The sequence below is a fragment of the Alnus glutinosa genome, chromosome 3 (genome assembly GCF_958979055.1).
Source record: "Alnus glutinosa chromosome 3, dhAlnGlut1.1, whole genome shotgun sequence".
Taxonomy (NCBI): Eukaryota; Viridiplantae; Streptophyta; class Magnoliopsida; order Fagales; family Betulaceae; genus Alnus; species Alnus glutinosa.
The window spans coordinates 2,596,823-2,657,770 of NC_084888.1; the positions used below are offsets into that span (position 1 = coordinate 2,596,823).

Sequence of the window (60,948 nt, forward strand, 5' to 3'; positions counted from 1 at the left end):
GAAATTACAACTTGTAACCGATTCTCTCTCTCTCTGTTCCTCTTTTCTTATATGCCAAGTCAGTACAAAATGACCCAAGAAGGACCATAGTAGATGCTATAACATTTCTCTTTAAATTACTATTTGATCAAAATCTAATAGTGATTAATCCCAAATTCAATTGTAATTTTAAAAGCTACATAATATTTGGAGGGATAAAAGTCCTACGTATATGAGTAATTCTAAATATTCAATTCGCATCCCACTACTATTTTACTAGACTGACGTATCAAATTTTTGTTATGAATAATGCTACTCTACACACTCATTTATCACATTCAATAACATAACATAACCATTTTTATAATGTTAAAAGTCTCTCTTATCTTCTTCCAAGAATGATGTGACTTTTAAAATTATTGTTAAGCTTATGATTAATCACTATTAAATTTTAAATGATAATTTAAAAAGCCGCATTATTTTTTAAAAAAAAAAACATAAGAAAAACTTCTACAATTCCTCGTTGTAAAAGGGATTTAGGCAACTAGAGGAGGACGTCTACTTAGTTCATTGCCACGTAGACAAGATGGTGAAAAGTTGTTTATTTAGGTGGTAGAGACTCATATCTCTTAAACAAAAGGATAGTATTGTTTATATAATTGGTTTACCCATGTTTTATCTTGATTTAAAATCAATCTTATGAATGAGAGATTTACCTAAAAAGTACACAAAAAATATTTTCCTAAAATGAATTAATAATCAATTGCTTATTGACAAAATTTTATTTTATTTTTTTTTATTTTTTTAAGTAAGTTTTGAATGTCAGACTTGTTATCATTTCTGGCTTTTATCACCAGAGTTTGGTAGAATGGCACCATCTTTATGATTATTATTTATAGACCATTTTTGTAAAAAGGATGCAAACTATTTAATGCTATTATTAAGTCACTTTAATTGGAAATACCACTAACACTGCCAATTTATTTTTAGGAAAATACTGGAAAATGAGAAGATTCATTTAATCAAGATCTTGTTTTATTGCATCTAATAATGAATATAAACGTTATTTAAGTATTGTAATATGTCATCTAAATTTCAAATAATGTAGCAACATATATATTATTAAATCTATAAAATATAATATTAACCGTAAAATGTTAAACCATTCTCTTTATCACTTTTTTTAATTTTAATTTTTTTAAAATAAAAACATTAACAAACAACCTAAAACATAAAATAATTAAAACTATTTTCACTTTTATGTTACATCATAACATTTTTTAAAACAAAAATCACTCTCACCATGTGGAGTACATAAACGGGGTTGGATTAGTGAAAGAGATTTGTTCAACAATAATCGTAATCATCTTAAATGCGACGAGGGACGTTAATTCTCTCAATTTAAAGTGGAATAGCTTCATTCTATTTTATAATTGAGATTTTATTGATCCTATTCAGAGACATATCTCTTCGGTACATCTCTCATGCATGTAAGTCTTACAAATTAAATATTATGCTTAGTTTATTTGGCGTAAAATATTTTTTGGAAAACCTTTTTAATGTTTTTTGGTGTTTTGTGCAACCGAAAAATGATGATCAATGAAAACCATTTTCAGTTTGACTATAAAAACTTCTTTAATTTTTGAAAAATGATTTATAATTTTAAAAAAACCGTAAATCGTTTTCTAGATTTAAATTCTTTATTCTTGCAGGCACGTTTGTGGGAATTCGCCACCGTCAGGCATTGAAGTTTGTTGATAGCCCGAATCTACTACCAAAGATCCTCAAATTTTGATATCCGATTGTCGGATTCCGGCAAAACAAGTCAACCCTCAAATGATTAGAAAAACACTCAGTTATATTCACTTGTATATATATATATATCTTTATACAAGATATTATAAATTTTATAAATTCAATAATAAATTTTGTTTCGCAGAGAATAATGTGTTAACCTATCTCGAAATGACTACTGATTTTCAGTGTGAGGAGATTTCATGAAATTATCTTGATTATTGGCTTATGAAGAATATTATAGCTCTTTTTAATGTTCTTTTGAGATTCTTCTATGCTGATATAATACCCTATTTTTAATAAAAAAAAATTACAACTTGATTTATCTCTCATATTTTTATTAAGAAATACAAAATATCATGTCAATATAAAAAAATCTCAAAAAAAAAAATACTATATGGTGCTCTGGTATTTTCAGGTCGGCTTATTCTTGATTCTACGAAATTATATTGGAAATATATATATAAATTCTACTGAAACTGACCGTTCCTCAGTTACTCTAGTTAGAATAGGGGGGAAAAGAATGATAGGACAATATCACCATATTTGTGTGAATTGACTAGAGTTTGGCGTATGTGTATAAAAGACAAATGGTACCTTTCATGAAGAGCTTTTAGATTTATAAATTTATTGATATTGCACCTCTTTTTATACCCTTTTGCCAATTATATTATATGCTTCCTTAATCTCGAAATAAATCTGCTGATTTAAAAGGATATGATTATTCATAATATATATGATAAAAGAAAAATATATATATATAGTGATTTTGTCAATGTATTAGAGGTGATCATTTTTAAATAAAAAAATTTGTTTTTTCTTTGCTTTTTGAAGAAGATAATGTAATAAAGAAAATTTAACTTTAAAGATTAGATATATTATGGGAGAAAATAAACATTTACACTGAGACAGAAAATATATATATATATATATATATATATATATATATATATATATATATATATATATATGAAAATTGACCATGGCAAACACGTTTTGAATTTTGAAAGTGTATATAGGACAAATCCAACCACCAACATCATATTGCATTGAGCCATATCCTTATAATTGAACTTATTGAAAAAGATATGTATTTTTATGTGTCGTTCTACTAAGACAGTTGTCGTTAAAGTCAGGAATTAGTCATATACTTTATAAATGATTCTTACATTCTCATTTTTATAAGTTATCCGAATTTCGGTAGAATTTGAGCACCCCCAATAAATTATATATAAACTAATTGGAGTTAAACGGGGAGAGTTTAATATACCTAGTTTTTAAACATTTTAATATATACCCAATTTTTCATTGTGCAAACAACATTTTTGTCCCCAAAATAGGCCAAAAGCTTTTTTTTTTTTTTTTGTTTAATATTTTTAAATATTTCAGTACCTGGTCCGAATAACCGGGTACCAACCATAATAGCCAGTTAACCGGCTACCCGGTTCCAGAGTCGGTTGGTAATTTGTAATAATCCACTATCTTGGAGCCGGTTACCGGTTTTAACCAATAACTAGGCACCAGCTCCGCGTTTTCACCTTTAGATTGCATGACTAAATTATGTCGGTGTTTTTCTATATGATAATAATTCAAATTGGGTTGTTTCGCTTACATTAGCCTACTTAATTTTAGACATAACTTACATTACACAAATATTATAAATAAACCAACAGTCTCTTTGTCGCTTTGTATATTACTAGAAATGGAGATGATATATTTCCTAATTCAATTGGATTTCACATATTTTATAGTATATATATTGTCTTGTCATTTAAAATTTTAAATGTCGTAATACCATATACAACGCTAGAATGCAGTATTTTTTTTTAATGTAAAATAATTAATTTTCATTTCACTTGAAAATGGAAAGGATCATATTAAACTAAGTTTTAGGTTAAGTAAAGTTTTAAATTTAAATTTACTGAAATTTTTAGTAAAAGGATTTTATGGATAGCAATTTGTCTTCATAGTTTAAGTTAAGAGTAATCCTACACAATACACTCTCATTCCATTTAGGCGATGCGACGGTGTCCATCTACCTTTGAACTAACCATTGTAAAAAAAAAAAAAAAAAAAAAAAAAAAGAAAAAAAAAAGAAAAAAAAGAAAAAAAGAGGATCGATGACACTGTCACATTAGCCGAGTAGAATGACGATGGAATAAAGTTATAATATATAATATTTCTCTTAAAGTAATGAATATTGGAAAAGAAATGAGAAAAATTACCATGAACTATGTTATGGTGATGAAAAAATAGTGTATACTGATTACACCGACCCAGATATTGGAAGGATGATGAATACAATATTAACATATAATATCATGTGAAAAAAAATAAAAAAATAAAAATCAACATGTAAAACAAGAATTTTTCATATCACATACAATAATAATAATAAAAAAAAGCATAAATGGGTATTTACAGAAAATAAAAACACTATTTTTAAGAAATGTGATATGTCTCTAAAAACACAAAATAATTTTACATTTAAATCACGTCAAAACACTTTTTCGAAACTAAAATAAAAAAATTTCCTCAAAATACATTAAACAAACATATCCCTCTCATTGTTGAAATTAAAAGTGGAGGATTTCATAGCGAGAGTAATACTACTCTTTATATTTATTTTATATTGATTAATTAGATATATTTTAAATAATAATTTTATATTAACCATTTAAAAAAACAAAAATAAAATTGCTTAAAACACGTTTTATTCACGAATAAAAAAGGAAAGTGATAGGTTGTACAAAAGAAACCATACACACAAATACACAATCCACATTGGATTATAGCCCGGCAACTTCCCAATGATTCTAATAACCTTTTCCTAATTCCTAGAAAACGTACAAATTTTGATAATCTCTCTCTCTCTCTCTCTCTCTCTCTCTCTCTCTTTCTCTCTCTCTACACTACAAAGCAAGCCGGAGTTGAGCGGAGAATGCAACTCTGTCTCTTCTCTCTCTCTCTCTCTGAAAAAAATAAATGTCTTCATCTAAATCTTCTTTATAACACATGGTTTATGCATGGTTAGTGTAATCAAACGGAAACCATTTTCCATTTACTCAGTCTCTCTCTGTGTGAGGGTCAACATGCAAATGCACCGAAAGCCAAGTTGGTATTTTTACATTCTTTAATCAAACTTAATAGCCAAGGCTTTCATTGATTCGGCCGCTTTGATCGATACCCATATCGAATAGGAGGAAAGAGTCTGTGAATCTGTGAGTGTGCTGAAAAAGAAAGGAAAGCAATGAAGAGCGACGAGCAAGCGCGGTCTTTGTTTGGGATTTCGCTCTCAGGCAGACCCAAATGGCATCAATTCTTCATTTGCTCTGGTGGGTTCTTCTTTGGCTATCTTGTCAATGGTATCTGCGAGGTACTCTCTCTCTCTCTCTCTCGTTCTCTGTATTGGCGTTCTGTTTGGTTGCTCAGAGAAGGAAGAAAATGAGTTTTAGAACTGTTTGGTAAATGAGGAAACTAAGAGGAGTCTTACAGTTTTCTGTTTTATTTTTAATTTTGTTGCATTGAATTTTGTTTGATTGCTGAGAAAACTCTGAAACGGAAAATATATGCTTTCTTATAATTTTCGTTTTTTTCACTCTGTTTCTTCAGAGAGCAAGCGAAGGCTGCATCTTTAGTTTGCGAGAAACATTTTCTTTAATGGCGGAATTGTGAAGTTTTTGTTTCAGCACCCTTGTTTGGTTTCCCACAAAACTGAGCAAAAGAAAATAATAGGAAAATTTGACCTTCTTTTTGGTTATGGAAAAACAAACGAGAGAATGGTATTTCTTAGATTGACTTTTAATGTGCTAAAAATTATTCTTATTTACTTCAATCCTAGATTTTCTACAACTGTAATTTTTGGAATGAATTAATTTGGATAGAAAATCTCAAGAGCTCGTTTTACAGATATATATATTTTCTGAGTGGCTCTTAATTTTTTTTTCCTAATTTTCAGGAGTATGTGTACAACAGGCTCCAATTCAGGTAAGTTTAATTAGTTGGTTCTGTTTTGTTTGGTATGTATGATTTTGAGCTCTAATTAAGGATTTGTTGTTCATGATGGATTTCCATGAAGTATTTTATTTGTTGTTCCAGCTATGGTTGGTATTTCACATTTATTCAAGGATTCGTCTACCTGTTTCTGCTTTATGTCCAAGGCTTCACCCCCAAGCAAATGGTGAACCCATGGAAGACATATGTGAAGCTCTCTGCTGTCCTTATGGGTTCCCATGGACTTACCAAAGGATCTCTGGCTTTCCTAAACTACCCTGCACAGCTTATGTTCAAATCCACAAAGGTAACTAGCAAATTAATTCCATGTCCATTTTTTGTAGCTAAAGATCAGGTTTCTTTTTCCTTCAAGAGCAACCAAATTTTAGCTGGACCAAGGCTTCTTACTTTTGTAATAATGGAAATTAAGTAAATGTAATTAATAACTTGAAGATTTGTCCTTAAAAGCTAGCTGGTGAAGTTTTTGAGTTCATTGTTTTGGAATTTGGATACTAAGCTGTCCCATAATTATAAGATGGATCAGAAATCTGTCTCTTTGAATTTTCATAGAGAGTTACCTCTTTGAGTCATTTGAGCCAAAACTCATTAGCAACAACCTATTTGAGATTTAATTTTTATGATCCTGGTAACTTTCAGGTTCTGCCGGTGATGATAATGGGCGCATTCATACCGGGTCTGCGGCGGAAATACCCGCCTCACGAATATCTGTCTGCGGTACTCTTGGTTGTGGGTTTGATCCTCTTCACCTTAGCAGATGCAAAAACTTCCCCCAACTTCAGTGTAATTGGTGTTGTAATGGTATCTGGTGCTCTAGTCATGGACTCCTTTTTGGGTAATTTTCAAGAAGCAATCTTTACCATAAACCCCGAAACCACGCAGGTGAATTTCATGTCATAGTGATATCTCTCTCTGTGAAGAGAAAGGCATTCATGGAAAACCTGTGATCTTCACATTTAATTTTTGAGCTTCTTTTTATCTTTATGCGCAGACAGAGATGCTGTTTTGCTCAACCGTGGTGGGCTTGCCTTTCTTGATTCCACCCATGCTTGTAACGGGAGAATTATTCAAAGCATGGAGCTCATGTTCACAGGTAACGTTTGAAAATATGCTTCTTTTTTAATTCCCCATAACAGCATGGTTTTTGCATGTTCTAAAAGATCTCGTTGCTTTTCATGCAGCATCCATACGTTTATGGCGTGCTAGTGTTTGAAGCCATGGCCACGTTTATTGGCCAAGTTTCTGTCCTCTCCCTCATTGCCCTCTTTGGTGCAGCCACCACCGCCATGGTACATTGTTATCACAAGCTTTTTAAATTCCTCGCTCTCCCATGTCAATTCATACAAATATATATATATATATATATATATATATATATATATATATACTTTCAATAAATTTCATTTCCTTTGCTGTGTTAAGTAATTAAGAGTCAATTTAAATTTGTGGTTTCAAAATGTGCGATTTAGAATATAGTGCATATAAAATGATTTAAAAACATGTACAGTTATGCAGAATTGCAGTTTATTTTTAAAATCGAGAAAAAAAGCAAATTTTTCTACGTTTTCAAATTTCAAATTTTTAGAAATATCCTCCCAAACACACTTTCTGTGATTTACTAACTCTCTTAGGTGGTGCCGTTTTAACATTCTTTAGCGATTGACTTTTTTCAAGAACCCTCATTTCAAGGTACAAATATTTAGTGTAGTGTCCTTAGTCCAAAATAAAATAAAATAAAATCAGGCACAATATGTAGGACACATGGAATAATTAAAAAAGAAAAAAGAAGAAGACAATTTTAATATTATATTTGGTCTCTGAAAATAGGCCTAATTTCAACTTTTGCACATGAATAAGTCTTAATTTTAGGAACTATACTCGAAATTAATGTATTTCAACTTTTGTTTTTTTTTATATAATATATAATTATTTTTTTGGTGTTAATTTTCATTCACAGGTGACAACAGCAAGGAAGGCGGTGACATTATTACTTTCATACTTGATATTTACAAAGCCATTGACAGAGCAACATGGGACTGGGCTTCTGCTGATAGCCATGGGAATCACACTGAAGCTCTTGCCTGATAATAAACCCAGCAAGAGGGCCTCCACCTCCTCTGCCAGTGCCAACATTGCCAAGCCAGCAGCCAGCCGTGAAGAGAGAACTCTGCTAGAAAATATAGCAAAAGATGAAGAAAAGAGGCCACTGGTCTGAAATTATCACTCTATAGAACTACAATTTATTCTTTATATGCCCCCCCCCCCCCCCCCCCCCCCATTTAATCTAATTTTCTGGGATGCAGAAATTATATATGCTTATCTTTATATTCCTTTGACTTCCATCTGTTTGTGGGGTCAAGTATAGTGGTCCCAGTTCCACCTTTCTATATTTTCCCCTAAAATCTGAGTGATATAAAAATTGAATAATTCTTCTGTCTGCTTCGTTGGCTGTTCCCTATTAATGGTTCCCCAATCCCCACAGTTTTCGTATGTTTCTATTGATGATTTGGCTCCTCTCAATGAATCCCATCCGGATGTGCTTCATTGATATGACTGATAAAAGTTTTGAGAAATTTTGTTAAATTCATACTCTACTAAAACTAGTTTATTAAACTCACATTTGTTCTTTTATATATATTTTTTAATAGGGTTAACAGAATATGTAACATCTGTTTTATTTGTTTTAAAGACATGCTAATTTAATATTTGTTTTAGAGAAAAATTGAAGGTGTATATATATATATATTTTAAACTTTACTTAGTTGGGTAGAACTAAGACTTTAGATATGGGACGAAACTAAAAAAATAAAATATTAAAGGGGTAAAAATTTGATTTTAAAAATTATTAAAGCATTTTTAAAAATTTTTAGGGAACATTTTGGGGCTTGGGGGATTGAAGCCTGCCAAGCCCCTTGCTAGTTCCACCATGCACTTACCCCCTCTAACTGTCATGACTTTTGCAGTATTGTTTTTAAAGTTTAAAAATTTGTAATGTAAGTATCTTATTTATTATTCTCTTTCAATATTTCCCTAAGTTAGAATTTTGTGTTTGATCTTAGAGAAATAAGCAAAAATGATCAAAATACTCTCGTTTATTAGAGAGTATTAAAAAAATTAGAATAATAAAAAGTGAAAAAAAATTCATATTCTTTTTAGTAATTTTTGTTATTATTTTGTATTTTTTTTAATTAAGGATATATTTGTATTGTTTTTGAATGAGTGTCTTTCAGTCTATCAAAATTCTTGGTATTAATTTAAAAGAAAAAAAAAACATAATTCGAAAAATAAAAGTTGAGGGAGGCGACAAACGATAAGGCTAAGGCTTTGGCTCAAACAAACAACTATAGAGAGTGATATCATTTAAAAAAAGAAAAAAGAAAAAAAAGAGTGATAGCTCGGTGCTACGTGCCGGCTCAGTCCCATGCATGGTGACAACTAGACCCGCTCTCTTTTTTCATTCTCTTTAATTTAACCCCTTTGTTCATCAACGTCTTTATCAAACTGATTTTGGATTAAAAAAAACAGTAAAATTGGAGCTCAGAATTTTGAAAATTAAAGAAAATTATAAAGCTATTATAAGAGAAAAGGAATGGCTGAGATTGAGACTGAGAGTACTGGGGGCGGCGCCACCACCAGCCTGCTAAGGGCAGAGAGAGATAGAGAGAGACCAAGAGAGCCATGGAAGGGAGAGTTTGTGAAGAGCATTGTGTATGCCAGTCTTGATGCCATCGTCACTTGCTTCTCTCTCATTTCATCCATCTCCGCTACCAGTCGCTCCTCAGGTATATGTTTTTTTTTTTTTTTTTTAATTATTATTATTATTATTATTATTATTATTATTATTATTATTATAACCAAAAGTGTGATATATAGCATTTCTCATTTTTCATATAAATATAAAGATTTCAATCTTCAATAAACTCATTTAAAAGATTATTACGAAACAGTAGAACTGCAATCAAACTCATATCCTAGAGTTGAGTCACGACTGTTGGTTGTAGGGGATGTGTTGGTGCTGGGATTTGCAAATCTGGTTGCTGATGGGATATCGATGGGGTTTGGGGATTATGTATCGAGCAGCACCGAGAAAGATGTGGGTGTCAAAGAAAGGGCGGTGACTGAGTGGGATATCACCCACCATAGCCGTATTGAGCAGCAGGACTTGCTGAGGCAATATCAAGCACTTGGGATGGACATCAACGATGCCACCATGGTATGCCTTCTTCTCCATTCTCTGCCTGCAAAATGCTTCCAACATTTTTTTACGAATTCCTACGCAACGTGAAAGGTTGGTTGGTGCAAGGTTGTGAACATATTTGCAAAATACAAGGACATCATGGTGGGCGAGAAGATGGTGGCTCAGAAAGGAATGCGACAGCTGGACGAAGCAGACAAGCCATGGAAGCATGGCCTGGTCACCTTTGTGGCCTTCCTTGTGTTTGGGAGTGCCCCTCTCCTCTCATTCATCGTCCTTATTCCATTTACGCACAGTGACACTGTCAAGTTTGTTGGTGCATGCGTCCTTTCTGCGCTGGCGCTTGCGCTGTTGGGGATAGCCAAGGCCAAGATTGCAGGCCAGAACTATGCATTCTCGGCAGTAATGACTCTATTCAATGGGGCTATAGCTGCAGCTGCCGCATACACTCTGGGGTCAGTACTTACCAATGTGGCCGGCCTAGATGACTGAGTCAACTCGCGAATGAAAAGTAGTGGGTGGAGCCCATTTTCGTATGAATCCCAAGATAGCCTAACAATGGTGTGTAACTTCATACACACATGGGTTGGAAGAACCTCAACAATGGTGTTCGAGCCGATGGTTTGTCAAAGACTAGTGTTTAATGCAACATCTGTATGGTGGACTTTTATGAGGTTCTTGATTTGTTGTTATCTATGACAAAGTAGATTAAAAGCATTGGGCTCTCGGTGATGACACCTGACATTTGGTAAAAGAATTTTGTTTACGAGGGAGTGTAGTTTATGTGGTGATAAATTCGAAATTGTTGAGTATACACGAATGAGTAGAAAAAAGAATTAACATCCCCCCAAAGATGTTTAGTCTCTACAACAATCTCATACCTGGAAATAGCCTGTGAAAATTTCTGCATTCTCAGAAATATGATAAACTAGTGTTCAGAAAACATAGCCAACCACGATCAGTTCCCTTCACTCAGTGCTAGTTGCAAGGCGTGCTCTGCTTCCTTCAGAAATAAACGGGTCAGTTGCTTTTGCCCCCATCGATATTGGATACTAGAGCGCCCGTTTCTACTCAACTTCTGTTTGGTTAGGCCATCTGTCTCTTTGCTGCAGGGCACGCAAAAGAAAAGGGACATCAAAGATTCATTTTATAGTTCTCCAGACGATGTTTTCAGTTGAAAGCAAGATGAAGATGGAGAAGCAACAGTTCAATAGTATGGGCAAAAAAAAAAAAAAAGTACACAATTTTTTTCTTTTAAGTAATTTAATCTCATTGAAAAGCGTTGAGGGACAAACTCTAATGCACAAGAAGTAAACAAGAAAATTTCCTATTCACTAGAAAAAAGCAAACTATTATGAGCTGCTATCCATGTATAAAGGGAGTTACACAAGAAAAAAGCACTAGTGCACAAGATAAGACTCAGGTTAGTACCATAAGAACACCACCACCAACAACAACAACAAAAGATCAAAAGATGAAGGCGAATTCATGCATTGCTAATTGGATATTCAGCAAATACATTACACACCGAATTTTAAACATTCCTTCCTCAGAGGACAGGAAACATAATTATTATTATTTTTTGATGAATTGGAAACATTAAATTATTAGACACTATTAGCATTGGAAGTCATTGTTTGTAGCATTTTCTGCTTTAGTATATCAAAGTATCAGAAACCAGGGGTTTTGCTGCACATGCATAATACTTTGAACTGGTATTCAAAGACCATAGGCAAGTGCAGCTTAAGTATTGCAAGAAGATTATAGACCAGCAAAGGTTACATTAAACTGGATCAAGGATTTGACTAAGAAGGCATCCATCAAGACAAAAATATGCTACCTCAAATTTTTCTTGTACCTTATTTGCTGCTCCTGGCTTTCAGCAGTGCTAACTTCTTTAAGCAGTTCAATGTCACAGTCCTCTGTTCCAGAGTTCTCTTCAAGATCCATCATCCTTGCATGCACAGAGATCACAGTCTTAGGAAAGTTGTGAATTCTTTTCTTTTTAAACGGATGGAAGTGATATTATATAGCCGAGTATCAGCAATCAATATTCAATGAGAGATTCCAGTGGTTACTTTGTCTGGAGAAGATCAACAAGCAATTGCAAAGCTCCAGAATCGCCACAAGCCTCCCATACTGCTGCATGGACTTCTGTATCAGATGGTTGCCTCTCCCCTCCATACCCAACAAGCTTTAGTAAAAGAAATAAATTCAATCAGGGGTTGAAAACAAGAAGAAAAAGAATTTGAACCATAGGTGGGTTCTTTTCTTTGGGATCCAAAGAGCAAATCTCTATCAATAAGTAAAAATATCACCAAAGTATAAAGAAATCTAGCACGCTGATGTGCAAATCATCTTTCCATTAAGTAGTTAGAGCAGTTTCCTTATATTTACGACTGGATGCTCCTCAAATAATAGTTTATGCTATATAAACAATTCATAAAGATCACCAAAAGCCTGCCCACGACAATGTTTTCTTTAATGTGCAACATCAAAATCTTAACAGCCTTGCCTTCATCTCACCCCATAAATACATCAATATATGTTTTCATTTTCTGCTTTATCTTTTAAAGGCAGTCGGACAATCAATTTATAACATCATATATCATTAAAAAAAATAATAAAAATAAAAATCAATGATGCTTCTAGAACAAATCTCTATTAAGACATAAGACAGTAAAGCACAACTTCTAACTTGGGGGAAAAATGAAAATTGACAATAATTAAAAACAGATGCTTCATTTATTAATTATGGAGTTTAAGTGATACTCTGATATTATGTCCAAAGTATAGTGCATGTTTTAACTGAACTAAGTTCTAATTTATAACTCAATAGCCTCATTAGGATCTAATAAGATTTGATACTTTCGTTTTGACGTAAAACTTTTTTTGTCTGAAAATATTTTCAGCCTAACACAATTTTTATTTTTATTTTTGATAAGCAGAGAAATTTTATAAAAAGCGTAAAGGCGCTCCTAAGCATACATTTTTTTTGATAAGTAAGTAGAAAATTTTATTAGAAAAAACGCAAAGCGCAATCAGGTATACAGGGGGTATACAGGAGAGGCAATTAGGAAGAAGAAGAAGAAAGCAATACAAGGAAATTGCTATAACTAATCTCTAAAGGTGCTAAATACGCAGCCGTCCAGGAGTACAAAGAATGAAGAAAAAAGGAAATGAGCTCCTCTATGGTTCTTTCTTTGTCCTCAAACTGTCTATCGTTGCGTTCCGTCCACAAGCACCACATAAGACAACAAGGAGCCATCTTCCACACGACCGCACTACTGGACCGTCCCCCCGACCACCAGCAAGAAAATAAGTCTATCACCCGAGAAGGCATCACCCAATACAGACCGAAACGGCTAAGGATGACGTACCACAGAGCACGTGCAACCTCGCAATGAAGGAGAAGATGATCCACAGTCTCCCCGGTCATTTTACACATACAGCATCTATCAATCACAATGACACGCTTCTTTCTGAGGTTGTCCAAGGTGAGGATTTTCCCTAACGCTGCCGTCCAAGCGAAGAAGGCCACTTTCAATGGGGCTTTGGTCCGCCAAATACTTTTCCAAGGGAAAAAAGAAGTTTCTTTGCATGCAAGAGCCTTATAGAATGATCTGACATCAAAAGACCCTTTGCGAGAGAGGGTCCACCAAAGCCGGTCCCCCCCAACTTGAGCCACCTTAGATGAATACAATAAGAAGAAAAAGGAAGCCATAACGTCCACCTCCCAATCGTGAACATCACGGAAAAATCTGACATCCCACTGATAGGAACCACTTACCACTACCAAATGGTCTTCTACCAAAGAATCCTTGGCACAAGCTATATCATATAGAACTGGATAGGCTTCCTTGAGGGCCATCTCTCCACACCATACATCATCCCAAAAACGAATCCTCGACCCATTGCCCAAGATAAGTCTGGTAGATCTACAGAACATGCTCCACCCCTTCCTAATGTTTTTCCAAATCCCCACACCGTGAGACCCAAGGGGATCTAAAGAACACCAACCAGCCCTAGTAGAGCCATACTTCGCATCCACCACGGATTTCCACAGAGCTTCTCTCTCAAAAGCATAACGCCATAACCACTTCCCTAATAGCGCCTTATTGAACGTTCTCAAATTTCGAATGCCCAATCCACCTTCAGAAATAGGAAGACAAACCTTGGACCAACTAACCAAGTGGTATTTGAATTCTTCGCCTATGCCACCCCACAAAAAATCACGATGCAGCTTCTCAATGCGACTAGCAACACTGGAAGGAATAGAGAATATAGAGAGATAATAAGTAGGAAGGTTGGAAAGAGTACTCTTTATGAGGGTAACCCTACCCCCCTTCGACAAATACAACCGCTTCCAGCTAGCCAACCGTCTCTCAATCTTCCCTACAACTTCATCCCAGCAAGACTTAGCCTTAAAAGGAGCTCCTAACGGAAGACCAAGATACTTTATAGGAAGAGAGGACACTCCACATCCCAATATGTTAGCCAGACCGTCCATATTATCCACCTCACCCACAGGAACCAAAACAGATTTGGCCAGATTAATCTTCAATCCTGACACAGCTTCAAAAGTAATAAGAAGCATATGAAGATAATGAAGTTGTTCAGAATTAGCCCCGCAAAAGACTAAAGTATCGTCTGCGAACAAAAGGTGAGAAATGTTAAAAGCTTCACTGTTGCCAGAACCCACAGAAAACCCTGAAAGGTAACCCTTTTGAACATTAGCGAAGAAAAACTTGCTAAGAGCTTCCATCACTATGACGAACAAAAGTGGTGACAAAGGATCACCCTGTCTAAGGCCACGAGAGCTACTGAAAAAACCGGTTGGGGAGCCATTCACCAGCACAGAGAACCGTACCGTAGATATACATTGCGCTATCCAGGAACACCATCTCTCCCCAAAGCCACATCTTCTCAACATATACAATAAGAAATCCCAGTTAACGTGGTCGTAGGCCTTCTCAACATCCAACTTACAAAGTAGCCCTGGTTCGCCGGATTTGATTCTACTATCCAAGCACTCATTGGCAATAAGAACTGAGCATACATGAAGTATACAAAAAGGACACCAAAACAGAAAAAGAAAGAAAGAAAGAAAGAAACAGAACCCGCAAAACCCAAAAACAAGAGGAAACCTAAGCACCCTAATAGGAACCAGCCCACAAAACCCTGAGAACAAAACATCATAGCAAGGGCTCCCTTGCCTTTCCCTAGCTAGAACCAAAACCTCTAACATCATAATTAATCGAGCACTCTAAGTTTTTCACATCTCTACTCCCTTTAAACTTAGGAGTGGACCCTGAAAACTCTTGAAGCTCTTCATCAATTTTAGACATCAAGTTCCAAAAATCCTTCACATTTCCTTCGTGGGAGACCTCCAGTGTTTGAAAACAGAAATCACCGATCCCTTCTAAATCACCGATCCCTCGAAGGTTCACCGACCTCTGAGGAAGACGACAACAGAGGAGGGCACCCAAACACTGGAGAGACCACAAGCCTCGACGGGGCACCAACGCCCAACATCTTCTCACCCACAGACTTGGGCGACGGGAGAGAAGACCCACCCACTTCAGTCAAAGGAATGACCTCACCGCTCGGGAGAAGGAAGACTCGCCGAAGAAGAGGCTTACAGACCTCGTCACGCAAAGGCGCAGACGCCAAAGAAGAGCGAGGACCCAGAGATGGAGGGACGTTGATCGCTGCCACAGCCTAACACAATTTTTAGGAAAATTATTTATTACATTGTTGGGTTGAAACACAAAAAATGATCCAAACACAACCTCAAACACCTTATCTGCAGTATACCAAACCCATATTCACCCAAACCAGTCACCACTTCAAGCACCACATCCCATTAATCACCTCAATTGCCACCACCACGAGCACACCCAACCTCAAACACCTTACTGCAGTACACCAAACCCACATTTACCCAAACCAGCCACCAACTCAAGCGCCAAATTCCATACATCATCTGGACTGTTGCACCACGACAATCACGCCAAACCTTGGACACCTTATCTGCAATGCACAAAACCTGTGTTGACCCAATTTAGCCACCACTTCAAGCACCAAATCCCATTCATCAATTCAACACCTCACCAGGGAAAAGCAAGGATCATCTAATCCTAATACAACTGAAGTATAGAAGACAATTTTCAGAACCTTTCACCATACCGGCAAGCAACCCAAAGTGACCGAAACAAGGCTTACACACCTTCAACTCTAGACGTGTTCATTGCATTCATTTAATATTGAAGATACTTGACAAGGTGGGTTACAGGGAAGCTATATATATCCTCAGGTCAGAAGTTATAAAAAGGCAAGGTATCCATGGTAAGGAAAGATGATGCTAGAGAAACTGCACCTCTTCCAGCATTGATTGAACCTGAAAAAGCTCATCCTCCTGCAAGGCTATGGTCCTCAAGGCAGTTAAAAACTTCTCAGGAAAAACCAGCTTGTTTAAGTAAGAGGGCGTCTTGCGCTGACCACTCCAACTATAGTTGCAAACTCGACCCTCGCACTTATCATTCCCTTTGCTTTTTGCTGTGCATTCTGAAAAGAATCCATGATCCAGCAAACTTCTTGGTAAAAGACACCTCAGTTCAGCCTTCTGTGAGCACAAACTAGATTTGTTGATAAAGCAAATTTTATTTTGGAGGAAAAGTAAAGCAGTATGGAAGCGAATTGTGCATGGATGATCATGCACTAAAAAATTGACGAGAGTACAAATGATATATTAACATGAAACCACATACCACAAAATTAAAAACAGATGATACTTGACCTGTGCTTCAAGAAGCTGGGCCTTTGAGTCAGAAAAGGGCACATTCTGGATCGCCTCCATGGGATAATGGACCTGTGTAGTCACAAAACAACCAATGATCCATGTACCAGGTCTTGGTAGCTCACTGTAATTCGTTAATTTAGGATTAACAAATGGTCATCCTCAAGTTGAGTTTGAAAGGACGTCACCATCATAAATTGAAATAAATTAATTAACAGGAGCTACATATGTCACATAGATGGCATTACCATGAGATAGTCATCTGGATTGTTATCAATGACAAAACCATACAAATAAAGTAGTTCCTGCATCAAATGCAAGGTAATGGATTTGTGTTAACAAGTTGATGAAGCTCTACAGTCACTCAAAATTATACAAGGTCCATTGATTGGAGCTTGTGCATATAAATATAATCAAAAGACTTAGATAATTGTCAAGCCAAAACACATGAATATTGAATAGTAAGATGGTTGAAAAAAAGAAAATGAATAAGACATTTTGCATCTTACAGAGAAGTGAGCATGACATGTGTATGGCATAGTACAACCATTATGAATATGGATCCGAGTAGAGGAAAAAATAGAAGGACATCACTCTATTAATTTATAAAACATGATATATGAGTATATGACCACAAATAGAATGGCATAGCAAAGTACCTCATTTCCTTTGTTACCATAGCTAATGGAAATCTCTCTCTCGATTTCAAAGGGACTTTGTTCAGCTGTCCAATTGGGAAAAAAGAACATCATGACTAGTCAGCTATACCGGCCACTGAAAATAAAAGCAGAAGGGAAACAAACTGATGCAAGACAAACAATAATCACAGAAATAAACTCTGAAATTAGGCAAAGAGAAGAGAAAGAAGCTAAAAGATGAGAGAGAAAGATGAGAAAGAAGAAGCTAGAAAGAGAGAATCGAAGGAAAGAGAGGAGAGAAGCTAGGGGAGAAAGGGAGAGGGGGGGGGGGGGAGAGAGAGAGAGAGAGAAAAAGATATAAGAATCAATTCTTCAATTTTTTGTATGCCATCAAGTCTGACTCCATTGGAGTGAAAATCACACTTAGATAGACTTCGGACTAATCCCTAACCCTAATCTAGGGCAAAGCCTATTATTGAATTACCAAAAATACTCTAGGGCAACACTCATTTATTGAATTACCAAAAACAACGCCATTAACTCTTAAAAAAAAAATAAAACATAAATTAAATACTAATAACCCAATTAACTAATAAAATTTAAATAAAACAACAGGACCCAATTAACTCTTGCCTCATCCCACATCATTCTCCCCTGGTTAGACAAAACTCGACCTCTCAAGTCCATGGTGCTGGCATGGGCCTGAACATGGGCTTGTTGGAATTGTTATTGGCACAAGTCTAGGCGCAGGAAGTCATAATTGTAAGGCCCAAGATTTCAATTAAAATTGCTTAACAGAACACAAATGGCTTCTGCAGGCACTGAAGAGTCGAGCGCAAGACATGATGGTTTCTTTCTTTCTTTGGGCTGAGATACAATGGCTTCAAATCACTGCTTTGAGCACTTCTAGTGAAAACCCATAAACTAAAATGGTCGAGTGGCAACTCGGAGCTAATGGTGCCACAGCGGCATGGGTTGGCAAAATGGAATGGGACAGCGGCAGCAAAGGGTGAGATGGTGGTGGCGCTAGGTGAACTATGCCGGCGGCTTGGTGCAGGTGTGCCTTGCAGAGCTGTCTGCAGTAGATGACAGAGGATGTGCAGTCATGCAACGAGGTCGGTGGCACTGGCAAGATGGACCATGACAATGCACCAGTGATTGACGTGAAAGGACTATCCACCTGTCTCTCTCTCTCGTGCGTCGTGGGTCATTGATTGAAGTGGGTGGGCATCTGCTTTGCACCGAGTGGGTGGCTGAAGCCGTGGTAAAGAATTTGTCCATATCAGTGGCAACAACACAGTAGTGGATTTGGATGATGGGTAGCGGCGATGGGTGGGTTGCAAACTATCTGTGGTGGATCGTGGAATTGTAATTGGGTTGGTTCTGACGAGCGGATGCTGTGGGGATGGAGTTTAAGCACTCTTTTTTTTCTTGGATTGGGTGGTGGATTGGATTGTGTGGTGGTTATGGGTTGGGCGTATGGATGATGGGGGGTAGTGCTTTAGGCCGTGCAAAGGACTCTGTCATCGCTTTGGGTTGTGGAGTGGTAATGGCACGATAGCATGGGGTGTGGGGAATTTTTTTTTTTTAACGATGGCAATCTTGGGCACCTAGAAGTTGGAGGGTGTTACGGTTTGATTTGGCCTGCAGTGGAGAGGCTTGGGATGGCAGACAACGACTGTGTTGGGATGGTGGTGGTCATCACATTGGCTCAATTGGGGTAGCACGGTCGTGGATGCATGATTGTTGTGGGAAATAATCGAATTAGGCTCTAATACCAATTTGATGTAGAACAATTAATAATCACAAAAATACACTCTGAAATTTGGGCCAAGAGATGAGAAAGAAGCTAAAGAAGAGAGAGAAGAGAGAAGAAGGCAGGGGAGAGAAAGAGAGAAGGAAAGAGTAGAATCAATTCTTCATTTTTTTTTTATTCCATCAAGTTTGCCCTCATTGGAGTACAAAAGACGCTTAAATAGACTAACGACTAGATCCTAGGGCAACGCACATTTATTGACTTACCTAACATAATTTAGGGCAACACCCATTTATTGAATTGCCTAAAATAATCTAGGGCAATCACTTGGTTATTGAATTACCAAAAACAACACCATTGACTCTTAAAAATTAAATATTAATAACTCAAGCAACTAATCCAATTAACTTCTTGTCTCACATCACAAACAATTAAGATATTCATTAGCAGCTGCTGCTAGCTGCATGAAACTCACGTTAAAGGTCAATAGTTGAACCTAACACCCATGTAAATGACAAAACCTACTACAAAATCAGGAAGAGGATACTACCAGAAAGAAGGTACATAGAGCAAGGAACTCCAGTTATTGTTCCTGTTCCATCAACTTCCCATGTTGCTGCTGCCTTCAAATCTGAAAGGTCAAGTTCTCAGCCAGTAAGGTACAGGAACATACAAAACTTTTGCAACGCAAATCCAATTTATAATTGTAAAATGAGCATTTGTAATATCAATTGTCCAAAAGTTACCTATCCAACCATTTTTGTACAGATAAAAAATTGGTTGGATAAGTGAACATTTTTTATTTTTGTTTGGAAACTCAACTGGCCAAAAGTTTACAATCTTCGGAAGTATTATGTCTTATATGAACACCCAAGAAGCAATTTCTAACATCCACTTTAGTGCCAAGGTTCACTTTGGATCCACTTTAATGAAAGAAGGAATAAAAGCAGTGAGGTAGAAATTATAAATAGATAAAGCACATACTTTTTTTTTATGAATAATCCAAAGGAAATAGATAAAGCACATACTAGGACAAGGGTTATAGGAAATTAAAAAATTTATATATAAAAATAAAAAATAAGTCAACAATATTGGTAAAACACCACTACCAAAAGAAAGGGATTGACAAGATCCAATGGTAAATTATAGAATTTCAGAATTGTGAATGAATGCCATACTATGATTGCAAAAGTCAATGCCAGGGATAAGACCCTCCACCCAAATAGTCTCCCCTTGAATTGATGTGGAAGTCACTCCATTGACTTGCCTATCAACATCCTGAACCCTACATCCTGATATGAGAATGCCATGATATTAGTCCAATAGCAACATCTTACGTTCAAGAAAGACCACATCTGGCACCAAGCTAGTTGTTTACTTTACAATAAACAAATCAGAAGAAAGGATTATTTCATGTGACAGGAAGAGTTAACCTTACCTTTTTCATCCCTTCCACTGACCAACTCTCCACTGGAAATGTGATTAGTGGAATTCTCAGAATCTTTGCTAACTGAAAAGTTACTGTCCTCTACTTGCGTTTGTGGAAATACATAAGAATGTGGAAGAGGAATGTTCAAAGCACGAGACCAAAATACAGAATTTGCCCTAGTGCCATGATAATTGTGCAACATAAGTCAACAAAAGTTTAAAACATTGATAGAAGGCATAAATTTAGGAGAGGATTCACTAGATGACAAAATATCATAAAAACTGTTTAATAAAAAGACACCTACCAAAGGAAATCTTCAAAGCACACCTCACTGGAAAAAGAAGCAATTTGTATACGTTAGTATTTAACAATAGCAATGAAGTTTTAAATATATGAGTAAATGATGACGAACAGTTCATCATTCTGAGACTCATGAAACATGTAATTTTAGATAGCTCATTAATCATAGGTAACAACCAATAAAGAAAAGGCTAGTGAATGCCTGAGTAACCAAGTGAGTCCAACCATAAATTATCATTAGGTGAAAGAGGGTGTTTTACAAACCAACAGACAACCTACATTTCTAAAGTTTGCAGGCTTTGCAGACCATCATGCTTGCATTTGGGCAACTGTCAAATATATTAAGCAAACTCAACTCAGACATACCCATATAAAGCCATTATCTTTATCAACCACATTATAGATTGATTATAGGCAGAACCACAATGATAGATCATCATTTACAGTAATATTCAAAAGGAGAAATACCATCTAAACGCATTTCCTAAATTCTCTCCAAGTTCCTCAGCATGAAACAGCAGCAAGATTTTTTTAAAAATAAATAAATAAAATAAAATAAAATTCTTTAATTCTTTTTCTGGTTGCACAGCAGCAAGGTTGAATTGCGATGTAACAATCATATTTTGGGTGGCAATCAATGGTGCCATTTGTTTGACATAAATACAATTTAATTATTCTGAGAGGCTCAAGCTTTCTTTGGTGGCCTCCAATGTGACAAAGAATGGATGTATCCACCGTCCAATACCATAAACACTTTATTCAATGGACATCAATATGCATATGAGCCAATATTCAAATGCGCAATGAAGACAAAACTAGTAAGGCTTGCCAACTGGACCTGTGATTCCTAATTAGGGCATCTCCAATGTCTATACCGTAGTACATCACATAGTTTGTTGATTTTATCTAGTCATTTGCCCTATTTATCTACATCCTATTTAAACAAATATAATATTAAAGCTGGGCATAGCAAGCTCAAAATAAAATATTTCCAAAGTCCTGTTGTCTAGGTATAGTAAATTTTTTAAGGACAAAATATCCAAAGGTTCAATAGTCTGAAAGATGACAGGATAAATCACGCGTGAGTCCTCAAATAGTAAAATCTTCCAGCAGCCTGATCAAGAATGAATGATTAGTTGTTCAAAAAACAATAATTCATGACATGGGTTATATTAATGAAAGATGAATTAAAGGATAAGACATGAGTAAGTTGGCATGATTGTGATAAACTAATAACGCTCTAAGGACTGCACAAAACCTATTAAAATATTTCTGATACTATAAAGGACCACACACCTTTCTGAATCCCCATCAAGAGTTAAAAGTTTCTTCACAAATCCCTTCGCTTTATTTTCATATAAAGACTGCAACCTTTTCTTCTGCAGTTAAACATGTCTTTGGTCACATATGCTGTACAGGGAAGTTTAGAAAGCCTACTTCTACAATATGTATATATGTATGTATTTATAAATGCTAAAGGTAACACTAGAAAAGATATGAAGCCCGGGAAAAAAAAAAAAAACAGAAAGGATCTTTCAGCTTACATTGAAAGTAGAATGAGACAAAAGAGAAGCCAATCAGATCCCAATTTAATTGCGAAAATCAATACCATAATACTATACTTACTTTTATACGAGTTGCTTATACAAGAGCCAGCATCAGTTTACAAATTATACAAATCAAATTATTGAAGTCAACTGAATGCAGACACACTAGCCATAACATCAAGAAGACATTCCAGAATAACATGAAAGAGAAATGTACCGCTATATTTTAGACACAAGTGTCTGTACAAAGCCAAATAGACCATAAAGGTTAGTCTATCATAGAAAACAGTCAAGATTTATTCATAGTGTAAATTGTAAGAAAATAAAGACACCCATTTTCTCACAGTACCTTCTAGATTAATGGCATTCTGCTAATTGTCACCCACCAAAAAAAAAAAATTGATATAGCCATTTGGTACCTATAGGACGTGTAGATGTGCCCAAAAATTGTTTCACCTGCAATTCAGTGGCCTGATACAACGTTGTTCCCTTCAGCTCCAAAAGCTCATCATCAGTAAACCAAAGTGGATTTCCAAAAGTGGTTGGCAGCATATCAAGGTACCTGATAAAATCAACCACCCTGAATGATTCCAATCACTACTTAAAAAAAGTTAATCATCAATTGAGACTTCAAAAAGAAATGCATTTGTGCATACGGCTTCCATGAAGAATTGTTACGGAGGCGCTCCAGAGTTAGGAACAGAATCATCAAGAACCTGTCATCTACTTCTCCTTCTTCAAACATTGCTCTACATTCTGGTCCAAGAAGAGGATCTTGCAACACTCTCATAGGAGTTATTGCTAAATCTAGTGGAACAACCAATAGAACACCTGAAATTTTTTTCTCAAATGAATTAAAGGAAAAAGTTTTCCCCTCGATTTATAATGCTTTACTTTCCTCAGCTAGCAAAGAGAACAGAGAGCTAATTAAACAGACTACTAGCAGTACATAAATATTATATGCAAATATGAAGTGATTGGAAGTTATGAATTACCATCAGAAGCTTCATTAGTAGAGAAAATACCAAACCCTTTGTTGGATCCACAGTACTTGATCTTGCAACCCCGTAGTTCAGCTCTGTTCACCTGAATTCAAGTCCCAAGTTATTAGAAGAAAAAAAAAAATTTAAAAAACCTCAAACTAAACTCGTATCCCAAAATGTTGTTTGACTTATTGGAAACAAAACCGTGAAAAGGGGAAATGGAAACCTGCAACCACTGGAGGAACCGTTCGAGCTTCGCTTCTTCTTCTGGGCTCGACATTGCTGTGCGAGTCTCTGCGATTGATTGCTTTAGACGAGAGACAGAGAGTTTGTTGAGCTTGACCGTTTACAGCGTTGGGTCCCTATATCGGAACCAGGGTTTAAAGCTCCGCGAAATGGTAGTAGACGGCGTCGTCGAATCTCACAAAAAAAAAATTTGTTCAACGCATGAGTGCGAACTGCGAACAGATCTATTGGGAGTAATAAATCATGCGTCACTTTTGTGTTATTTAAAAAAAAAATATATATATATATAATTTTAAAATTACTATTTAACTTGTGATCGATAGCGATTGAATTTTAATAAAATGATAATTTTAAAGACCATCTCATTTTTAGAAGAACATAAAATATGCACCTCGATTTGGTGCACGTGTCTCAAATTTATTATTAGTTCGAATGTTTTTGTAAAATGTAGAACTAGTTTTTTATTTTCTCTTTGTAACCTGAATAGTAGTATAAAATGTTTCAATTAAAAAACTTTTTACATGATTTTCTTGTGGTTTAGACAAATTGATATTAAAGAAAATTGGACTAAGGTTGAGTTGATATTTATTTTAGGATTGATTTAGAACTGGAATGAAACGGCTTTGCGGTTTAAAGAGGGTCTATAGTATTTATTTTTGGATCAAATTCCAATTGAAAATTTACAAAAGGAGAAAACAAAAAGATATCTCATCATTGTGCAGTCCAACATTTGAACCAATATATTTCTAACAGGTTTTAGGGCAGGGCTGAAATATGATAGACCCTCTTGTAAAAACTTCCCTTTTTTTTTTTTTTTTTTTTTTGAAAATTTGATACTTTGATTATATGATAGAATGAAAAGTAATGCTATTTTCCCACTCATTTATCGATCTCATTTCACAACAGCTGACGTGACGTATTTAAAAGTAACACGCCATATCAGCAAATATAAAATGTGTGTTATGAGTAGCATTACTCAAAGGCTATTCACTCGCACAATGAATCCAGAGGATTGTCACCAACAAGATGGCTCCTGATATTCTTCAAAGAACATAACATTAGCTTCTTGAAAACAAAATAACAACATCAAGGCTGTTAGCCTGTTACATATAGTCTCCAAATGAAAATTTTGCTACATTTCTTGTATATAAGACTCAGGACGATCGAGTTCAGAAACAGCACACATCCTATTATAACTTAATAGTATATTTAAATACAATCTCCTTGGAATTAAAGAGAAACAATGAAGGAAAAACTTCCCAATTATGAATTGTCATCTATGTGTCAAAGGAATTTCAGTTTCCCCTTGGACACAGAATCCTTTGCATGCTCTAATCGACACAATGCTTTTTGAGCCCCAGACAAACCGGAACATGACCCGGTAGCCCCTAAAGTGACAGCAAAGTAAAGATAGATTGTGCATAGGAAACCCAGGAGAACTAGAGCTGTTAAAAGGAACCGGTGCCTTTGGAGGAGTGTTGACCAGCTTAATGAATCATCCCGTGAGAATTGCTTCCTGAATGATGGTGACCTACGATGAGGAGAAGCTAGAATGCTGTCGAGAACCATGGCTTATACACTACCTCCTCAGCCAACCTGAAAGTTGTGTTCAAGATGACAGATAAAAAGGCAACGTTAACAATTTAGAAGTAAAAGATGAAAGGGTTTATTTCTCGCTTTTTGAGAATTATTTATAATTGAAAGGGTGTAAATACATACATACATGAACATATGTAATGATAATAGAACTGTTCAAGATTGCACAATGCGACTGACTGTAATAACAGTCACTATAAGCAGAAGCATCAAACTTTTTTATGACAAGAAACAAGCCAACAAGCAATTTTTTTAAAAAAATGCAACATGCTAATACACTGTACTGTTACCATGAGATCAACAATGAAAAAGGGTGATCACTAGTTTAAAATAGAAAATGAAAGGGTTAATATCAGCATCAATGATGTATGAAAAGGCTTTGAAGTGATTGTTAATTGCCAAGTAACAAATGATGCTCAGACAGGGAGAAAGAAAAAATTCTAGGAGGCATTGGTAGGGTCATTATAAAGACATTGTTGTATGCAGCAGAAATGGAACTGTTGGAGAAACATCAGTGTAGTGGGTATTGAAGGCTAAAAGAGAAATGTAATACAAGTATCATTGTAGCAGTATAAATAGGACACTTAGCAAAACATCAGCAAAGCAGTTAATTAATAACTACTAACTTAAATTTACAAAACTCTCAAAATCAAGGCCACACAAGTGGCCACACCCACCTAAGTGTGAACTAGATCAGGGCTTAAGTATCTAAGCTACATGTAATTTTTTCAGCACATCACTAAGTGCCTATAATTTTTTAGCAGCAAGAATGAAAAATAAAATCAATCATTTCAACTAGGCCACTGCATATGGAAAGATTTTTTTATATATATAAATAATCGAAATACCATTAAAAGCAGAAGGCGCACTTCATATGGAAAGATAAAAGTCATACACCATATGGAAGCATTATTTTCACATACATCTAAATGGGACCAAAAAAATAAAGATAATGCATAACAGAGAGAAATATTGAGTATGGATCTTGAGTAAAGTGCAAGCATTAAAAAGACCACCATAAGATTTCAGACATTACAGCTAATATCAAAGGAGTCTTCATTACTTATCTTCTTTTGTTATTTACTTATAAAAAAAAAAATTATCTTCTTTTGTTATTTGTAAAAATGCCCTAGAAGCAATGTTTCAAATGTTCCAGCCTTTAGATGCACAATAAACTAACTCAGCATCATTCTGTGAGACTGTCACAAACAAATGAAGGTCAGTGAAATTGTATCTTATTCAAATACCCAGTAAAGTTGGAAAAAAAAGATATCCAGGGTTATTATCAATGATCCAGTACAACTTGGGCACTAGCGGCCCAAAACATCAACCAGAAAACAATAGGATTCCTGAGGGTAGAAACAGTTTTTTTTTTTTTTGGGTGGGGGAGAGTGAGAGAGGCAAACATAGACCAGAACACAAGCAAAGCTATGCCAATTCCGTTAGACAGTGCACCCTGATGCTAAGCATCATCTTCATTCACAATAAAGTGCTCATATAGAGTTCAACAGTCACTCCAGGAACACACAAGTTGTCTTTCATTAACATGCAACTTTCACTGGGATGGAGAAATGTTTCTTCAACTGAATAAGCAGGAAAATGCTAAAAATAATTGCACAAGATCTAAGAGATTAGAGTTGCCAAACATAAGTTCTTAATTTGAAGAACTATAATTAAAAAATGTTTAATCTGTATTATTATGAATAAATTTAACTTTTTAAATATGCATTCAAGAAATAATTGCACGCAGCCCAACAGAAACACAGTCTAACTTCTCTGCCTAGTTCAAACATACCTTGGACGTTAACCATGAAACTATTCCTTAGTAGTAAAAGGCCAACTTTCCAGATCAACGCCAAACAGAGTGAAGATTACATCCCTTGATCTATAATGTGGCATACAGTGAAAAACCCCAACAAGCACTTTTACTCAACTCAACTAAAGAAAAGAGTCGTAAAAGTAATTTAAAAGGATATGAGCAATGTGGGATTTCTCAGGACTTGCTTGGAACATATCAATGTGTTCTAATTCAACATACTTTTTATAACAATAAATTGGTCCTTTAAATATAATACATGGTCATTTACCAGCTATATATTGCCAATTAGTGAGAGAATAGAAAACCACGTAACCTAGATTTAAAGCAAGAGTGCTACAACATAATTACCTAGTGACACTCTAAGGTGGTTAATAAATCCAAATTAATCAACCACTTACAATAAATTTGATATTAAGTTCGAACCTTCATTAAATATCCCACAGAACTAAGCCATTGAGAAATCAACAACAGATAGCATGACCTTTCATCTCTATATGGATAGCTTACCCCCTTGTCTATAGCAAGTTTACCATTCATAAGTTTATCACTATTTCATCATCTTCTAGTACATAACATGATGGATTGTATGTTACCTTCCCAAATTCTGTACCAACTAAAGCCAGCACACATTTGCATTCTCTAGATGTCAGGTAAGAAGATCATAGCATCCTCTATGACTATTTGTACACATTTTGGGTGAGGAAAAAAATAAAAGCTAGAAACTTGAAAAGAAGCCAGTGATACCAGGGATTCATTTTAAGCCTGATGGTGATGTAATGGGCAATTCCATCAAAGAATAATCCATTTCCAATGAGAAAAGGTTACGTCTAATAAATCCTCCATGCATCAGTATCATCCTATTCAGATAGGATGAAATATACACGCTTAACTTTGCACAACGATTAAAACTGCAAATTGTGCAATCCATGACATTCATTCATCAATATTGATTCCGAAACATAAGCCAATCAAGCATAATTTGAGGGACCTTAAATGTACGTAAATCATCTTATTCCCTTGCTTTAATTTTAAGCGAAAATATCACCATCAATTATCTTTTCGCATTTATTTTTATTTATTAGTTTACATCTGATTCACAAGTATTATTAAAAAGCAAAGCAAGAACATTGACCTTGTACCTAAGAAGTTTCCCAAATCCGGATTCTAGATCTGTCTCCTCGCCCAAATCACAATCCTAAAGGTATGCCTAAACTCACGTGAAAATACATCAGACCCATATTAACACACCCACAATAAGGCATCTTATCCCACACTCGCGCACACTCACACGCCAAAGCCTGTCATTTTCCATATCAAAAGCATAAATTAAAAACCCACCTCCAACATTCAACAACAATCAGAACCCAGTATCAAAAACCAAGAATTATCCTCAAAACATGAATACAAATGCACATATATCAACCCAGCAGCTCAGATCTGAAACCCAAAAAAGAAAAAGAAATTAATATAGAAAAAGAAAGAGCGAGCGAGCGAGAGAGAGAGAGAGAGAGAGAGAGAGACCTACTCTTGAGGAAAAATGGAAGATGAGATCGTTCCTGAGCTGACGCTTTTTGTTTGCTTTACGCTACAGCTTCTCTCTTCTTTCTTCTTTCTTCTTTCTTCTTTCTTCTTTCTTTATTTGTTTTTGGGGTTCTTCTGGGTTGGCTCTACTGCGTGATCTCCTTATGTCTCGGCTTGAATATGCCGGGGCGAACCATCCACGCAGTTACTACAAATAGCGTATTTGATAGAGAGAGGGATATGTGCTGTGGATTCGCGTGTGATCCGTGGGAGACTCGTATAATATTAATATGCTTTGATAGGTTGGCGTTTGGGGGCTTCTAGGGGCGCACTACCCAATCTAATTGGGTGCACTTCACGTACATACTATTTTCTTTTTTTCTTTTTCACTTAATTTTATTTAAAAATTTAATAAACACCCTTGAAGGCTCAAACTATTTCAAAGCTTGGAATGGTCGACTGATTGTTGACTTGTTTCTCCATCCAACAAAGATGGATTTTTATTATTATTATTATTGTTTTTTTTTTTTTTTTTAATTTGATGTTCATGCTAGGACAAACAGTTTAAATGTTTTTAATTTGATTTTTTTTATATAAAAGTGATGATTTTTTTTTATATAAAAGTGAAAAAGTGAGGGTGGGGTGGGGGGTTTGCCAAACATGCTCATGCTAGGAGAGACTTTCACACAGAGTTTCCTAGTTGCAATAGGGTAGTTTGAAGTTTCATTGCACAATTCTTCTTATAATTAATTTTTTAGGTTATCCTTCAAATTGTAATGTTCTTCAAATTTTCAAAAGTTACAATTGGCCCTTTAAATTATTAGCTTCCTTTACTTAGCCTTCTGTGGTTAGGGTTTTCTATTAACTTTGATGGCAAACGCATGGCATAACATAAAATGTCAATTATACTAGTAATGTAATGGGATGGATCATCTTTGAAGATCATCTGAAACTCAAGTGTGTTGTCAAGAAGCTTGATCAAACATCGTGCAAATAAGTCATGGAATGAAAAACAAATAAAAATTAGCAGAAAGGCTTGGATGGACCTCATATGAAGTAATTCAATATTTCAAATAGAAATGGAAAGTCGATTGGACGATATTCGAATGCATCTATATATATATATTAAGGTAAGGTCTTTGGGGTTGATAAAAGGGCAACAAATTAGATCTTAGTTTGATTACATGTCCAACCAATAGTTGTAAACGCGATTAAATTGGTGGATAATAAATTTAAAGAAAGTTCAATTTTTACTAATTTATTTTTAGTAGCCTCATCAAATTTTATTAGCTAAAATAGTTAAAATAATTTTTCTATATTTTAGCAATGAACTATCACTATTTCATTAAAATAAATATTTTTATTATTTTTCTATAATCTTTTTTTTTTTTTGAATGTTTATCTTTTCGTAATTGTTATATTTTTATTATTATTATTTTTTCCAATGGTTATATGTATGAATAAGAAAATATGCTCTCATATTATAATTTTAAAACATTTATGTTTTGGATGAAAAAAGGGAAAAACGAAAAATGTGTGGGAGAGAAACGAACAAAAATAAATAAAAAAGAGAAAAAAATAAATTTAATAATATTTTAATCATTTGATGAATAAACGATACTCGCTAATCACTATTATTGGTGAGCATTGTTTACTCACAAAAAAAATTTGGTTATAGTAATAAGATGGTTGGAGTGTTTTTTTTTTTTTTTTAATATTTTTACCAAATTATCTCACTAAAATAATTAAAAAATCATTTTAGTCAGACCACTAGAAATGCTATGTCTAAGTAACCTACCCGTGTTTTTTCCTTTTTCTTTCTTAACTTGTAAGTTCCCATTTAAATTACACGTATTTTCTAATATTTGTTTGGGTAGCGATAGAAAAATAACAATCACTCACACTGGGTGGGATCTACCACCATATGAGCTCACCCTGTGTGAGTAATGGTTGTGTAGGAATTGTATAATTGTTATTTTTTTTATCATCTTCCTATTTGTTTTGTTCTCTTATTCTTGTAGTTCAACAACAACTAGAAACAGAAAAGGGTTTTGGCTAAGGAAAATGATTTTGCACACTTTTACACAACTTAAGATACGTTGGTGAGACTTATGCATGGTAGGACTCACGTGCATGGATTCACTAATGTATCTTGAGTTGTATAAGAATTGTACATTTAGGTTGTGCAACAGTTGTACATTTAGATTGTGCAACAAACACATCGATGAAATTCACGTACGTAAGTCTTACCAATATGACTAGGGTTGTGTAAGACCTTCCTCATCGAGTTCTTTAATTTAAAATTTTCACTAAATATTAGAAAAAATCCTCCATTTTCATCTTGCATCAAGCTCTTTAAAATTTTTGTATTTAAAATTTCTGCAAAACAGTTCTCGTCATAAAAGTCTCTAAATTTGATGCCCCTTTTCCTTTTGCCATTCAAGTTTCTCTTCTCCCGCTTCTTCAGTTCTTCGCTTTCCTCCTCCGCTTCTCACTCTCTTTATTTCTTTTTCTTTTTCTCTCACGCTCTAATGGTCATTAGTCTTGCACTTCCGTTGGTTGAACAATCTCTCACTCTGTCTAGTGGGTTCGTCGGGCACGGCCGGAGGCGCAAGCAAATCTACAGAAGGAGCCCCCATAGCTTGCGATCACCGAGTTCCTTGCCTTAAACAATCGATCAAGGGGCTTACCTTTCTCAAAGCAAATGGCATCCTAATATCAGCGGGTATTACTGCCTTAGCCCTGTCCGCACATCTGCATTTGTTTTGTTTGCTTCTTTTTTTTTCCCCAGATTTTTCAATTTGTTGTGAAATGTTCGGTGCTTTTGATGCCAGCTACATGTAATTTGTCTTTGATCATTGTGATTTGGGTTTTGTTTGGTTGGTAGGAAAATAGGGAAAGGTGAAAAATAAAATTCCGGGAAATTTATGCGGTCACTATAAGTTCACGATACTGTTTCGTGTGTGCGCGTTTTTCTGCAAGTCCTCTGTTTTCTGCATACTTGAACTTTTGCTGCGTTATGGATCTAGGGTTTTATGTGCGCCTCTGTGTGTGATGAGAATCGGTTTTGAGCTGGGTTAACTAATTATGGGCTTTGTGTTTGATGTTGGTAATATTGTCAAATTGCTGGATAATTATTCGTTTGTCCCCCAATTTTTCGTGATTTGGGTTTTTTTTCGCCGGTTGAATATAATTGACACGTTCTTAGCTAAGTTTCAGCTGCAAATTTGTGTATAATCTGCAATACTCAATTCATTTGTTGGGGAATCTTATCTCTCAACTCTCAAGGCCTTTTTTTTTTTTTTCTTTTTAATTGAAAAAAATATTGACGGTTGCTTGAGTTGTTAGATTTGTTTGTGAATACTTTTTTCCTGGATAAAGTTTATTTTACTCATTTGGAGCAACTTTTCATGGTAGTTAAAGTTGTTAAAGTGGTTGCCTCAAAATCAATAAAAAATAATATCTGTTTAAAATAGAGAAATAATTAGAGAGTTTGATGTATGAAGTTTTCTAAAAGTGATAGATAAAATCAAAAAAGTAGATTCTTGAGCTAAAATTTAGAGAAAATTTAGAAAGCTCACTAGGGATACTCAAGAGTTGGGCATTTGGGCTGTGCAACAAACACATCCCTTTGGCTAAAATAACAGAGAAGGAAAAACGGCACTGTCTCTCTGGTTGTCCTCTGCGTTCAATACTAGGTAACCCTAACCCTAAAACCTAACCCTTGCAATATTGATAGGAATTACTATTTTACTTTTTCTACTAAAGTTTTACAGCTTCACTGCAATGTGATTTGTCGATTCTGAAATTTTGCTTTCTGGTTTATTTCAGTGGGCAGTTAATTTGGTGTATGATGGCTGCTTTCGAAGGAAGCAAACGGTCTCAAGCTTCAACAGCTCTACCTCCACGCAAAATCAATGTCAAGAAATTCACAGAGTCTCGAGGTCCCGAGCTTGAGGCTCTTCACTCAATAGTTGCGGATCGGTTGAGCAATAATTTCAGGTCTCGGAGGAACAAGAGACGGAGAACCACTGCATTCGACAATCAGGTTGCGAGGAAGAGCTGCAGGAAGAAGCGGAAGTTAGGAGGAGAAGTTGATAAGGGCAATGCTTTGGACAAAGATAAGGAGAAGAAGGTTCCTCGGCGTGTTCGTCGCAGAGTTGAGCTTCAAATGAATCCGGAAAATGGTTTTGTTGCTTCTGGAGATGGGACTAAGAGACTGAGAATGCATGTTTGGCATGCAAAGCGGTTCACAATGATGAAGCTCTGGGGCGTTTACCTTCCTATGGGTTTGCAGGGCAGGTAATGTATTATTATTGTTGTTTGTCTTCCTCAAAATGTATGACTTAAAAGAGATATTTCAAAGTCCACGAATCTTGTTTTGAAATCATATAGGATTTTTATGTGTTCTTGATCTTTTTTGCCCCTACTAGATAAGTGGCTTCTCTTGTTTACTTCTCTGTACATGGGGTCTTACACTTTTATTGATATCTTGAAGCTCGAATTGGAAAGTGGAACTGATAGTACAAAAATGTGTGTGTGTGTTTTAGATTCTATGGTTTTCTTTTATTTATAATGGGAAATATATGTGGCTAACTTATGAGTAAAGATTTTAATTTTTTATGCAGAGGAAGGGGTTCTAGGGCGCTCTTGAAGTGGTTTAAACACGGGGTGCTCATACATGATGCAAGCTATCATGTTGCTGTCCAATTGGAGGGTCCGGAGGTAGGCGTTCCCTCTTCTTTGTTACAAGATTTTCTATTCTACGATTTTTTCCCCTTTCTGTTCACATTGTTTGATAATAAAGGCCTCTTAGGACTGAGGAAGCAATGCCTTTAATTGTCTGTCATAATAGCCACTTCAATCTCCATGAGCCCAACAAAAACTATGGTGTAATGTCTCTCATCTGTTTTGAGATTCATAATCTAATCTCATGTTGTATGCTTCCAGGATTCGTTAATTTCAGTTCTAAAGATGGTAATGGTGCCTTCCCCTTCGGCTCTTTCTGAAGATATTTCTCACTCTGTTATTTCTGGTGTCATATATGGAAGTGCTATGGTAGGTTATCTCATTAAGCCTTCTGTTATGGACAACGATTATTATTTAAGGTTGGGTATATGAACTCCTTGTTCTTTGCAGCTTCATCATGTTGGAGCACCTGTTTCTCAGTCAATTGCTCCTGTGACCTATATGTGGCGACCCATTCTTAATAGAGATAGTGATGCTATGGATCATGATGGTGATGGATGTAACAAGCCAGAAAGTATTGAGTGTTATTCTTCCTTTCGCCAGATATGGGTGTGGATACATGTTTCTGCTTTAAGTGAAGGATTTGATTCACTAAAATTTGCTTGCCAAAAGGAGGTAGGAATTCTAAATTTGGTTCTCATAAGAGCATCATATGTTGCAATACTTTTTTAGAAGCCCAACCTATTGAAGCTTATTGGCTTAAAACTCCCAGCCTCCAATGAGGCGTCACTTGGGAAGTCCTCTATATTCCTCCAAGCTCATAGCTAATGGTAAAACATCGTTTATAATGTATGCCATTATATCTTTAGATAACAATTTAAGAAATTCTCGTCGATGTTGTATTTTTATCTGTTTTTGTGCTGAATATATGTCATATGATGCTCAAATAAGATTACACATCCTTGTCCAATGCGACACTTATTGTTTATAATTCTTCCAGCAATAGAATTTCCGTTTATCTAGACTCATAAATGGTAAAGTAGAGAACCAGCTAGTGTTTAGGTCACATGCTCCTGTAATGTTGATGTTATATTTGTTTCATGTCTTCTATCTTCAGATGGATGAGAGGGGATGTCTGGTCAATTGTTTTTCGCGTGAAGGTCAACTTGCAAAACTCGAAGTATTGGGATCAAAGGCATTCCAACATCTTCAGAAGATATTACATCCTGTTACTTGGTAAGTTATTCAAAGGTAGAAATAGTTAGTATTAAGTTAAGAAGTTCAGGATGGTTCTAATGGTGCTAACTGGCTGTACAGTTCTTCAGAGAATTCTTGGCCAATGAAGATACATTCAGCTGCAGTGTCCGACAATGACCCTCAATTTAAGAGGTCTGCTGTTCTTGAAAATGGAGAGGGTTTTGGTACTCATGCAATTTTGTCTCTTAGAGTCAAGGATCCTCGCATAATGCCTGAGACAGGGATTGCAGATGTTCCGGAATCACTTTCTACTGGTATGCTCAGTGTACCAGAAGCTGAAATTAAAGAGCATGCTGCATTACCAGGAATATCAGACAACAAGGAGTTGCTCTTATCAATTTGGTCAAAACCTGAAGGAAAGAGCACTATTTATTATGACAATGAGTTATGGAATAATGGCAGTGGAGTAAGTCCCCCTGTGGAAGAGAGTGTGTTGTGCATGGAAAAACATCACCTGCATATGGATAACTTTTGTCTTGACGATCCAAATTCAGGAGTGCTGAACACTTCAACCAAGGTGCAGTGCTCAAGATCTTGCCCTATTCTGCTTTTAAAAAATAATAACCAAAAGGGCTCACTTATAGGGTAACTCCTTTCTTCCTGGTAAAATTTTCAATTTGGTGTTACTAGAATAAAATTGTGTTACATAATCTTGTGCTTGGTTTGTGATTTTACATTTAACATGTGTTACTGCTCATGTTCACTTACTGTCAGTATTTGTTGATGTTTTTAGGCGCTAGTGTGACAGTAGTGTTATTTGACAAATATGGAATAAGTGTCACTTTGCATCAATAGGGTAAAATTAGCAGTTCTTTATGAAAATTCTGTTTTAATAAACAACCTGGTTCATCTGTGCTTAAAATGTAGAAAAAAACCTATATGAAATGTAACTCAAATTTTAGATCCCAAATCTATGTGATTAGCCCTTTCAACATTTTGACTTCTGTGATTCTTTCCATTTAATATTTCATTAATGTTCAAAATGAAGATATGCATCTTGATTTTCTTGAATGTTTATTGCAAAATTTGAATTTGAAGTGGTCTGTGAGATAAGTGATAAATCTGTTATACATTTTTCTGGAGGGAGCAAATTGTGATTCCCATTTTTTAAAGCCGCCTTAAGCTGCTCCTCAGTGGATTAAACCAAGTTTATTTTCTTGTTGTTTGCATCATTTGTGCAAAGCTAACATGATTGGGAAATATTGATTTTGTCAAGCATGAAATATCTAACTGCCAAATTTTTTTTCCTGATATTTAGTATCTCATTGGTGTTTGTTTTCTTTTATTTCAGATGGTCCATTGTACTTCCCTTAAGTTGGGTCAGGGCCTTTTGGGCTCCTCTTGTCTCCAAGGGAGCTCATGCAATAGGTTTGAGAGAGAAGCATTGGGTTGCGTGTGAAGTAAGTATTTTTGCACCTTACAACTATAGCTTTTAGTACTAGGTTATCAAGCATTTATAGTAATCTTCTCTCTCTTGTAGATGGGGTTGCCATTTTTCCCTTCGGATTTTCCTGATTGCAATGCATACACAAACTTTATGGCAACTGAAGCTGATGCCTTTAATAAAAAAGCAGAACGTTGTCCTCCTGATGTAAGACCTTGGAGAGTTCCCATTCCACCCCCATGGGACACTGTCCGGCTTGCTTTTAACGAAGGACCTGCTAGAGTTGGAAATGGGGAAATTCACAGTGAGGAAGATATGGTTGATAGGAATTTTTTGTCCAACTCTGATTCAGGAAATTGTAGTAAATCATCGTTTGTTTATCATGGTAATCAATTTGATGGACTGGTAGCAAGGACATACTCCGTGCTGACTGATTTCATGAGAGGAATCCAATGTGATCGTTTGCTTCTATTTCCTCAACTACCAGACAGGAAGACAAGTATTTTTAAGTTTATGAAGGATGAAAGCATGTTTGGCCTCTGCCTAAATGGTATTGCCCAGTTTAGTTATGATGGTAAATTATGTTATCTTCGAATTCTTCTCCATGCTTATAAGGAAGGCGTTTTCGAAGAGGGAGCTGTTGTGTGTGTACCTCAACTTAGTGATTTATCACTGATGATTACAAGGTAGTTAATTCTTGAAACTTCTCTATCTTAGGTTAATGACTTTTTCCCTTCACTTACCAAAAATAAAGAAACAAATATGGAACTTCTTATTTGCGAAAATCATAGATGAATCTTTGCAAGAGTTATCAAATAAATTCCATGTGACTATGTACATTGAGGGCTTGAATTTGATGAAATGTGCATACTTGGATCATTATAAAGCGATATTTGACGAGAAAAGTTGTAAGATATGTTGGGTTAACCCTTTGTTCCATCAGAATGCATGCAAGCTTGGTTTATATGATTTGTTAATGACAAGTTTTCTTTGCTTAGAATATGTAGAATTTACATTTTATTTTGCCGAGTATGTTTCCTATCCCCCCCAATTAGTATCTTGAAAGTATTGTTACTGTCGTTATAATTGCAGGTCAGGAAATGACGAGGAAAGACTTCAAATGCCTCAATCTGCTGTAAGATCATACTTCAAGGAGCAATCTTCTGCTAGGTGGGAACTCCACATACCAGAAGATGCTGTTGCAAGGGAATCTCATCGGTGGCCGATCGGCTTTGTCACAACGGGATTTGTTCGAGGGAGGTTGGTATACACGTCCTTCGCTACCTAACAACTGCGTACTTCTATTTGCCTTCCATTGTATTATTTCTTCTTTTGATTTTGGTCATAAATATCAATATTGGGTCGGATTTGTGTGCAGCAAGAAGCCAATAGCAGAGGCTTTATGTGAGGCAGTCTTGCTCGCTCGTCTTAGAGAGGAGCAGTGGAAGAATATGCCCAGAAAGCGAAGAAAGGAGATCTATGTGCTGGTTAGGAATCTAAGATCTTCATCCTATAGGCTTGCTCTTGCGACCATCGTCCTGGAACAAGAGGAAGATGTGGAATTTATGTGAGCTGCTGGAAACTCATGGTTTTTGTAAATGTCATGTAGAATGAGATCTGTAATTTTTTATTTTTGCTTTATTTATATCTTTGCAGGTAAATACCTGCACTTCTTTTCTCACTGAGTTGAATCGAATTTGGTGAAAAAGAATTACCCTTGAGCAAGAAGAAAATTTTGATTTAGGGCTCGTTTGGTTTACTGAATAGACCCAAGGAATGAAATGACTATTCCATAAGAATAGTCATTCTTATATTTGGTATGGGTCTATTCCTTGGAATACCTATTCCCATTGGAATACCCATTCTCTTACGAAGAGGAATACCTATTCCTCTAAAAAATGGGAGGAATAGCTATTCCCACATTAGATTTTTCAAAAAAACACAATTATTTTTTATTCTCTTTTGACACTCTTCGTTAAGACAGGTAGCCATTTAACCCACAAAATGAATAATTGTATATATACAATAAACTATTACTTTAAACACTTCAAGCTAATTCTTGCTTTAATCCCATCAACACGATAGCATCAATAAAAAGCATACATCATGAGGCTCATTCCTTGATCGAACTAGCAAGCTCATCCAATCATCCATAATCACTATTATACTACAATTACACTTAGAAAATGCTTAGGATACTACCTATTACTATATTATTATTTTTTTGGTTATAGACACGCATAGCGTAGCATTCTTAGTAAATTCATTAAAAATAGTTTTTGAACTATTTTAGTGAACCAAATTACTAAAAATCATTCTCAATAGACTTAGCGCAAAATGATGAGTTTCGTTTGGTGATTAAAAAGTACTCACAAAAAAAAAAAAATTATCTCACACTTTTTTATTTCTTTTTCACACGCAAAGCAAAACTTTATTTTTGTCAGAGTCCTGGGATCAACAAAAGGCCAATCAAACTTCCTTTTTTCACAACTAGCATTAGATGAGAACTGGGATCAATACAAAGCCAAAAATGTGACTGTGAGGATTAGATAAAAATTAAAAAAAATAGAAAGATTCATACACTCCTTTCTCACAATAGTCCCGCAATAAGTTGAAGTAGCGAGTAATATTTTATTATTTTTTTTATTTTTTTTTTATTATTATTTTTGTAAAAAAATATTAAAATATTACCAGCCACGTCAACTTGTTGTAGATTTGTTGTGAGAAATGAGTGTAGGGATCATTTCTCCTTAAAAATATGGTTGATAGGATAAAATAAATATTACAAAAATATGATAGTTAAGAAAATACAAATTTTTACAAATATGACGGTTAGAATAAATACACATTCAAAAATTTAAATGTTAGAGAAAAAATCAATTTTTAAATAAAATAATAACAACAAATAATTAAAATAAAAGATGTGATTTTTAACTATGTCTGGCTAGTAAAATCTGGCGAGTTTAATAAGAATACGATGCATCAATTTAAGAGGGAGAGCATCTTATTCCGCCGGTCCATACTGTGACTCAAGACAAAGTCAATCTCTATTTCTACGCAAATATACGAGTCCCAACTGAAAAGCAATTCCCTATTCTTCTTCGTAATATCTTCATCTTTCTCTCCTTCTCTCTCTCTCTCTCTCTCTGAGGTACAGAGCTTCATCTTTTACTGAATTTTGTTGTTGTTTTTTTTTTTTTCCTTCAATTTGCTCCCTTTTGGCTGTCGAGAAAACGAAAAGGAAAGAACAGAAGAAAATTTCCTTTATTTTCTCGGCAACCAAACTAGAGGATAAGGGATCATGGTCATCTTCCCTAGCATGTGGATTGTAGGGGATGATTAGATTTTGTGATCAAATCGTGATTCATTAAAATTTCTATTCGATTTGACCAAATCAAAGTTATGAAGAATCGTTGATTGATAATTTTAGGGTTTTAATTAGATTAAGTAGCATCGGAAGTGCTTGCTTTGTATTACGAGGTCTTTGTCCTTTGCCTTAAACTTTCCTTGTGGTTTCTTCGACTTTGCTCTCTTACAATTGTCAGCTACTTTGATTTCTTCCTTAAACTCTGAAATAAAAATTTAATCAGGGTTTTAAATGTTAATTTCTTGATGATGATGATGATCAGGAACTTGTTTTTGTTTGTTTATTTTGACAAGTGGACTTGAAACTGGTGGATTGATTGTGAAAAGGGAAGATGTGGGCAGCTTCTTGCCTTGCGTCGTGCTGCGCAGCTTGCGCTTGTGATGCGTGCCGGACGGTGGTGTCAGGGATTAGCCGGCGGTCTGCAAGAATTGCGTACTGTGGCCTCTTTGCACTTTCTCTGATTGTTTCAGGGATTCTCCGTGAGGTTGCCGCTCCTCTAATGGAAAAGCTCCCTTGTAAGCCCTCTGAAAATATTTAAGGGTGTTTGCTTTTTCTTGTTTACTCTTTCATTTTCGGGGGTTGTTATGAGTATTTTGTATGCTTTATATTCTTCTGGGTGAATCTGTTATGGTGATAGTGAAGATATACGTGATATGCCAAAACTTCTCTGTTCTACGAAAACAAATGTAAATATCACTTTTGTTGTGTGATGTTTGTGAAATTTTCACATGTTCTGGCAGCTAGTAGACATAATATATGACACCTTGGCTGGTTCTGTCATATGAAAAGAGACTGTAAATGCTTTGGTGCTAATGGTCTCGGCATTTGTCTACTCAAACTACTGTAATTTGTGAATCCTATGGTTTCCTTGAAATTCTCTTTTGGGTCTGTAAACTCGCTAGGCCTAAGTGCTGGCTTGCCTGCAGCAAAGCCAAATAGCCTTGGATCGTAACAATCATGAATCCTTGACACATTCCCATATCTGTAGTCACAAAAGAAAATTTTTGCAGAAACATCCATCGAGATTTCTTTGTATTCTAAAGAGATAGAAGTAGTAGAAAAGGATGTATATGTTGATATTAAAAGCACTGATAAGGCAAACTTAAGTTTGAAATTCTTGTTATGCCGAGTTATAACTCTGTCTTGTTATTTGAATTATGCAGTTGTTAAATAATAAGATATATATTATTCATGTAGAAGAAATTTAGTTGAACTGTCACCTAACGAGGCTGTTAAATTTTCCGCGAATAGAAAACTTTCTAATAACTGTCATGATTTTGACTTGGACTGTAAAGAAACTAGCTTAACATTTTATAGTTGACTGCTATTGCATTAGGATGTGCCTTAGGAGCCGTCTTCCCGATTTAATATATTGTTGATTTAGAGTGAAGTATCTGTTTCAAGAAAGCTTTCTAGCTAAAGTGTTTCAAACATAGGGGATTCAATATACCAGAGGGATGGTATTATCTATGATGACCTTTTTTTTCCCAAAGTATTATGTTTCTATCATCATTCTTGTGGCCTTTGATTTTGTGGCAAGCGTATGAAAGCGTTCAATGTTCCATTAATCTCTGTTTTTTCATTTCTTGTTTCAAGCATTTTAATGTTTATATGCCAATGTAATATCTGCGAATGGGTGATGAAGAAGCCCTCTTCCCTTGGAAGTTTGATAAGAATTACGTACTTGATGTATTCCCAACTAGTAGCAGTGATGTCTTGGTTGTGTCCTTAGCTACTGTTTAAGGATGAGACTAATCTCATTTTGGTCATCAATGCAGGGATTAATCATTTTCATAAGACACCAAACAGGGAGTGGTTCGAAACAGATGCTGTGCTGCGAGTCAGCTTGGGAAATTTTCTCTTTTTCACTATTCTAGCAGTTCTAATGACTGGTGTGAAAAATCAGAAGGATCCTCGTGATAGTTTGCACCATGGTGGATGGATGATGAAAATCATTAGTTGGTGCCTTTTGGTAATCTTAATGTTTTTCCTTCCAAACGAGATTATCAGCTTCTATGGTAAACAATTTTTTCCATGCATAACATTTTCTTTGTTATTTTCATTTGTTACAAAATTCTAAGCATATGACACAACTACGCAGTCTCAAACTCTATAATTGGGAAAACTTCTAATTTATTTGGATTTATGCATGCTTCATGCAAGTTATTGGTAACATTTTACAAACTGTTTATAGAATTACAAGTCTATTGTTATGTTAAGGAGTAAGGACTACTAGTAGTGATTGCTTATGGAGAAGGAGGTTCTCTTTTTTTCTTTTTTAGTGAAGTAAATATAATTTTATTGAAATATCAGAGGGACTAACTTAGATATACAGGCTGTATACAAAATTACTCTACTTAAATAGAAAGAAAAAAAATACAATGAATTAAAGGACCTAGTATGTTGGACTACGATCTTAATGACATCCAAAACAATAGGCAACAAACAAAACCAGCCTTTTTGAAATAACAATTACATCTTCAAACCAGATTTTTGAACTTTGTCGCATCCATGTTCTGTATTTTGTAATATAGTGTTGAGTATTAAACAGAGTATTACTTTAGATTACAAACTTGTACTTCCAGGCATGGTAAGGATGGTTTGGGACTAAGATCCTTGAATTAATACAGCTTGTATACTGCCAAGACTTCCTTATCCCATGTGAAATGCCCTCTCCTATGATACCAACATCTGCCAAGGATAGATCTCCACACCTTTGATTAGGAACACAAATATAATAAGTGATCACGGTCTTCCACGTGCATCCTGCATAAGCAGCAACTAGCTCAACTTATTATACCACAAGAGACCAAGATATCTTGAGTGAGCAGTGCTTTCCAAAGAGCCATCCAAGTAATAAAAGAAAACTGCGGTACATGGCTACTAAACCAAACCAATCCAGCCCATTCAACCTTCAGCTGATACTCTGTAATAGTTTATCATGCAGAATCTAGAGAAAACTCACCATCTGGGCTTGCTGTCCACACATTTTCATCACCAGCTATTTGTAAAATTTTTGAGTAATTAAGAGGAAGAGATAAATAAATGATTCTGGTAAAGATAATCTACTTTCAAAACCTTTTAAACAAAATTTCTATATCTAAACCCAACACCGTTGGAATTAACTATTTAATACTGACCAATGTGCGGGCTGGGGTAAACCAACTTAACCCCGTTGGCTCGGGTCAAAATCTCCAGGCTGGCGAGCAGCTCTAGTTTGGGCTTTCTTAGAGTGTGTGAGCAGAGGTATTTGTATTTGTCTGTTATGGTAGAAATCTATGGTGAACTGATGAAGATTAAAAGAATGACCAGATTGAGATTTTCCTGTTTACTTCATTCCATGAGAATTTTTTTATTAGTGGACTCAAGCTGACAACTATATTTTATTTTTTGCAGAAACAATATCAAAGTTTGGCTCTGGATTGTTTCTTCTTGTTCAAGTTATGCTTTTGTTAGATTTTGTTCATGGATGGAATGACAAATGGGTTGGATATGACGAGCAGTTCTGGTAAGTGTTGGCTTTTATTATTTCCTTATCGTATGTCTTATTCATTACCTTCGATAGCTTTTTGTTTTCTTCTTTGAGTATATTTTGCTTTCTTAATCCAGATTTAACCTGACTTTGTCTTCTTTCTTTATATAGGTACGTCGCCCTATTTGTTGTTTCACTTGTTTGTTATGTAGCCACATTTGTCTTCTCAGGATTTCTCTTCCATTGGTTCACACCATCTGGCCAAGACTGTGGTCTCAACACCTTCTTTATTGTCCTGACCCTGATCCTTGTGTTTGTTTTTGCTACAGTTGCTCTGCACCCTGCTGTAAGTATATACATTGTCATTTCCTGTTATAGGCAACTGTAAAAGCTCTCTTGGTTTGCTTACCTTCTAATCTTCTATTGCATGAATTGTAGTTATAGAGTCAATATTGAAGGGGGGGGGGGGGGTGTTTATGTTCGGGCTAGCTCTGCCTACAACTAGTGTATGCATGATTGACATGGTTTCTAATCTGGCTGGTCTTAAGTTGTGATTATTTTACTTCTTCCTCATTGATGTTGAGAATGTAACTGCAGACTTCTTTTGGTTTCCTGGAAAAGGTCCTTGATTTTGACAATGACACTGGCTCTAGTTTTGGCCCGTTAAAACGGATGTCTAGTATCATGTTATCTAAACAATTAAATTCATGATTTTCAAGTTGTTAAAATAGATTAAAAAAAAAAACATTTTATGCTTTCCTTTTCAGTTTCTGACTGGCTAAATATCAGTGAAGTTCATGTCCCAGGGAGTGTCAGAGGCTACATTTTTCTTGAAACATTTATATGTCCTCTACAAAGTTTCCATTTTTCTTCTCTGAGTATGATTGGCAAGATATGTAAAGGTTGAAGAGGATTAACGAAATGCTGTAGCACGATCCATTCGCTGAGTCTTGGTTAAAATCCAGATCGATAGTCCTATGATTGGTCTTTCTCTAATGTTTTAGCTTATGAGTTTGAAGGTGAGGAAGCTGTTAAAAAAAGGGGATGGTTCAAAGTATAATCCATATAATATTGGAGTATGGAGCAATTCTCTTTCATTTGTTCCATATAATTAGAACTTCGACCTAATAAGAAACTAGGTGTCACCTGTTTTCCATTATGATCTTCAGCATTAAGGCAACATCAATTGCATGTCTGTTCATATAACTCATGCTTATCTTGCTAATTGCATATCCTTTATTATTTTGATTATCTTTAGTTTGCTTTTTCTAGAGATAATTTGATATTGTAATATTTACATTAGAAGAGAGCTTCTTCTTTTTTAAAAATAAAAAAATAAAAAAATCATGAATATTATTGTATTGTCAAATATCGGGTAGAGATATTCAAGAGATTGATTATGTGTTGATCAAATGGAAAAATCAATAAGACCTATTTTATGATTTTCTCTTGATAAATTACCCCCCATCACTTGATCAATATTCTAACACATCCTCTGATGTGTGGGTGTAAACTCTCATTTAATGGATTGAGTCCAACACATGGAGTATTAAACTTAAATGGGAAAGATAGTATGGAGAGAAAGTTCAAACTTAGCACCACCTACTCCAAGACAATGAAATTACCATTTAGCCATTATCCAAAAGCCTAAACTGATAGGAAATAATAAATTTAACCAGTTAATCAATATTCTAACACACAAGTGAATCCATAGAATGCACTAAGTTCATTCCGATTACGAGGGTGATTGTGGTTTCTTGTCTCATTGTAATTGTGTTTTCAGGTAAGTGGAAGCGTTTTGCCAGCTTCAGTTATTTCTTTTTACTGCATATACCTCTGCTACAGTGCACTTGCTAGCGAACCAAGGGAGTATGAGTGCAATGGCCTTCACAAGCATTCAAAATCTGTTTCCACCGGTACTCTTACAGTTGGTCTGCTTACGACAATTCTGTCAGTTGTCTATTCTGCAGTCCGTGCTGGATCATCTACTACTCTGCTCTCACCACCAAGTTCACCACGTGCTGGTAAGTTTCGACTTTAAATATAGGAATTCTTAGCGTGCTTGTTTATGTGCAATCCTTTTACATGATGTCAATGTGTTCAATAGTAAGTTGAAATAGAACATGTTATACTAGTGAAATTAATTCCCTGCCCTTAAGAATCTAATTTTAGTATATAATGTGGATAATGGAAAATAAGAATTAGAACATACAAGCATTTCTGTGTCCATTGGCCACAAGAACTGATGTTTCTCTCGTTAATTTTCTGGTTTCCCTATGAAGGTGCAGGGAAGCCTCTGCTTCCATTGGACAACAAGGCTGAAGAGAAGGAAGAAAAAGAGAAGGCCAAGCCAGTTACATATTCATATTCCTTCTTCCATATCATTTTCTCCCTTGCAAGTATGTATTCAGCTATGCTGCTGACTGGGTGGTCGACTTCAGTGGGGGAGAGTGGGAAGCTGGTCGATGTGGGCTGGGCTTCTGTGTGGGTCAGAATTGTGACTGGGTGGGCGACCGCAGCTCTGTATCTCTGGTCTTTGGTTGCCCCTATTATGTTCCCAGAAAGGGAGTTCTGAGCACCTCTTTGAAAATATCTATCTGTAAGTAAATTTACTGTATGCATGTGTGCTGATTCTGACCTGCTTTCAGACGAAAATTTATATCCCCCGCTGTATAAACGGAATGGTTTGTATTGGACATGATCCAATAGAGGGGCGCCATGTTGAGTGAGCACTGAAATTTGGCTCTTCATTAAGTTTTAACTATCACGATGGTGTTATTTACACCCCTTTCATTTTGCATCGTTGACATCACTTCTCACGTGTCATATCTTTTAATTTTATTTCGAAGGAAAATTACTTACCTGATCTTTGGGATTTCCGAGTGTACCAAACTGATCCTTCATCTTTGGGATATCAAAAAGGTCATGAACCTTAGGGTGAGTCCAAATTTGGTCTCTGTCATTCAAGTGTTTGACGAAAACCATTAAATTCATACGTAGATGCACACCATGATCAATCATTGACACGTGACAACTGATCACTTGGGCTTGTTGGCCTTATAAAATTATAATATTATTCTCTCAAATATATAAAGAGAAGGGTCCTCCCACATCATAAAAGAGCGACTACCACCCTTTAGGTGTCTTAAATTTAATTTTTTTTTTTTTTAGGAAAAAGTTTCCAAACCGCTCTCAAACTGTCATCCAATTATCAACGTTCTTTCAAATTTCAGATTGCGTCAATGTTCTTTTCAATCTATAAAAAATTGTCAGTCCCCCACTAACAAATTTGTCAATGTTTACAATAGTCATAGCATTGCCAGAGGTTTTCACCAGACTCACGGCAGAGCGGTGGGTCTTAAAGGAGAAAAACTTATATGCGGTTGTGGCACAAACCCATAAATTTGTGCCCTCTAATGAGAGAGTGATGAGCCAACTTGGAATAACTTCTTTTTTTTGTTCTTTTTTTTTTTTTTTTATGCCGCCACTGCCCAGCTCCGACCACTTAGCCCAACCACGCCGCTAAGGAGGAAGGATCCTTCCTGCATAGGAAGCCCCTGCGCATGGATCCTTCTTCCTCAGCGGCATGGTCGAAGCTAGGTGGTGGTAGCGTGGTCGGGGCTAGGTAGTGGCGGCGTGGTCACGCCGTAAGCTGAGCGGCGCAATAGCTAAGGCGACAGCTTCAGTAAATTATTATTATTTTTTTTCCTTTAGATTTGCAATAATATGGTATTTTGATTTTTTTTTTTTTTTTAAGTTGTTCTAAGCTAACTTGCCACTCTCTCATTGGAGGGTGCAAAAATATGGATCTATGCCACAACCCCATAGAGGACATTCTCAGTCTTAAAAAGTATTTTAGTCTTTTTAAAAAAAATTGTTAAAAAGACATTTTTACCTTTTTATAGGACAAAATGAGGGCATTAAGAATTTCTAGTTTAAAGGAAAATTGAATTTGATCCAATCCAAAGTTTGGGGGAAACATTGACTATCAGATTGTAGTAGTTTAAACGAAGTACGTAGACGTTTCCCATTTAAAAAAACTATTTACTAAAGGAGAGAATTGTAATTTCCTGGGGACTCCGTCCGAAGAAATAACAAAATTTGATATTTTTTTTTTTTTTTTTTTTGATAAGTAACAAAATTTGATAAATTGATTTGATACAAAGTCCAAATCTCAGGGATCAATTCGGTAATGGTGACAGCACAGCAATAATGTGTGTATAGGAACAACGGAAACAATCAATATGATTTTAGTATTGTAAAATACCAACTTTTACGAAAGCCGTTCAGACTGAATGGGGAAAAATATTTGTAAAGCCTATATTAGATGCCACTTTTGCCACACTCTACTTAAATAGCTCAATTCACAAAATTAATTTTCGTAATTCATTATTAAAGTACATAATTTAATCCAAACACTACCCAAGTAAAGAAGTGACAGAAATGAATCCAAGAAATCAAAATTACGAACCCAATTGAGGTTCACCATTCAATCGTCAAAATCTCCAGCATTCTCCAATAAGTAGTTGGCTGCCAATTCCTCATTGCGATCGCACGCCAAAAAGGCCTCAATGACTAAGGCTCTATCAAATCCCATTGCTTCTAGCTATAAAATGTGAACATAAATTGAAACATTTAAGGGAAAAAGAGTAAGAAACATAAAGAAAGAACAAAGGAAAAAAGAAAAGAAAGAAAGAGCGGATATCAAATAAAAATTAACACATACTCGTTCAATAGCCTCCTGTTCAGCTGAGGTGACATTGATGGCATGAGGCATGTCTTGCTCAGGCTGATCAAAGGCATCCCTGAAAGTAAGAAGATATCATGCTGTTTTGTTATTTAATAGTTCTATGTGGAAGTTTATTTGGGGGATCAATGGTGTCACTATATCTTGGTGCATACAAGCACAGTGCCGCTATCATACAAACAAAATCAAGTTTAAAGAAGAAATTAAATCAATTTCCCCAGGTTCAAACCCCGTGCTATAGAGGAGTGCCTGATCGGGCTTTAGTAGCCTAACCTTTCTTTGGGAAGGGGGAGGGGTTTACAGCTTACATTCTTCCTCCGCTCTAATTTTATGAATGATGACTCTTCTTTTTTTTTCCTCGTGACAATTTTCAGCAGCAAAGGAAAATTGTCACGAGGAACCTATTCAAACTAGAATCTCTGAGGTGCAACCTGAAAGCCATACTCTTTCCAAGAGTTGTCCCCTCACACTCGTATTCAAAAGTTGGTACTGTCAGAGATGATCAAGACCAAGAAAATGGTACAGGATCAAGTGGCAACTTTCAGGCTTCTTTTTTTCCTTTTTTGGTTGGGCAATGAAGGCATAAGAACCACTTTTACTTTCACCTATGCATTACATGGGATCCAGAATTGATACGTTTAACTTTAAAGGCTTTTAAGGTCAAAAAGTTATCTGATTACTAGCACTGAAGTCAACAAAGTCTACCACAAAAACTCCAGGACAATGCTTTTTAAGTAATGCCATTATTGAAAGGAATTTTCACTAAAGATGACGACAACATTGAGTGATAAAGAAGATGATGACTATAAGTAACAATGAAGAGTGTACCCGCTAAAGATATCCAATAACTTGTAATGAGCAAAGATGTCTTGACTAGTTTTTTTTTTTTTTTTTCTATTATTCATCTGAGGATTTAGTGGATATGCCTATATAAGTACTGACCCTTCAGAACCCTCAAGAGGTTCATTTATCAACTGAAGAAACTCAGCGTGGTGCTCCTGAATTAGTCTTAAAAGCTGGGGATTTTGCTTTCCGAGCTCCTGAAGCATTGGCTGTACCGAAAGCAGTAGTTTAACTCCAAAACATTGGAAAGCCAGTAAGATTCAAATACAAATAAAAAAATTGATACAGACCTGTAATATCTGTGGATTTGCTTGCACCATTGAACGCAGTGCTTGAAACTAAAATGCAAACAGAAAAACAAAAAACAAAAAATCAGTATCACTGTAGAAGTTCGATAAGCATAAAACAGGACCTAAAATCAAACAAACAGATCATTTGGTATCACCACTTATAAAAATGCAAACAAAAAAATCAGTATCACAGTAAAAGTTCGACAAGCATAACAGGACCTAAAATCAAATACATCGTTTGGTATTACCACTTATAGGCCATAAATGAAATCCAACATCCAATGCAGAATTTTGCTAGACATATCAACCAGTAAAAGTCCAAATGACGAGTGTTCTCTGGTTTGAGTTGTCAGATGCGTACTTCTATATTTTCCCTCTATGCCCCCTCTATCATACGCATTAAATTATTGTTGATGTTATTTAATGGAGATAAAAATGCCATGATTGATAAGAATAGAAATAATTAGCACAAGCCACGGAAATTAAATTATCAACAAGTTCATTTATTAAGATGCAATGCTTTCTTAAAATCTCATAAACAGAACTAAAAGATTCTTAAATTAAAGAAAATAAAGAAATGAATAGAACAGGAACCCCACCTGTGGATTGTTTCGAAGAAATTCAAGAGATCCAAGTCCTCCACCACCACCACCGCCACCAAGTGTCTCCTGGAAAATTCCAGCTTCTAAAATTTAAGGAACAAGATAGTGAATACAGATAATGGAAGTCCATCCATCATCTGAATTTCTTACCTGAGGAAACATATTCAAGGGTGACGAGTTAGGCGCTCCAGACACTGGTGCAGTGGCTGCACCTGTTTCAGCTGCCTGACTTGCAGGGAAACGAGGCACTGGTACTGCAACTTCTGCTGCTTCTGGAATACCCTGAAGGTAGATCAACATTAGCATCTCAATCAAGACAAAGTATACAACAGAACACTTGTGGATTTTCAACATACAGAATATAAGTAGTCGACTGCTCGCTCTGGGTTGTTATAAGCTGCTCGAAGTGCACGGGTAACTGTTTCTCTGTCCCAGTTACCCCCACCCATATCCATTATTTGTTGAATAGTCTGCTCAAGACTATTACCAGCAACTAAATTTGAAGCAGCTTGTCCATAGGTATCAGGAGCACTGTAACAAGATGTAATACATATATATAAGCATTTTCTTATATTGATAACCAAAGGATGCACCCAAGTACATAGAAATATACAAGAGAAGCACCTAACCATAAAAAGAGAAGAAATCAAGACTTGAGAAACTAGAAATATGAAAACAATCATAGGCAAACCATCCATTGGAAAAGGGTGTAGAAAAAGAAGGCCTTCAACTCCGCCAATGTCCTCTCACAGTCTTCAAAGCTTCGATCATTTCTCTCTCTCCAAATACACCACAGCATGCATAGCAGAATCATTTCCAAATAGCTTCACTTTAAGGACTACAAAACTTCCCTCTCCAACAAGTGAAGAAATCTTTCACCTAACGAGGCACCCACGCTAAATCAAATAGTCCGAATATTGAGCACTGTAAGGCACTAACTGTCTCGCAATGAAATAAAAGGGGGTCAACAGTTTCCCCACTCTTTTTTGCACATACAATACCAATCTACAACAATGATATGCCGCTTTCTTGTTGTCCAAAGTGAGTATCTTACCCGAAGCGACCAACCAAGTGAAAAAAGACACTCAAAGGAGCCTAACTCCGCCAAATACACATCCAAGGAAAGGGAGTGCTATCACAAGGTATTAATATACACTATAGAACCATCTCACATCAGACAATCCTTTCTTTGAGGGATTCCAACAAAGCTTGTCTACCCTGTCTTCTCTCAATTTGATGGAATACAATTGATCAAAAAATGCCAGACAGAACTTCAACTTCAAATCATGTGCCACTCTAACAAAATTGACCGTCCGCTATGGGGAACTATTAGAGAATAGAAAATGATCAGCCACAGAAGCATCCCTAGAGCAAGCAATGCTAAACAACTCTGGAAATGCTTCCTTAAGGGTTTGATCCCCGCACTACACATCATGCCAAAAACTAATCTTGGAGCCGTCACCCACCTCAAATTGAGTGTCTTGAAAACACCTTCCAACCTTTCCTGATGAATTTCCAGAGACCCACCCCAATATTGATAAATTAATAAAACTCTTTGTGCTTTGCACCTAGAAAGGAAGTCCAATCATATGTAGTAATGAAATATCGCCATTTTGTATGTAATATTAACTAATTTACTTGTTTTTTTTTTTTTTGATAAGTAATAAGACTTTATAAATGAAAGCGTAAGGCGCCCCTAAGTACACAGGCAGTATACAAGGAGAAACCTAAGCTAACCCACAAAAACCCAAAAACAGCCCACATTACCACCCAAGAACCAGCCCACATTACCACCCAACCCTATGCCCCTAAGCCCCTAAGGCTCACAATCTTCAACCATATCCCATCGCCTATGTTCCTCATCAAGGGCAGAGAGGAGAGCCATAGATCTATCCCCCTTTTCCCCGAAATACAAAGAGCATGCCATAGACAACTCCGAAGAAGTCAAAGACTTCTTCCCTTTACACTTCTCCTGAATTAAAGACTTGTAGGAGGGAACATCCAGGGAGGAGGAAGGAAGGATCCTCCCTTCCGGCGAGTCCATGTTCGATCCCTGACAAATCCTCCGACCAGCTTTCCTACGCCTAGAGGGATAGTTCGTGTCACCATAGTTGATGGAACTCTGCAAATTAAGAAGTTCCCTTTTTCCTTTAGACTTCTGGCGCTCAAAAACCTGAAACTCCTCTTCCATGGCGTCCCGAACAGCCAAAGTCCCCTCCCCAAAATCCCCATCCAACGCCCAATCTAAAGGCAAAACTTCCGAATAATCATCTTCATCCTCCTCCCATACTACAATATCCCCATTGATGGCCTCCTGAGGCACCACCGTTGGGACTGAAATCGGGGGAAGATTAAGGAACCCCTTCCTAAAAATGCCCTGACTCACTGACGTCGTTGCCTTCTTTATTGCAGGATTTTTTACCACCTTCTCCGCTGTCGTCACTTGACCTGAGACCCACTTATCCACGAAACCAACTGACATCTTCACAGCTTGCAAAGAGTCAGAAAGTAGCCCATCATCCCATTTTACAGAATGCCTTTCCCTCAGTTTTTTCGCCCTTCTGTAGTAACACTGGAATGGCTTAGATGCCATCACAGGGAGGGGAGAACGCAGCTTCTCTCCTAAAAGAGTAGCACCAGCGAGAGACGGAGCGGCAAAAGAGTGATTAGGGTACTGAATCTTCCCCAGAGGCATGAACTTGAATGAAGTAATAATAGAACCCACCGGAATACCCAACTCCAGCGCCGGAGAGGGGGGGAAGCCGAACAAGATAGTGGCTGGATACACCCTCGAACTAGAGACCTCCGAATGCACCTGGGAACTGTTCGTTTCACCCCTGACAAGAACCACCGATCTTGGATCTGTCCCTGTAACAGTCGCCGATAGGGACTCCGGCCTAGGATAGATCTCAGCCGAAGAAGCTGGACTCACACCCACTTTATCTCCCACCTTTGACGCCTCCACACCCCCAGGAAGAATCCGATTCAGAACCAACCCAGAGGACATCTCAGGTATCGTCTCCGGCGAGGTTGGCGGCGAACAGGAGATATTAGGTTTCCGCTTGATTCGGGTCACGCGAAAACCCGTAGGTTTTCTAAATTTCCCTGACCCGGTAAAACGGCTCAGGACTCTCCCCACAGCGCGGCCCAAAGCCAAATAAAAACCGGACCCCAACTTGTGCCACGTCCGCAATTTCGAAGATTCAAAATTCAAATGAGAGCCCTTATTCTGCGGATCTACGGTTTGGTCTATGCCCGACAAAACACGCCGGTGGGCCTCCAAAGAGAAGCAATCCACCGCCAATCTCGGAATATCCTCTGCAATCCGCACCACCGGAAGAAGATCGAAATCGCAAGGAGACGCCCGTGAATCCCATAACCCGGACTGACCATCACCCACCATGGGCAACTTCTTTGCAGCAGTGGTTGAATCTGCCCTCACAACCTCCACAAATGAAGGCCCCGTCCACTTTGAGGCCAAGCCCAGAGCCGATCGATCTTCCTCCAAAGCCTTCTTCTCCGGTGAAGAAGATGAGCGTAGCCTGCCACTCACCGAATCTGAGACAGAGAGTACAGCCTTTCTCAGCTCATCTGAAAATTTACGCCATCCCCACCCTCCACGGCCCTCGGGGATAACAATGGAACCTTTCCGGCCGCCCAACCCGAACATAGTCGCCTCTAAATAGCACCCAGCTTTATTCTCACCTCTTCTAGCAATTAAAACCTTCGAACCCTCTCTAAATGACTTCACAAAAACTTGCTCTGTCTGGATACCCAACATCAATTCCAGAGTCGACGCAAGCCAATCGGCGCTCTGAACATTCAATAAGACCACACCCAGAAAGTTTTTCCTCTTCTCCTCCACCCTCAACGTCGACGCCCCATCCAAAACCTAGAAGGTGAAAGCCTTCGACTCCACTAAAAAAACCTTATCGCCGAAGCCCAAAGCCCAAAAAACTACATCGCCGAAGCGAAAGAGAATACCGAAAAACCAATTACAGGACCAGACAATAGGCTGAGAGAGAACGGATCTGAGAGAGGATGGAAGAACACTAATTTACTTGTTATAAGATGTTGATAAGCTAATAGAAAGCAACAATCTCAAAAAGAGAATGCGACAACCTTGTCCGGCATTTACATTACATGCAAATATGTGCACTGGAGAGCACATTGCATTACTACCAAAACAGGTCCTAAAAAACAGCTACCCCCCCCCCCCCAAAAAAAAAAAAAAAAAAAAAAAAAAACATGACAATTCATATCAAAAAATACCCCCAAATCTCCAAAATGTAGTTTGGAAGCCAAATACTCAGAATGAGTCAAGGAGAAAGCTATTTCTGGGGAATAATTATCAAAGATGAACCATTACTAAGTCTTAATAAACACATTACTAAAGTGGCCAAGCACACACACAGAGAGAGAGAGAGAGAGAGGAATTGAAGTCAAGTTGTATGGGTTAATTTGCTCCTGTATAAGTCCTAATGGTCTGAATATTTTGTTGAGCTAATATTTGCCATGATTGTAAGAACAACCCCATCTCCTCTCCCTTATTAGGGTAACTGATCAAAGGTTGTTTTCAACTCTTGATTATCGTGAAACCTCAGTTCACCAATTCCATGGCCATTTATTCTCAAAAAGTATTAAGATAAATATCATAGAGATAGAGCCCATACCGAGCTGTTTCCATGTCCGAAGCAGATGAGGCGCTTTCCAAGGTCCTGAAACACAGATAGCATAATATATAAGATTAGTCCAGCTAATCCAAAAGCAACAATTTGAAAGATAACTGTATAGAAACTCACGGGGCTTGTACAGGAGCTTCAGGTTCAGGAGTAGAGTTTGAGGTAGGTGCAGTTATAGGTGGATTTGTAGAAGCAGGCTGTCATACAGAAGTAAAATAAGTAGTTTATACAGAAAACACAATAAATTAATGTGATTGTTTAAGGCAAAGAATAAGAATGAGCAAGAATACCTGTGTGGATGATGCCCCTGCAGAGCCCAAAGTTTTACTCTGCAAAAAAAGGCAATAAAACATGAAATTACGGTACATAACGTACAAAGATGTAGTCAGTATCCGAGCTTATGCAGAATTTTTGTCATGAATAATAATTTATTGAATAAAAAAAAGGGCAAATAGCGTCATGATTTTCTAGTCACCAGCTAATTACTATTGCATTTCCATTATATTTGAACATAATTACTTATTTGACACCTAAAATTGAACTCAATGAAACCATCTTGTTATCTACAACTAGAATAATGGCAGGAACATGTTGCATCCTTGCCTCGCTTGATTCTCCATCTGGAGCAATTATTCAAACGCTAGCTTAATCATGAGTACTTGGTAGTTACCTGATTTAGAAATTTTGATAGCCATTGGAATGGGGTATCATCAATCGAATATCCAAAATCAAGTAACATTTTAAGACTCATTACATATTTTTCTCATCCTGGAACATAAAATATCACACATCGTAATGCAGTCACACAAAAAGGAAAATAATCTTTGAAAATTCCCACTTTTTCGCCAAACTTCAAGTATAATTAATCCACATACAACAGCAATACATGGTAAATTAACAATATGAAAAAAATCACAAGCACGTTATTTCAAGAAAATTTACTGAATCAGGGAAAACATACCTTGCTAAGCATGACAACAAGAAAACCATCCTCGGTCACCTTGTTCTCTGCCAGGGTGGTTTCGTCTTTCAAGACCTTCCCATTGTGAATCAACAACTGCTGTCCACATGGGTAGTTGTCTTTTCCTTGTATATCTTCAATGTTCTTCTTGACAGCCATAATCTTAAAATAAAAAGCACCCAATGTCAACTATTCCGTCAACAAACTTCTAAACAAATCCTTCTTAGTCTACAACATCACATTGAACTTCTCCCCACTTATATCTCATTGCCTTAATAGTATAAATTCTAAATACCCCTTTTACTCGTTGTCTTAGCCAGAATAAGCAAGGATTATCACTAATAAATACAAAAGCTATACTCAGTTTGGCTGATGAGAAAACCAAATAAAACATCTACGGCTCATTTAATCATTTTTTTTATCTTTTATTTTCTCAGTAGTTTTGAAAATACCCAAACAGATTACAAGAAAAGCACTCATAGTGTGAAATTCAGAATTGAAAAGAAAAAAAAGAGGGAAAGCTAAACTTACGGTGTCGGATGGCTGAACCCTGATTTCAAAATGGCTGCCTTTCAGAGTCTTCACGGTGAGCTTCATGTCGGCGACTTGGCAGCCCGAATCGGCTCAAAACGACGGCGTTTCAAGGGAGGAAACCCTAGAGACCGCTCTGGGGAAGCGAACGAGCAAAAGAGAGAGCTAGAGAGAGAGAGAGAGCGCCAGAGTGAGCTCGTGTTCCAGGAAATGAGGCACACAAAACAAAAGTACAGTTTCACTATATATTTGGGCCTCTGGCCCAGAGAAAGAGAGTTACATATGGCCCTCATGGACTGTGCACGTGATTTTAACAAAATTAATTTGTTTTTAAATGAAATTTAAAGAAAAAATAATTAATTAATTTATTATTTTTGTTTTGATGATTTCGTTTGAAAATTTTGAATATATGTTATTGGCCCTCTAGAGAGACGTAAAATAATGCTATTTTTTGGAATTAAGGTATTCACTTTTATTTGAAATTGTGATCATGTATTTATTATTAATATATTTGTATACTTATGGCTTCTAACATACAATGAAACTTTTATAATAGAGAAAAGTACATGAATTAAAACTAAATTCCTAAAAATTCATCATTACTCAAACAAATCAACAAATTTGGAAACAGTGTCTACAAGTTAATTTCATAAATCTCACATGGTCCAATGAAGTTTTTTTGTTTTTAAGATCAACATCCATTTCTAAACAATTATTGCATCAGTAATTCAAAAAAAAAAAAAAAACCTAAACAGTATAATTTGAATAAATGTGCGTGTTTTGGGGGGGGGGGGTGTTAGCGTTGGCAAAATAGGTAATTGTGTCAAATTCGAGTCAATCTGATTTACCCGTCAACTCGTTTAGACCAACCTGAACCCGACACAATTAGCTCATCATGTTGAAACACGACACGATTATAAGCCGGGTTACCCGACACGGCACAATTAACCCATATAGTTAATGGGTCATGACAACCCGACCCAATCGGTTGTTTAAAGGTTTTTAAAATGGGTTTTGAATTTTTATTATGAATATATGAGCCAATAATTGGGCTAAACTAAAATTCTATAGTACCAAGCCACCAACTACCTGCTTTAAGTTATTATCATTGTAGAACCATACCACGAGAACAGTGTCTCATTATGATATTTCGATTTTTGAAAAAATAAATAAATAAACGAGTTGATCAGTTTATGATCCAAAACTGTTTAGCCTATAAAATTCAAACCCCATAATTTCGTGTTGTATTTGTATCAGATTTGTAGGTCGTGTCAAAAATTAAGAACCCTAATGTATGGTAAATTACTTAAATGTTGATAAGTGATCACAAATTATTTTTTAAGTTTAAAAAAAAAAAAAAAATTGTTCAAGAGGTCATTGAGGCATCAATTTTTGTCAAATCATTCTATGAGAATTAAATTTTATCAATTTACTTCAAAAGATTTCAACATGTGTTAAATACATCATTTCATTCATTTTTTATTGTTCATACCGCATAATACCCGATTAAATTATACCACGTGTCACAAAAGCACTGTCAACATATCTACCCCAACTTTTTTTTTTTTAATACCCAGCTTCTATACACATGACTAGTCATGTAATGCCACGTTAACAAGAAAAGTCATCATCGTAAATTTTTCATTTTTTTTACAAACAGGAAAAAAAAAAAAAAAAAAAAAAAAAAAGACAAGACAGCATACCATTAAAAAAACAGTATTCACTACTTCTTTTCCTATTTTAGAGTTAGAGATGTTTAGATCTTGTCTCATTAGGTATGGTTGCATTTGTGATTTTAAAACATATGATTTAAAAAAAAAGTGATTGTAAAATATGTAAATGGAAAACGTATTTTTTTTAAATGCAGCTAAGCATTTGCTAAAATTATGATTTGGTTTTTAAAATCGCATAATAATCATTTTTTTTTTATAAGTAAATTTAGTCTTATTGAAAGCGTAAGGCGTCTCTAAGTATACTGAAAGTATACAAAATGAAATACCAAACTAGAAAGAGAAAAACGAACAAAGAAATTAACAGAGTTAAGGGACAGATTTGACAAAAAAGTCACCGTCCAAATATACGGAATATGAAATAACGAAGCTAAAATATAATCCATGAAACTCTTCACGTTTTCGAAACACCTAAGATTTATTTCCTTCGACACACGCAAAAAAATGCATATTAGCATCATCTTCCAAATCGCAACACTCCTCGGCCTTCTAAAATTCCACCAACAGACAAACAAGTCGATAACTCTTATAGGTATAATCCAATACAAACCAAATCGAGTGAAGAGATAATTCTATAGAGCGGAAGCCATATCGCAATGAATAATAAAGTAGTCCACTGACTATTCATTTCCCTTGCACAAGCAGCATCTATTCATTATGATAACATGCATCTTCCTATGATTTTTCACTGTAAGGATCTTGCCTATGGCCGCCAACCACAACAACAAAACTGACATCGAAAGAGTCTAAGTCCAACACACACAATTCTAAAGGAAGCGACTACCTTCCGAGCAAGCCAGGGAGTTAAAGAATGACTTGACCTTGAACAAACTTATTTTGAAAGAGATCCACCAAAGCCTATCCGCACAACCTCTACTCACAATAGCTGAGTGCAACACTTGAAATAAGGAAGCAAAGACATTCACTTCCCAATCACACGCTTCTCTAACAAAAGAGATTTTCACTTAATAGAATCGCCAAAAAAACTCCATATTATGCGCAAATGAGGCATCATTCAGAACCATATTGCCGCACCATAAATATGCCAAAATTTTGTTCTAACCCTATCCTCCACCTCAAACCTAACAAACCAGAGAAATTGTCTCGCCCTTTCCTAGTGTTCTTCCACAATCCCAGCTCAAATGCACCTACAGGTTAAATGGAGCACCACCCACCCTACAAATTGCTAAACTTGGAGTCCACTGCAACTCTCTACCAATCATCCCTCTCAATCTCAAACCGCCATAACCATTTACCTAATAGAGCGCGGTTGAACATCACCAAGCTCCTGACACCTAGCTCTCCCTCTGAAATTATGGTACAAACCTTAGACTAGCTCACCAAATGATATTTAAATTATTCACTAACCCCACACCACAAAAATCCCGTTATAACTTCTCAATGTGAGTAACCACACTCCCTGGGATAGGGAATAAAGACAAGTAATACATAGGTAAATTGGCGATAGTGCTCTTAACAAGAGTGACTCTACTACCCTTGGAAATGTATAACATTTTTCAACTGGCCAATCAATGCTCTATCTTCTCGATTACACTATCTCAAATATGAGTAGACTTATAGGAAGCCCCCAAAGGAAGACCAAGATACTTCACCGACAAGGTTGCGACTCCACACTCTAGGATTCTGGTTAACCTTTCCACTTGTTCTACATTTACCACATGAATTAAATTTGACTTAGCCAAATTAACATTCAAACCCGAAGCAGCTTCAAACATAAAGAATAGACTCTGCAAATAACGCAGTTGAGAAGAGCGAGCACTACAGAAAATGAGAGTATCATCGGCAAACATAATATGAGAAAAATTAGCAATACCAACTTTGAAACCTTCTAACAAACTGCTGCAGAAATCATGCAGCTCAAAGTCTCCATCACAAAAATAAACAACAAAAGTGACAGGAGATCCCCTTGTCTCAGCCCACGAAAATTATTGAAAAAACCATTAGAAGAGCCATTGACTAACATTGGAAACCGCAGAGAAGAAATACAATGAGCTATCAACGAACACCACTTTCCCTCAAAGCCACACTTCCTTAGCATATACAAAAGAAAATATCAATTTATATGATCGTATGCTTTCTCTAGATCTATTTTGTATATGACGTATGGCTTCCTATATCTTAATCCACTGTCAAGGCATAATAACCTTTTTAAAAACTATGCTTTCTTAAAAATACATCATATATCTGCAGTTTTAAAACGCATAACTTTATACGTTTTTAAACTGCATTTTTTACAAATGAGCTCCCATCAATATATATTTTTTTATTTTATTTAAAATTACCCTTTTGATCTATAAAATCGCTTAACCAAACATACTCTTATGATCTTACTCCATCGGCCATCTTTTGCACCGTCGCCGTACCTATTTGCCTCGTGTGACTAAGGCCCATTTCAATTGGGTCTCACCGGTATTTTTCGAACGTTGGAACGCTAGTCTTTTGGGCTCAGGTGTGGACTTTCCGGTATGAAACACACACACACACGTGTATATATATATATATATATATATATTTCTTCCTATTCTTCTCGGCTCACATCGCGGGGTCAATAATTGTGTAGCTCTAGCCTCTAGACATGCGCTTTGACTTGTTGAATGTTCTCCATCTTCATATATATATATATATATATATATATATATATATATATATATATATATATATATATATATGTTTCTTCCTATTCTTCTCGGCTCACATCGCGGGGTCAATAATTGTGTAGCTAGACATGCGATTTGACTTGTTGAATGTTCTCCAAGCCGTGAAGATGCTCAGCAGGAGCGGAACTACAAGCCTGCTGCCTCTCAAAATTATAGGCTTTTACTCCCTTAAAAACAAAAAATTGTCTTAATTTTACCTCATTTTTGTTGATGTTCTAGTTCGGCCCTGTTGCTGGGTTGGGTACGACCGTACGAGGGGTCATTATGCAATTGATTTGGCTGTGGGGGTCCGTGCTGGGAATTCTCTTTGATTCTCTCGCTGGCAAGTGGCAAGTACGAAGAAAGCAAAAGAAAAGCAGCAATTTGCGCCATCATACTATATGACCAAAGAGGCTTGACTTCTTTACACGAAACAAGTTGGAAGAAAGAAGGATAGAGAAATAGAGCTTGGACTGCTGTGGGAAGCACTCTTGAAATTTCCAAAAAGACGATGAGAAATGCTCTAAAAAAAAAATCAAATGCACCGTTTTTTTTTTTTTTTTTTTTTTTTTAATGATGTAGGCTTTACATGGCAAGTGAGTAAACATGTTGATTGTGCTGGTATGATACGTGGCAGAATTTAATTGGACATTACATTGACACAAAAGTTAAAAGATGAACGATTTTCTAACATAATGATCTATTTAATACGAGTAATTTTACGTATCATATAAATATTTATCAAATGTCCATCAAATAATGATGTGGCTTTTAAAATTACCATTACAATTACGTTAATTATATGTTGATTTTAAAAATCACCTCATTATTTGATGGATACTTAAATGGACATTTATATAACATATAGAATTACTCATTTAATACATATTGAAACCATAATCCATGAAGTAATTTGGCAAAAAGTGATATGTATGGGCCTTTAAGACATTTTTCCCTTAATAAAAAGAAAAGATTGGTTCTGAGAAAAAAAAAAAAAGAGAAAAAAAATAAATAAATTGGTGTTACTTAAAATACGGAGTTACTTATGGCAAACTTATTTTGAGTAAATTGGTGTAAAAGACTTCTCAAAGGCTTGTTATCATGATATTTTTGGAAATAACTA

The 60,948-nt window shown here is 36.1% G+C and overlaps 7 protein-coding genes across 16 annotated transcripts; 4 read left to right on the forward strand and 3 right to left on the reverse strand.

The window, feature by feature from the left end:
* Window positions 1-4,670: 4,670 nt before the first annotated feature.
* On the forward strand, window positions 4,671-8,052 carry LOC133864019 (UDP-galactose/UDP-glucose transporter 2-like). The gene is made up of 7 exons (XM_062300200.1): window positions 4,671-5,149; window positions 5,732-5,760; window positions 5,872-6,073; window positions 6,424-6,666; window positions 6,776-6,877; window positions 6,966-7,073; window positions 7,742-8,052. Exons 1-7 carry the CDS (start codon window positions 5,024-5,026, stop codon window positions 7,997-7,999), a joined length of 1,068 nt encoding a protein of 355 aa, XP_062156184.1. The 5' UTR covers window positions 4,671-5,023; the 3' UTR covers window positions 8,000-8,052.
* A 1,321-nt stretch (window positions 8,053-9,373) lies between these two features.
* Window positions 9,374-10,471, forward strand: LOC133862610 (uncharacterized). The gene is made up of 3 exons (XM_062298450.1): window positions 9,374-9,566; window positions 9,786-9,997; window positions 10,088-10,471. The coding sequence occupies exons 1-3, from the start codon at window positions 9,374-9,376 to the stop codon at window positions 10,469-10,471; spliced, it is 789 nt and encodes a 262-aa protein (XP_062154434.1).
* A 13-nt stretch (window positions 10,472-10,484) lies between these two features.
* Window positions 10,485-23,901, reverse strand: LOC133864450 (uncharacterized). 5 transcript variants are annotated; one of them, XR_009899513.1, is made up of 17 exons: window positions 23,658-23,901; window positions 23,444-23,534; window positions 23,105-23,279; window positions 22,905-23,010; window positions 22,198-22,280; window positions 20,906-20,932; window positions 20,611-20,777; window positions 20,351-20,464; window positions 19,723-19,803; window positions 17,438-17,502; window positions 17,027-17,083; window positions 16,750-16,850; window positions 16,359-16,617; window positions 12,058-12,173; window positions 11,820-11,933; window positions 10,861-11,085; window positions 10,485-10,717 (listed from the first exon to the last, which is right to left on the reverse strand). XR_009899513.1 is itself a non-coding variant. In XM_062300788.1 (16 exons), exons 1-16 carry the CDS (start codon window positions 23,709-23,711, stop codon window positions 10,938-10,940), a joined length of 1,758 nt encoding a protein of 585 aa, XP_062156772.1. In that variant the 5' UTR covers window positions 23,712-23,901; the 3' UTR covers window positions 10,724-10,937. The 5 variants fall into 5 exon arrangements, 4 of the variants coding, with proteins under 4 accessions (XP_062156772.1, XP_062156774.1, XP_062156773.1 ...); XM_062300788.1 differs by lacking the exon at window positions 10,485-10,717 and having other exon boundaries at window positions 10,724-11,085; XM_062300790.1 differs by lacking the exon at window positions 10,485-10,717 and having other exon boundaries at window positions 10,724-11,085; window positions 16,359-16,604; window positions 16,779-16,850; window positions 23,658-23,900.
* Window positions 23,902-24,716: 815 nt separating this feature from the next.
* On the reverse strand, window positions 24,717-28,888 carry LOC133863850 (uncharacterized). 3 transcript variants are annotated; one of them, XM_062299970.1, is made up of 3 exons: window positions 28,618-28,888; window positions 28,431-28,529; window positions 24,717-25,273 (listed from the first exon to the last, which is right to left on the reverse strand). In XM_062299970.1, the coding sequence occupies exon 3, from the start codon at window positions 25,244-25,246 to the stop codon at window positions 24,962-24,964; it is 285 nt and encodes a 94-aa protein (XP_062155954.1). In that variant the 5' UTR covers window positions 25,247-25,273; window positions 28,431-28,529; window positions 28,618-28,888; the 3' UTR covers window positions 24,717-24,961. The 3 variants fall into 3 exon arrangements, with proteins under 3 accessions (XP_062155954.1, XP_062155953.1, XP_062155952.1); XM_062299969.1 differs by lacking the exon at window positions 28,431-28,529 and having other exon boundaries at window positions 28,614-28,887; XM_062299968.1 differs by lacking the exon at window positions 28,431-28,529 and having other exon boundaries at window positions 28,618-28,886.
* Window positions 28,889-31,152: 2,264 nt separating this feature from the next.
* Window positions 31,153-37,691, forward strand: LOC133862370 (ribonucleases P/MRP protein subunit POP1-like). 3 transcript variants are annotated; one of them, XM_062298154.1, is made up of 11 exons: window positions 31,153-31,338; window positions 32,445-32,915; window positions 33,242-33,338; window positions 33,564-33,671; window positions 33,753-33,977; window positions 34,420-34,538; window positions 34,620-35,144; window positions 35,851-35,959; window positions 36,040-36,629; window positions 37,036-37,203; window positions 37,322-37,691. In XM_062298154.1, exons 2-11 carry the CDS (start codon window positions 32,464-32,466, stop codon window positions 37,512-37,514), a joined length of 2,586 nt encoding a protein of 861 aa, XP_062154138.1. In that variant the 5' UTR covers window positions 31,153-31,338; window positions 32,445-32,463; the 3' UTR covers window positions 37,515-37,691. The 3 variants fall into 3 exon arrangements, with proteins under 3 accessions (XP_062154138.1, XP_062154140.1, XP_062154139.1); XM_062298156.1 differs by having other exon boundaries at window positions 33,248-33,338; XM_062298155.1 differs by lacking the exon at window positions 31,153-31,338 and adding an exon at window positions 32,198-32,311.
* A 1,253-nt stretch (window positions 37,692-38,944) lies between these two features.
* LOC133863068 (uncharacterized) lies at window positions 38,945-45,520 on the forward strand. 2 transcript variants are annotated; one of them, XM_062299051.1, is made up of 7 exons: window positions 38,945-39,093; window positions 39,606-39,825; window positions 41,089-41,328; window positions 42,707-42,818; window positions 42,954-43,128; window positions 44,566-44,806; window positions 45,071-45,520. In XM_062299051.1, exons 2-7 carry the CDS (start codon window positions 39,642-39,644, stop codon window positions 45,355-45,357), a joined length of 1,239 nt encoding a protein of 412 aa, XP_062155035.1. In that variant the 5' UTR covers window positions 38,945-39,093; window positions 39,606-39,641; the 3' UTR covers window positions 45,358-45,520. The 2 variants fall into 2 exon arrangements, with proteins under 2 accessions (XP_062155035.1, XP_062155034.1); XM_062299050.1 differs by having other exon boundaries at window positions 38,946-39,093; window positions 45,065-45,520.
* Window positions 45,521-47,016: 1,496 nt separating this feature from the next.
* LOC133863728 (ubiquitin receptor RAD23b-like) lies at window positions 47,017-55,661 on the reverse strand. Its single transcript, XM_062299793.1, has 12 exons — window positions 55,439-55,661; window positions 54,908-55,069; window positions 54,237-54,275; window positions 54,067-54,143; window positions 53,938-53,982; window positions 49,621-49,795; window positions 49,415-49,546; window positions 49,262-49,330; window positions 48,663-48,710; window positions 48,472-48,581; window positions 47,509-47,587; window positions 47,017-47,388 (listed from the first exon to the last, which is right to left on the reverse strand). Exons 1-12 carry the CDS (start codon window positions 55,502-55,504, stop codon window positions 47,272-47,274), a joined length of 1,119 nt encoding a protein of 372 aa, XP_062155777.1. The 5' UTR covers window positions 55,505-55,661; the 3' UTR covers window positions 47,017-47,271.
* Between the last annotated feature and the right edge of the window lie 5,287 nt (window positions 55,662-60,948).

Coding starts and splice junctions, on each gene's coding strand:
- LOC133864019 (XM_062300200.1), top strand. CDS start 5,024: ATGAAGAGCGACGAGCAAGCGCGGTCTTTGTTTGGGATTTCGCTCTCA. Junction 5,150..5,731: donor TTGTCAATGGTATCTGCGAG/GTACTCTCTCTC, acceptor CCTAATTTTCAG/GAGTATGTGTACAACAGGCT. Junction 6,667..6,775: donor TAAACCCCGAAACCACGCAG/GTGAATTTCATG, acceptor CTTTATGCGCAG/ACAGAGATGCTGTTTTGCTC.
- LOC133862610 (XM_062298450.1), top strand. CDS start 9,374: ATGGCTGAGATTGAGACTGAGAGTACTGGGGGCGGCGCCACCACCAGC. Junction 9,567..9,785: donor CGCTACCAGTCGCTCCTCAG/GTATATGTTTTT, acceptor TGTTGGTTGTAG/GGGATGTGTTGGTGCTGGGA. Junction 9,998..10,087: donor ACATCAACGATGCCACCATG/GTATGCCTTCTT, acceptor GGTTGGTGCAAG/GTTGTGAACATATTTGCAAA.
- LOC133864450 (XM_062300788.1), bottom strand. CDS start 23,711: ATGTCGAGCCCAGAAGAAGAAGCGAAGCTCGAACGGTTCCTCCAGTGG. Junction 20,465..20,610: donor CAGTGGAAGGGATGAAAAAG/GTAAGGTTAACT, acceptor TTCTCATATCAG/GATGTAGGGTTCAGGATGTT. Junction 16,618..16,749: donor CATCTGTTTTTAATTTTGTG/GTATGTGGTTTC, acceptor CAACAAATCTAG/TTTGTGCTCACAGAAGGCTG.
- LOC133863850 (XM_062299970.1), bottom strand. CDS start 25,246: ATGGTTCTCGACAGCATTCTAGCTTCTCCTCATCGTAGGTCACCATCA.
- LOC133862370 (XM_062298154.1), top strand. CDS start 32,464: ATGATGGCTGCTTTCGAAGGAAGCAAACGGTCTCAAGCTTCAACAGCT. Junction 32,916..33,241: donor CCTATGGGTTTGCAGGGCAG/GTAATGTATTAT, acceptor TTTTTTATGCAG/AGGAAGGGGTTCTAGGGCGC. Junction 35,145..35,850: donor CAAAAGGGCTCACTTATAGG/GTAACTCCTTTC, acceptor CTTTTATTTCAG/ATGGTCCATTGTACTTCCCT.
- LOC133863068 (XM_062299050.1), top strand. CDS start 39,642: ATGTGGGCAGCTTCTTGCCTTGCGTCGTGCTGCGCAGCTTGCGCTTGT. Junction 39,826..41,088: donor TCTAATGGAAAAGCTCCCTT/GTAAGCCCTCTG, acceptor TCATCAATGCAG/GGATTAATCATTTTCATAAG. Junction 44,807..45,064: donor ACCAAGTTCACCACGTGCTG/GTAAGTTTCGAC, acceptor TTCCCTATGAAG/GTGCAGGGAAGCCTCTGCTT.
- LOC133863728 (XM_062299793.1), bottom strand. CDS start 55,504: ATGAAGCTCACCGTGAAGACTCTGAAAGGCAGCCATTTTGAAATCAGG. Junction 54,276..54,907: donor TTGTTGTCATGCTTAGCAAG/GTATGTTTTCCC, acceptor CTTTTTTTGCAG/AGTAAAACTTTGGGCTCTGC. Junction 49,331..49,414: donor CCTTGAATATGTTTCCTCAG/GTAAGAAATTCA, acceptor GGAATTTTCCAG/GAGACACTTGGTGGCGGTGG.